The 72,089-nt window shown below is 38.1% G+C and overlaps 4 protein-coding genes across 4 annotated transcripts; 3 read left to right on the top strand and 1 right to left on the bottom strand.

Annotated features, from left to right (window-relative positions):
* Positions 1-3,103: 3,103 nt before the first annotated feature.
* On the top strand, positions 3,104-16,915 carry dsg2.1 (desmoglein 2, tandem duplicate 1). Its single transcript, XM_026944476.3, has 14 exons — positions 3,104-3,375; positions 7,298-7,426; positions 7,611-7,772; positions 7,872-8,013; positions 8,167-8,327; positions 8,568-8,702; positions 8,874-9,059; positions 9,255-9,637; positions 9,870-10,012; positions 10,927-11,148; positions 11,454-11,687; positions 11,955-12,082; positions 12,691-12,975; positions 14,475-16,915. Exons 1-14 carry the CDS (start codon positions 3,319-3,321, stop codon positions 15,498-15,500), a joined length of 3,393 nt encoding a protein of 1,130 aa, XP_026800277.2. The 5' UTR covers positions 3,104-3,318; the 3' UTR covers positions 15,501-16,915.
* An 11,318-nt stretch (positions 16,916-28,233) lies between these two features.
* Positions 28,234-41,777, top strand: si:ch73-74h11.1 (desmoglein-2.1). The gene is made up of 14 exons (XM_034313453.2): positions 28,234-28,423; positions 29,981-30,088; positions 31,552-31,710; positions 31,897-32,035; positions 32,183-32,352; positions 32,495-32,629; positions 34,156-34,341; positions 34,484-35,088; positions 35,272-35,414; positions 36,865-37,086; positions 37,247-37,486; positions 37,635-37,753; positions 38,073-38,375; positions 39,523-41,777. The coding sequence occupies exons 1-14, from the start codon at positions 28,367-28,369 to the stop codon at positions 40,288-40,290; spliced, it is 3,354 nt and encodes a 1,117-aa protein (XP_034169344.2). The 5' UTR covers positions 28,234-28,366; the 3' UTR covers positions 40,291-41,777.
* A 3,079-nt stretch (positions 41,778-44,856) lies between these two features.
* Positions 44,857-47,594, top strand: ttr (transthyretin (prealbumin, amyloidosis type I)). The gene is made up of 4 exons (XM_026944336.3): positions 44,857-45,012; positions 45,667-45,806; positions 46,194-46,329; positions 47,079-47,594. Exons 1-4 carry the CDS (start codon positions 44,947-44,949, stop codon positions 47,184-47,186), a joined length of 450 nt encoding a protein of 149 aa, XP_026800137.3. The 5' UTR covers positions 44,857-44,946; the 3' UTR covers positions 47,187-47,594.
* b4galt6 (UDP-Gal:betaGlcNAc beta 1,4- galactosyltransferase, polypeptide 6) lies at positions 47,286-71,723 on the bottom strand. Its single transcript, XM_026944686.3, has 9 exons — positions 70,965-71,723; positions 61,325-61,441; positions 61,050-61,163; positions 60,537-60,658; positions 57,303-57,419; positions 54,412-54,599; positions 52,985-53,107; positions 52,792-52,893; positions 47,286-51,393 (listed from the first exon to the last, which is right to left on the bottom strand). Exons 1-9 carry the CDS (start codon positions 71,077-71,079, stop codon positions 51,246-51,248), a joined length of 1,146 nt encoding a protein of 381 aa, XP_026800487.3. The 5' UTR covers positions 71,080-71,723; the 3' UTR covers positions 47,286-51,245.
* Positions 71,724-72,089: the final 366 nt, after the last annotated feature.

Below are 72,089 nucleotides of genomic sequence, written 5' to 3'. Positions count from 1 at the left end.
AGTTAACTCTTGGGAACTGATTTATGGAGGATCAGCCCTAGTTAACATGCAGCTCTTGTTCAGTTTGTCCTCCCTTAGCTGCTGAGGTTCAGTCCTCATAAAATACTTTTTGAACAAGATCTTTTGTATTCTAATGTCTACGCTGGGCAGGGTGAAACAAGTACACAAGGACTGAGAGAGGGAGGCAAATAATATGTGTGTGTTTGTGCAATAGAGAAAATAGAAAGAGAGAGAGAAGGGAGGAAAGGAATGCAGAAAGTAAAAATTGTCTGTCTCAGCATGCCTAAAGGCAGGGTAGGTGAAGTAGGAGCCTCGTTCCTGTCTTTCACTCTTTTCTTTCCCTTATCTGTTCGCCTTTTCTCCCGTCCCAGCCAAGCCCCTCCAGCAAGCAAACACCACCTAAATCCACCAGGGCACGCCCAGAGTCACACCCTTTCTCTCTCACACACTCAAATAATCGCTGTCAGAATCTCTCTCTCACACACACACACCCTTTGTCTTTTCACAATACAGAGTCACAAATATTAATTTAGGTTTGATACATTTTTTTTCTGCTGGCATGAGAATGTGTCATTACACTTTTTAATGATCACAGCGTGTTGAGTATCTGTGTGAACACTGAAACTGTTTAAGATTGCCTTGGTCCTCATAAGGGAGTTAAACAGTGATGCATTTTTAAAGTATAACATCAATGAGCATTAATCTGTGTGTGTGTGGGAGACAGAGAGCAAGAGAGACAGAGAAAGAGAGAGAGAGAGAGAGAGAGAGAGAGAGTGTGTATATATATTTAAGAGAGTGTGCATTGCCTGTGGGTGGTTCTGTCCTGAGATTACCTGACAAGCTCTAAAATAAAAACTCCATATGCATGCCGCACAAAACTGAGGCACCATAAAGTTCAAGATGTAGTCACTCATAAAACTGTGGACATGTGTTGTTTATATATACGCACTGCCTTCTCAAAATATTTTACACATCATTAGCTGTTCACTACAGGACACAAAGCTCATGCAAAGGAAACAAAGCTAGCACATAACCAATATAGAGTGTATAGTTATATGTAATTTAATCATTACATGCATTGTAAAAATGATGAAGTACTGTATGTTCTTACTTATAGTGTAAAAGATGGTAAGATGGTAAGAAGCAAGCTCCACTGATAGAGTAGAGTTTATATGAGGATTTTTAAAAAAATCCCCTGATGAGCTGAAATGAAAACGAAACAGTAAACAAAAGGAAACTCTTACTGTTCGTGTGCATGTGGCTGTTTTTATACAGTACAGTAATGTATGACCTGGTATTGTGAAACCATTACTCATTGCTACTGCTTGTTCTAATACATGCGCTTCTTCTTGCCTGACATTCCTGGGTTAATATTTTTGCATATGTGCGTGCGGGTGGGTTCACAATGTCTGGCCAGGTGCAAAACCAACACTCCTCCAAACCAAGCTTCCTTGAAATGCATGAGATCAATTCTTAGTTTGCTGTATGACATACCCTTTTAATTATCATTCCTTATCCTAGGGGTTCTTAAATAGAGTGATTGGGAGATCTTAAGATAGATCATGCATGGTTTCTTTCTTATAGATTTGTGGCTGTGCAGCCTGATTCCCTGTTTGTTTACCAATTGTTTGTCTATTGCAATGCAATCTACTGTTACAACACAAGCTCAGGTGGGAAGGAATTAACATTACAAGCATGAAAACTTACAGATAGGCCACAGTGATCTGCAGTTGCACATCATATCAAATATCCACACCATGAACATATTAGTTCCACCTATATGAGTCTACTGCTTGGATAGTTTTATGACACAAACGGGAGGCTATGCTTTTAGATCACAACTCAGACCAGTGGGAAATACTTAATATTTGAATTTGCTGTGCAAACAAACAATTAATGCAAAGATAATATAGACAACTTATAACTACATACAACTACTACTATCGTTAGGGACAATGATATTATTCTAAGTAAAAAATTATAACATTGTGCGCTGTTATAGAAAATTAATCAACACCCTCTTACCAATCCGATTTTAGAATTCAACAATATCAATTATAGACACATATATCAATTAAATGTCATATGTAACAAATATAGTTGGATCTGTATTATATAACATTCTTAACATAAACTGTGACTGATTACCACCCACATAAAAATGTTCATATAAAGTAAAAACATCCCTTCCTGGATTGAGACCTTGTTGTTGTGAAGGGACTGGTATATTTCAGATTCTCAGGACAATTTCACCGGGAGCTTGTACCCAGTAGCGCCACGTTTGATAAACAGATTTTAGGGGAGAGGTCAGACAAAAACATGCTATTTGCGCTGAGGTGTATGAATGTCTGTGTGAATGGTTGCCTGCTATCCCATCCAGGGTATATTCCCGCCTCACGCCCAGTGATCCCGGGATGGTCTCCGGATCCACCATGACCCTGGCCAGGATAAAAGTGGTTACTGAAAATGAGTGAGTGAGGTTGACAGAGAGCATCCTAAAAACCCACATGAAAAACCCACACAGAAAGCATACTCTGCCTGGATTAGGGTTAACAGAACCCACTGGAGCCAGGAGGACTGGGGTTGGTGTCCACAGACAAGCACCTAGTGCATAACCCAGTCAGGTCCATTCTGAACTAGCAACAGAGCAAACTTGTGGTGCAAGGTGAAGGGTAGGGAAAGGTGTAAAATACTATCTGCGAAGGACAATCACAAGCTGAGGGGTTTTTACCAGTGGACAAGATCATACTGTATCTCATAGATTATGGTCTCACAGTTGGCTTGGGAACATCTGGGGATCCCCTAAGAGGAACTTGTACCTGTGGTGGAGGATAGACCCACCTTCTCAGCCTGTTATTGCCATTGTGAGCACAACCAGGAGAAGCTGAAATGAATGGACCTATGCTTTAATACGCAGTTATATATATCCTTGAATTTTTCAGTAAATAACATATCATAAACTTTTTGAATGTTAGAAAGAGCTGTTATTGTTGAATTGTATAGAATGGGTTTAATGCTAAGTAATGCAAAAGGCTAGCATGATTATGACTTGTGACGTGGATGCACTCTGTCGCTCACGCGCGCGCACACACACAACAGAGCGAGAGAGAGAGACCGACCCACACCTTTCTCTCTGTGTCTTTAGTTCCTCCTCTAAACTCCTCTAAAGTTGAGGGTGTGTGTTGGTTTTGAAAGTGCAGACTCCCTTCTGTCTGCTGTAATCGTGCAGTACCTGTGGTGAATCCAGATCCATCCAGATACAAACAACTGCGTTTCCTAAAGCGAGTGCGCGACTGGCAGCGAGCTCGCGCTCAGGAAATGGCCCGCTTATGGCGTTCAGCGCCACTTCTCTTCCTGGTTTGTTTTGTTATATGGGTAAGTTTATACTCTCTACTCATTTTACTTGTTTTAATAATGTAGTCTCTGCATATGTATAGCCTAGGCACGTCTAGAATAGTTTCCATATTGCCTTACTTGTGTTAAAACAACCATCATATGATTATTTAACCGAGTTAACATTTAATGTGTCGATCGAGAACGAATCGGCTCTTTGAGTCGACTCTTTGATTCGGATGTCTCACAGGTGATCGTCGCGAGCCGACTCCCTTTACTTTTAATGAGGACAAGACGAATAAATCATGTGACAAACTCACCGAAAACGAATATTATTATTATTATTCACTACTACTGTTAATGGCATACGGTACAAATGTAAGTGAAAAGTGAATTTTATCACTGAAAAAAAAATTAGAGAAATTCTAATGGTTTCCATTACGAATACCATTACAAACCATCAGCTAACCATTAAAACCATTATTACTGTTTTCCACAAGACATAACATCCCACCAATAGAAGGCAACACATTACCAGTGGATGCCCACAGGGACCCTTACAGTTTCCATTAAAACCAATACAATTCCCATTATAACCATTATAACCATTACAAATTCTCTGAGGGTTTCTATTGTTTTTTTGTTTTTTTTCAGCAGGGTTGTTATAATATGTAGAGTATTGTAATGAGCAGGCGAATATCACAATAGGACGGGAATCTTTTTTCAGTGTCTACTTTAATGGATGTAGCTTTGACACAGCAACACAATAAAATTATTGCCTTAGGTCTATTAGTAATCAATACAAATATGTAGCACCTTGCTATTTTACATTTATTTAAAATAACAAAGGCAATGCGAAGTATAATAGTATTTTTTATAATCCCAAGGATATTCACATCTGCAATGATCAATAACACTGACTGGTTTTGGGGAGGTAAAAAAAAGTTGACGACTCGGTGAGCTGAGCCAAGTACTGTGTCTCACAGAAATGAGCTAAAATTCCCATAACTACACTGAACCACTAGTCTTAACATTACTTTACTGCCTGTTTGTTAAATTCACCAGAACTGTTTTTTTCTGCCTACTGTTGTCCCAGTTCAGGTGGTTCTTCCAGTGTGCCCACAAGCGATTAGATCACTGTAACATGTCATTCTTTGTGGTTACAGATAGTAGATGTTTGTTCCTTTTGGTCTCATAGGAACAAGCCAACATAAAATATATATTTTAATCTCTCTTTATTTTAAGTGGACTGGATTGGGGAAAAGAGTCCCACATTCTCTTACTTGTCATTTTGCCATCACAAAATGTTCTGATCCTGTTTAGACTTAGACTAAATTCATTTTTGTGGTATCAGCCTACACACTCAGGGAACCCCGTATTGCTGTTTAATTTATACTTTTTAATATATTTGCAATATTCATAAGGCTTCATTAGGATCTCTATAATTGATAATTGATATTATATAATAATTGGTATTTTCTACAAAGGTAATGTGTTTGAGTAGGGAAAGCACAATACTGTTTGGACCACAGGATTGACAGCAATGGGGTTATACTGACAACTCCTTTCTCTCTCTCTCTCTCTCTCTCTCTCTCTCTCTCTGTTGCATACGTCTAAATCATTGCAAGTTTATACTAATCCGCATGACTCATTTCATATTAAAAAAAAAAACCTTACACCTGTTTTTCTCCCTTCTCCACACTGATATTTACAGACCAAATTACATACTGTTTTTAGATGACTGTGTGCTTGGCTGATCATTTTAACCCCATCATTGATTTACAGCCAGATGCCTCTTGCAGTTGTATTAACCTATGGCATAATATTATGCAACAGTTCATTTTCTAGAAATAAATGAACAGAATTGACCAGAATTGTTTTGCTGTAAATTCATTAATTTTTTTTAAAGTTGCTGCCAAATAAATAAACATGATTATATGATCGTGAGTGATGCAGTAATTCTTGATTGCAGACAAAGAAACAGACAGAAACTCATTCATCCTGCATTAATTTAATTGCCGCTTGGAAGCAAGAATTTTATCACAGAAGTTAAAAAGTTATTTCACTGAGTGAAACTAGTCTAATACAAGATAGAGCTATAGACATAGAATGAATGTCTATTTTGGACAAAGGAAGCGATTGTACTTGTTAATTTTAGGTGGAATATTTAGAGATACAGTCAATCCCCCTTATGTAACCATGAATTTCCTAATGTTATCCTAGATGTTCAAGTTTGACCCCTCCCAAAAAAGCATAATTAAAGTCTTTAACATTATATAATGCTGTAGGTCTTGCCTAATTAGCCACTGACATTTAAGCATTACACCAAATATTAAATAGGTCTATCTTTCAATAACTGTAATATTAATACAGTGGGGTCCAAAAGACTGAGACCACTAGTGAAAATGCTTCTATTTGGCATTCTTTTTAAATTTGACACAAAAGTTTTCATTACAGTTTATATTATCAGCAACAGCTTGAGTGAAAAGTAGAATCTTAAACACATTTACATGAATTTCAGAGTTTGTTAGTATTTAGTATGTCACCTTTTTTTGCTTTAATGATAGTGTGCTGGCATGGAGTTTGTGCAAAACCTCATGATTCATTTTCAATAAAATCCAACAGTCAGGCAGCAGAGATGGCAACAGTTCTGGGGAATGCTTATATTAAAAGTTACTGGCAGGTACCAACAAATCCAAATTGTAAAACAAAGGTCAGAGTCAAGAAACAGGCATGAGTTCAGGTAATGTACAAACAGGTTATCAAAGAACGAGGCAAGGATCACAAAATGAGAGAACAAACATGGGTCAAAACCAGAAGTAGTAAACAGAGCTGAATGAATACTTCAGGAGTCTTTGTGCTGTGAATGTGCTTATGTATGTGTTGGTAATGTGTAGAGTTCAGGTGTGTGTAATCAGTAATCAGGAGACATGCTGTGGCTGATGGGTATTGTAGGTCAGCGCTGTTATCGGTGCTACCATACCATCAGAATGTTATCTGAGCACGAGCTTCAATGGAAGTGATACGATTTACAGAAAATCTGACCTTTTTGTACAAAGGAGTTAACATTGTAAATAGCATAAACTTGCTTAAATTTAAACAATGGCCTAGAAATTGTGCACAATCTTGAATACTGAAAAGTCAAGATATTGCACATTTACCTTTTTAGTTTTAGAATTTTCAAAATTCTAAAAGGTTCTTTTTATTTCCAGTTTTTAATTAAAAAAAAAAAAAAAAACAGATTTTCCATGTGGTCTGAGATTTTGGACCCCACTGTATGTTTGCTTGTCTTTTTAAAACTGTGGGGTTTAATTTTTTTTTTTTTTTTACAAGCTATATTCTATTCACATTAAAAACTTAGAATCTTCTGTAACTGATAGGCCTTGTTTGGAAATACAACAACCACAGCTTTTTAATGTCAACATAGCAGCTAAAATGTGGAATGTTAACACATATCCTACTGTGCTTTAGAAACTTGGAGCTGATTTTGTGCCATGCTGGTGTTTCATCAGGTTTAGCAGTTTCTGAATAGGGCTCTAAGCACTAGTCTGGCTTGTTCGTGTGCTGTGTGGTATTTGCTGTGAGAGACATTTGGATGAGACAAACACACTGTTGTGATAGACAAATATCCAGTCAGGCAGACACTTGTTCACACAGGATTGTAGCAGTTCTGGATTTGTCCGCCATTTTATGTCTTCTGTGTTGTGGCAACCAAAAACACGGAATGTCGGTTGATGCACTTGAAACAAAACCTACATTTTCAGCACAATATAAGTAAAAGTCCACAGCTCTTACAGCAGCTGACTTGAAGTCATACTGATGTAGGAAAAGCAATCTTGCTGCGGTATGAACAGAGAAGACTGACACTAACCTAACTATAAATAAAGGCTTAAGGCAACCATACAAATCTGCTATAATGAAAAAATGAGCTACATTGCAAATGCCTCTCTGTCTTTTCCTCTAGTGTGTATTTGAAACTGGAGCCAAAGCAGCCCATCCTGTACCCCTCCAAAGGCACAGGAGAGAGTGGATCGTCCCACCACAAATTTTGGAGGAGAATGTAGACTACACTAAACAGAACTTTATTGCTAGGGTGAGAATGCTCTTATTAATTCATTTTAATTAATTCATTAATTAATTAATTAATTTTAGTTTTCTATTCTTAGACTTTTGAAAAAGAAAACACATTTTGCCAGTTTATTACAAACTAATCTTTACTTAATCATTGACAATCATTTTGTTATGATTATTTATTATTATTATTTTTTTTTTTTTAGATTCGTTCAGATAAGGAAGATCCAAGTAAGGGCCCAATAAGATATTCCTTAAAGGGCATTGGTGCAGACCAGCCACCCTATAACTTGTTCGTTGTGGACCCTTCCACTGGAAATGTTCGAGTAACTGGGCTCCTGGACCGGGAGATCATTGCCCAGTACAATGTAAGTTAAGAATCACTGAGCACTGATATAAACTGTAAACAAGATGATGATGGCATAATGATAATGATGATACCTTTCTGATGATGATGGGCTTCACAGCTCTCTGGAGTTGCGCTGTACCCTGATGGCTCAGTGGCAGAGAATGATATTCAGCTGAGAATAAAGGTGAAAGATCAGAATGACAATGCACCCATCTTCTTGCCCATCAGCACAGGATCTGTGAATGAGCTCAGCAAAATAGGCAAGTCTGTAACACTAACAGACTAACCTTTTTTAACAATTTGAAATCAGCACCTTAGTAGGTGTGAAGATGTTGCATAAAAACACAAGGGGGTGATTAGATGAGAATGATGGGGATAGATACCTGTGTTAACATTGCTAATGAAATGTTTAGGTACGACTGTAATGAAAATAAAAGCGACCGATGCTGATGAACCCGGGAATGTCAACTCTCAAATCTTCTATGAGATTGTTGATCAGAAGCCTCCAGGAAACATGTTTAGAATCAATCAGAATGGAGAACTGATTGTTAACAGTGAAAACTTGGACCGAGAGGTGAGGCACCACACACTGGTAAAGACTACAATTTTGTACAGGAAGCCAGAACAAATCTGGTACAATCAATACAGTAAAATCAATGGCTATCATTTTTGGTTTTGAACATCTTTGTCTTATTCCTTATGAATTTTAGCACAGTAAACACAATATAAAACACTATACTGTTTCTTTTTATTATAACATACAACTTATGACAGTGATGATGAGCATCTCATTATAATACCTATCTCTCTACAGACAATTGACCAGTATGTACTTACTGTAAAAGCCTCAGACCTCAATGGGGCTGCAGGTTGCAAAACAGGGATGGCAACATTCAAAGTCCAGATCCTAGACGTCAATGATAACATACCAGTACTGGAGAAGGATTCTGTAAGGCAGCACCTTTTAATCCCTGTGTTCCTACTTGTTCCACTGTTGTGAAATTAGACAGTGTTTCTCTAGAATATGTAATATACAGGACACAGAAATATATCACTATAGATGTGGATCAGTGAGGCCAGTCAGACAGTTATACCTATTTGTTTCTCCTCCTCTGTACAGTTTGAAGCCAGTATTGAGGAGAACACAGAAAATGTGGAGGTGATGAGATTTAAAGCCACTGATCTGGACCTGCAAAACACTGAAAACTGGCAGGCCGACTACAAAATTGTGTCAGGCAATGGCGGTGGGCATTTCAAGATTATCACAGATCCAAAGACCAATGAGGGAGTCCTGATGCTTGTCAAGGTGGTCAATGTTTTATTTCCCCAATTTTCCTGTATTGATCACTGGGCGTATATTGCTATAAATTAGGACAAATATGCCACTTATAAAGTTACTTTGCCTTAGTGTGACATTGTGATATTAAGAATGATGGAGTTCATTTTTTCGCTTGAGTGCTTGTACTGTGCTGAAGAAGTAATCAATGTACTTTGCTTTCAGTCTGTAGATTATGAGGAAGTAAAAGACATGAACCTGGGCATCACCTTGAACAATGTGGCTCCATACTATGCAGGAATTGTGTCTCAAGGGATGACGGGAGTGGTGGTGCAAGGAGGAGGTGGAGGAGGAGGTGGAGGAGGAGGAGGTGGAGGAGGAGGAGGAGGGGCAGGGGGAGCTACAGGAATGTTTGCTGGTGGGGCAGGAGGAGGTAAAATCTACAATATGCATGTCAATGTAAAGAACCAGCCTGAAGGCCCAGGCTTCATTCCCAAAGTGAAGGCAATTCCAATTTCTGAAAATGGCAAGATGATTGATATAACAAAAGCCCTCACAGTGTACACTGCTACTGATTCAGATACAGGATTGCCTGCACAGGGAGTCAAGTGAGTCCCTGTTATTATTTTTTCCCTACATATTTCATTAACAGAATCATTTTTTTGAGCTATTCTGACATACAAATAGGTAACAGCACAGAACATGGCAGGCTTAATTAATGGCAGTATCTGTCTGGGGATATCTGGGCTCATTATATTTCTGCACTATTTTATTCATGTTTTTCCTTTATTTTTCACCCATCTCAGTATGTGAACTATACTTCTGGTTTTCCTCTCTCAGATATGTTAAAGGCTCTGACCGAGACAACTGGCTATCCATTAACGAGAAAACCGGTGAAATCAAACTGAACAAACTCCCAGATCGAGAGTCTCCATATCTGGTCAATGGGACTTACATGGCAGAAGTCCTCTGTATCAGTCAAGGTTCCTAGCTATCTTCAATCTGTACACCATAAACTGTTGATATTTTACTTATTTTAGAAAGATTGACTGAATATTAGCCAGTAGTACAAGGTAAAGGACATATACAGGATCCAAAAGTCTGAACCACTTGTGAAAATGCTTCTGTTTGGAATTCTTTTTCAATTTAACACAAAGGTTTTCATTACAGTTGATATTATCAGCAACAACTTGAGTGAAAAGTAGAAACTTTGAAATATTTACATGAATTTCAGAGTTTCTTAGTATTTGGTATGTCCCCTTTTTTGCTTTAATGACAGTGTGCACTTGAGCTAGCATGGACTCCACAAGTTGTGCAAAGCCTTATGATCCATTTTAGATCAGTGAAAAATCTGACGTTTTGTACAAAGCAGTTAACATGGTCAAAATCACACATTTGCTTACATTTAAATAGTGACATAGAAATAGTGCAGAATCTTGAATATTGAATAGTCAAGATGTTGCACTTTTCCTTTTTTTTTAAAGACTTTTCAAAATTCGAAAACTTTCTGTTTATTTCCAGTTTTAAATAAAAAAAAAAACAGCAACAGATTTTCAAAAAACCATCTCAGGGTTTTGGACTCCACTGTATGTGTTTTTATACTCTATATTTAGCCTGCCCAGTTTTATACTTAAAATACATATTTTACTTTTCGTGGACATGCTTTACTGGAATACCTCACTAGGGGGAGCAATAGTTCCTACGTACACTGCTGAAGTGCATTACGAAAGCTGATGGCAGGAAATTAATGCGTCATGTAGCAGGAGCAATTTATGTATCTGGCAAAAAAAATCTGGAAAAGGGGCATTATATACTATAAACTATAAAAAATACTATACTATAAAAGGGCATTAAAATGTGCTATTCGAAATGTAATACTTTTCATCTGTCACTTTAGACATGCCCTTTAAGACGGCCACAGGCACTGTCGCCATCCAGGTGGAGGACTTTAATGACCACTGCCCTGTTCTGATCAATAAAACACAGCCTATGTGCACCGTTCAGGAAGTTTTGTATGTCACTGCAGAGGACAAAGATGCTTTTCCAAATTCAAGTCCCTTCACATTCATTGTCATCCCTGAAGGGACAGATGGAAAATGGAGTGTGGAGCATATAAGCGGTAGGTATTTTTAGTGATCTGCCCTGACATTCAGGGCAAAGTGTCATACTTCATGGTAAAAATGACCGTAATAGTCTAAGATGATCATTATTTCTTATAGAGATTGGGGTTTAGGTAAAATGAATAGCAGAAGTAGGTTGTCACATCCTAGCATGTCAGTTTTTGTCTGTTATTGCAACATATATTAATGCAAAATAAATTGATCTATTGAGGCAAATGACTGTGGAGAGTTTCTAATATTATTTGCTCCTTACATAATATATTGCGTATAATCATGTGATGTTGATTTAATCATGTTATTGTAGATAGAACAGCCATGTTGAAACCCCAAGGCACACTGTGGCCAGGCCCTCATCAAGTGACTCTGGAAATTCGCGACCAGCAGCAAGTGGCATGTCCAGACCAGCAGGTGCTAAAGGTGGATGTATGCACATGTGATAAATCAGCGACATGTGGCCCCATTGTGGCTCGAAAGAAGAGCACGGTACTTGGCAGTGCCGGAATTGGTTTGCTTTTACTCGGACTCCTCATGCTATTACGTGAGCATACTTTCATGTCTGTTCCATCTGTGCTGACTGGTCTGTTTTTAAATTAGAGAGTTACGCCAAGCATATAAAGTTTGAAAAATAATTCTTAATATTGTCCCACCAAAGACTTTCTGCCTTTTTCTCAAGGAAATCCTCAAAGAAAAGTATGGACATTTATATTTATATCCAAGACTATAATGACTAACTCTGTAGGACAAAGGACTACGTATTTGGTCACTATGTTTTAGCATAGAGTGATAAATCCAACTGTCTTCACAGTTATTCCACTCCTACTGCTGTTGTGTCAGTGTGGAGCAGCCGGCATGAGCGGAACCTTCACCGAGATGCCTTTTGACACTAAAGAGCATCTGATTTCCTACCATACAGAAGGGCAGGGAGAAGACCGGGTAAGAGAGATAACTCAACCTCTCATTCATTCTTCAGCCTCATTTGGTTGTTCTGGTAACACTGCATTTGTATAGTCCAAAGTAGACACTCAACAAATCATCTATAGTCTGCCATGAACCAGCTTATAAACTTATTCTCAACAAGGAACCAAATGATGTTTGGTTACCTTTCAGCATGCTACACCTCAGAAGCATCTCAGTTCACATGAATTTGAAACTGTGATAGGACGCAATGAGCTGATAGTCCATAAATGATCTACTAAACATCACAAGCTATAAACTGGACTATACAAAAAAAGTGAAAGAAAAAATGACTTATAGATTATCTATTAAACATCAGAATCTCTGTTGACATCTGACAATCTGTTGACATTTTTTAGTATTAGTTGAGGAGCTGTTTTCTAACAGTCACCTGACAGTATGTTGACAGTCTATAGATGGTTTGTTGACAGTTTGAAGAGCATTTACATTGGATATCAAAATAAATTGTTGCCATTAATCCTTGTTTGGTAATGGTATGATTTAATGCCGTGGTTAAAATCCAGCTGTGATACAAAGCATTCAAGTAACCTCTGCTATTCAAATCAATTTTCATCTAACTTTGACAGGATGTGCCGTTACTCCTCAATGACATTGATGGTCCTGGAATGATAAACATGAACAAACCCTCAAAAGGTGGCTTTGGGGCCACCATGGGAAGTGCTGCTTTTGGAACTGCAGGAGGTTACAGGATATCCACGATGAACGGAGGAGGTCAATTATATAATCCGATGGAAATGACCTCTATGGATCAGGGGATGAACGGACATCTTGGGATGATGAGGGATGAGTATGCCACATATGACAGTGGAATGGCCCTTAATGAAGGCTTCTTGAATCATTACTACTCAAATGTAAGTGGAGACATATTAAAAAGTACACAAATAAAACAAAAGAATGGAATTGTACATCACCTACAGTATGGGCACTAACCCTAGAGCTGCAGGGGCACAGCACTACATACATTTGCCTGCTTTAGCATATAGTAGGGTAGAAAAGTCTGAGACTTAATGTATGATTTTATTTTGATTAGTTGGGAAAAACAAATGCATTTTTTCTGGAATGGATAACACACAGAGGTCCAGACTAATTGAGCATATTAGAACATAGTCATTAACAGAGTATAACAATAAACACTGATGTGCATGTGTAGTGAGAAGTATAATACCAAAAATGTGCTCATCAGTATAATGTGTTACCATATATACAACAAGTTTAACTGCTTTTTTTTTTTTTTTTTTTTTTTATACACATTGCGGTCAATAACCATCAGTCTCTTTGGTGTTGATAGTGATTTTCTACATGGTGCGGGATAACTAGGAGATATTACATATACGTATTTATACTTAAGGGAAACAGTAAAAATAAAATTGTGTCTTACATGCCTATATTACGCCTATTGCCTTAGTGTGTGCTTGTCTGGAATTTTACATGTAAAGGCAGAAGAACTGTAGAAAGTTCTCCAAGAAGCCTGGAACAACCTACCAGTCAATTTCCTTAGAAAACTGCATAATGTCCTAGGAGAATTTAGAAATAAAAAGACAAATTAAAATTAGGTTTTTTTTGCTAGTATTAGTTATTTTATTTTTATTTTAAATATTCTTGGTGCCAATAATATTGTCACACACATTTAGTAGTAGTGTCACTCACTGTGTGTCACCTTTCCTTCTATACAATCATTTTGGCCTATTCTGTTGAAAGGTGTTGGTATGTTTTGAGTTGACTATATATCTCAGATTCAGAAAATAATTTCCTGGGGCTGCCTAGTGGCACAACAGAAATTTGTTAGCCCTAACGCAAGTCCGAATTCCAATCTGTGGCCAGGAACCTAGAGAGCAGAACTAAATAGGCTCTCTAGGTAGGAGGGATGGCGTACTCTCTCTCTGTTACGCTGCCCTGTGACACAGCATGAGCATCAGTTTAAAAAGATGCACTTGGTTGGATTCACAGGCTTCTGTGGAAGCGTGTGTTAGCTTTTAAAATAGCAGTAAAATAGAATTTTCAGTTTTATTAATGCTTTTAAATAACATATCCTTAAATAATAAACAGTTTTGACTAGTAAAATTGTATTTTGATAAATAACATAATACAAACAGGTTGGGCAAAGTGTCAGACTTTGGAATTCTATTCTGTTTATGCTTCAACTCATCAGTCACAGCTCTACTGTGTCAGTGTCTACAGTGTACTGAATTAATTACATGAAGTCCCCTTTAGTGTGTTAGGTATTGGTGCTGTGAAACCATTGTGCTGTCACATTTAGTCTGCTAGAGTTTTAAATGTAGTAAATCATGTCCGTTCATGTAAGATGCCATATGAAGTTTAGTGCTTTAACCTGCCTATTTGTCTCTTGCAGAAAAGTCAGGAGTTACATACCACAACTGAAGACAATTTGAAGCCATTTGGGTTTGAGGGTCAGGGCTCACCTGCTGGTTCTGTAGGCTGCTGCAGCATTTTGTGTTCTGAGAGCGATCTGGAGTTCCTTAATGACTTGGGGCCAAAGTTCACTACTCTAGCTGAGATATGTGGCGGCACAAAGTTCACAATGGCTGCTCCAACCCCTCCTCCTCCAAAACCCATCGTGGATCACTCTGAATCAATTTCCATGCACACCAACATTGCCAACACTGTCAACATGGCCACCAAAGTGGCAGCACCCTCTACCATGCACACGGAGGAGAATGTGGTAGTTAAAAACACCCAGGTAGTGTCTGACGTGCAGCCAGTCCATGTGCCCACCCAGACCCTGATGGTGCAGCAGCAGCCAATGTATTACATGGTGGAGCCACAGGTCTCTAACACTGTGCTATTGGCCGAGAGGCCCAGCATGGGACTGAGCCAAGGGATGTATGTGCTGAATGGAGCTCCAGTGACTGAAAGAGTCCTGGTGCAGGGTGCTGTGCCAGCACAAGGCACAATTGGTGGTGGCGAAAGAGTGGTGTTGTTGGAAACGCATGGAGGATCCACCACGGCACTGAACAGAGGCCGGCTCCAGTCAGCTAATTTGTCTGGATCGCAGCTGTTGCTGGTTGATGCAGGTGCACAAGGTGGCCAGGTCCTCCAAGGAACACTGCAGAGAGGGGGCATCTATGGATCTCAAGGCATAGTGTTGGTGGAAGGGCAAGGAGGGTCCACAGTTCACGGATCACTCCAAAGAAGTGTTCCTGTGGCCGGAGGGTCTCAGAGTATACTGCAAATAGTGGAAAGGCAGGGAGGGACTTCAGGAATCACTCATGGGGGAAATCACCTGCAGGGGGCGGTAACATCCACTGCTACGTCCCAGAATGGGACTATTGGATTGAGCACAAGCACTGTACATGGACTTCCCAGCTCACGGAAGGTTGTCGTCCAAGAGAAGAAGGTTGTAAAAACCAACCTGTAATGATGGATACATTTTCTACTGAACACAACAACAGTAGTCTGAGGTAATGTCCTTAATGCTTTAACTCATAAAATACAAGCATTTTGACACTGAGAGGTTCTTATATTCATTAGTGCATACACTGTACACATGTTTTGTTATTCTTTCTAAATTTGCCTGTGTATTGGGTCATTGTTGTGTTCACTTCTTTTCTTAAATTTAAAGTTGTTTTTAGGGTTACTGTGTTTCTTTGGTATTACTAAGCAGCACGATGCAATTAAAAGTCATATTAAGTAACACTACTTAAAGGTTGCACACTAAGTCAACAATGCAAATTCAGTGTTTCAATCTGTTCAAAAAAGTAGTTTTATCACTCTGTATTGTCAGAGCATATTTCACAAAGAAAACTCACAATTTATGAAAAAAAACAAACAAAAAAAAAAAACCCCAAACAAACTGGAATTTCAAGCTGAAAGAACAGCAGACTGGCCCTCCTTTATGTTGGGAGGAGTTAATCTTGCTTGAAGGTTTCTTTTACTGATATACCCTCCCTTTATCTTAAAAAGAGAAACTAATTAAAATGCAAAAAAAAGGAACAAAAGACTGTTGATCAGTGCAGGGTTAATTTAGAAATCACTTTATCATGGAGATATGAAAAATGTGTACTAGGTTTGGAGTGTTTTCAAAAAAGGTTTGTAACTGAAAAACGAAAGAGTTATAATTTTGGTCACAATTTTGCGGATACCACTGTCATTTAAGCTAGTTAAAGATTCAGTATTGTAATGTTAAAATTACATACTATAAATAAATTAAGACACTAACCAATTGCATGTTTTACATTAACATGTGAAGCGTGTGTTCACAAACTACAAACACAAGGGCTTAATTACAATATAATCTGCTTTTATACAGCTAAATGTTCAAAACATCCTTTGTCATTTCCTTCAAGATATCAGAATGTAAAGAGACTTTTAAACCATAAAATGTTGGTAGTTTTGTTTCTTCCTTTTTCTGTTATGAATTAATATACTGTATTAATATACTCTTTCCTCTAATGGGTGTCCATTTGTACTTTGTAATATTTGTACGAGAGATGAAGAGATATTTAGTACTGGATTAATATGGTAACTTCCAATGTGATGTTCTCTTGAGGTCAAATAGTAGTTGCTGTTATATGTTTTAAGGGGTACTTTAACTCGAAATGGAACTACTCTATTGTGTTAATCTTTTTTTTTTTTTTTTTTTTTTTTTTTAATGTATAGATTTTCAAAATTGCATCAGCGAAATGAATGTATGTGCTTCATATTAAACTGCCATTTACTGTCAGAGAGAAAGCTTTGATCTGTGGGTGTTAAACTGGAACCACTTGGATTTCATTTCTCATTTATTGCAGATTTTAATACAATAAAATGACAGAAACAATGCTTTGAGAAATAGTTGTTGTTTTAATGCCTCATTTATTATTATGGTAAGCCTTTTGGACAATCAAAAACAAGCTCTAAATATTGTTTTTGACTATAAATTAGTCATCGTTTGTGTAATTTAATTATTTTGGTAGCTGTGTTGCATAGTGGATGCTGTGAGAGTGAGTGGTTTAAGCCATAATTCAAACTTGACACCTCACACACACATACACACTTTCACACACACTGTCATATCCACTTATACACAATATTACTCACTCTCTCTTACACACTGTCACACTCTCACTCACACACTGTCATAAAGACTCAATATTGTCCTCTCTTTCACACGCGCTATCAAACCTTATACATAATAAAATTTTTTAGTTGTTGATTGCTGTGTTGCACAATGTTATGAGAGTGGGTCAAAAGTAGGCAATAATTCATCTCACACACTACTCATACTCTCCTTCCCACCCTGTTATACACTCTCACACACACACTATCACACAACCTGTTATTCTCTCTCTCTCTCGCTCTCTCTCTCTCTCTCTATTTCACACACACACACACACACACTGTCAAACACTCTCATACACTATATCATACTCTCTCACATGCTTTCAAATACACTATCAAACTTTTTGCAAAATAAAAAAATATATATTTTAGTTGCTGTGTTTCACAATGTTATGAGAGTGGGTCAAAGATTTCGTATGAGAGGCAGTTTACGCAATAATTCAACCTCACATACACGCGTCATATTCTCACACTATCATACTCTCACACTATATACCCTCTCACACACACTACCATACTCTCACACTATATACCCTCTCACACACACTACCATACTCTCACACTATATACCCTCTCACACACACAACCATACTCTCACACTATATACCCTCTCACACACACACTACCATACTCTCACACTATATACCCTCTCACACACACTACCATACTCTCACACTATATACCCTCTCACACACACACTACCATACTCTCACACTATATACCCTCTCACACACACTACCATACTCTCACACTATATACCCTCTCACACACACACTACCATACTCTCACACTATATACCCTCTCACACACACACTATCATACTCTCTCTCTCTCACACTCTCCCTCACACACAAGCAATCAAACCCTCTCACACTATCATACTCTGTCACACTATCATACTCTCTCACACAAACTATCAAACCCTCTCTCACAGACACACTATCAAACACTCTCAGACACGCTATGAAACTCTCTCACATACACATCATTGCTGTTTCACTAAACAAATGTAATCATTATTTTTAGGTAGGGGCTCAAGGATCTTATCTGCAATAGTCCTCAGAACACTAGGTCTTACAAAATACATTATGCCCTTTAAACAATACAAATATAATAACAGGAATACCAAATCAAGACCTTCTTCGCTTCCCTAATTACCCAAAACTGTCTCCTGCCAATGTCGCAGTTTGCTTGGCTCGTCTGTGGCAGTGTGGAGATCACGTGTATCCTAACCCTGAGCCGCCAAATCATTCCCAGCCTCGACTGGCAGCTTCCCAACCCGCTTCCAGAAAACAAGCAGAACAAACATGGCCCCAGTCAAATGATCCAACAACAAAATAGTCAGAATGCTAACTTTTCCCCACCTCCTAGAGATGTTTATGTGAAAAATGAGGATGATACTGAAATAGAGGGAGATTTCAACAGCCTAAATGACACTGCAACTGTGCATCACATTAGCCAGAATCTGGCAGAATCATTTGTTAGAAGCTTCCTCAGAAGGTTGATCTACACATTTTAAACTGGTTTCGAGGAAAAGATAAATAGCCTACAGTTATGTGACGCAGATGCATGTTTCTTGTGATAGTGCGGATGCTTTCACCTTTTGTCAACACCAAGCGATGGAAACAAAACAGAGCAGATAAAAGGGCTAGATACAAAGCTTTTTATTCTGTAATGGGACTAGATAATGAGATCTGCATGACTGACGTTTTCACAGGGATAGAGACAGGGAAAGAGGGAGCTGACTGAAAGATTTGCTGAGAGGCTGTTTATAACAAATGCAGAATGCATGACTGATGCTGATCGGGAACATAAAAGCTTTCAGGAACTCCTTCTGTTTCGATGCCTTCCTCAAAATAGAAGAGGTGAAATCACAGGTAACGTTAGATGATCTCATTACTAAGAAAATGAATCAGTATTTCTCTCTGCAAACCGCAGGCAATGGTTAGAGTAGCAGCAGTTGAAAGGGCTCCACTCAGCTTTATGGCAGGAAAAACATAAGACTGGTGACTGATGGAGGAACATCAAGACTTGCAAGAGTTGAACTGAATTTGAGGCAAAATTTTTGGCAAATTCTGTTTGTGTGTGGTCAGACATGCCACCTCAGTAAAAATAGCAGACCAGCATTGCAAACCATATTGAAACACTCATAGATGCTTTGCATGTGCAACACAACACTTCATCACTAATGGGAAAATAAAGCATTCAATTGTACAATACTATAGCCAACTGTAGACAAATATAGCTAAAGATGATTCAGTCTGGTCTTGCAAAAACTCAGAAGGTTCCCTCATTCAGTGTAATTTGATGACCGGTCTGGCTGATGTGATTTCAGACACACATTCCGTTTTTACAGTTGAGGGCAGTGAAGACTATGATTTAGAATATGATTTACACTACCCACCCATATTTCTGTATCTCTTGTCTATTTCTGTGCGTTTTACCATCTTGAATGTATATTCTTTTTTTGCTCTGTATATACTTGATATTGCATTTACATTTGTATAATTTGTTTAGTAGATATGCTAATATATCCTAATATATTATCTATAGCTAATATATGCTAATATATGTGTCAACTGTACAAATGACAAATAAAGACTTAGAATCACCGCTGCTTCATGATAATATAGTGTTACATAATCATTTGAAGAAACGTCTGTTTCTATTCTCTGCTTCCCTGAATCCGTAAACCCATAAACATGACAGTGACAATGTCCCCGATGACATCATGGTCATGGAAATCAAGGTTCTCTAAAACTGTATAAATTTCCAGGTGAATATCCTTATTTTAAAACCACAGTTAATTCATCATTAGCCCTGGGCGTAATAACAGACTTGCATTCCCCCCTGTAACAACCCAGTTTGTTCAGTGAATAAGTATACATACAAAAGCTTGGTGTTTACCAAGATGATTGAATTTGGTGCCACAGTAACAGCAGTGCCAACTGTTTCTAGCCACTCAGATGTATTTCCCCTTCTGAGACCCACCACCAAATACCATGTGACTTACAAAATGCCCTTTGGAATATTGCTATACACTTGAATTCTCAAAAAGTTTACTTTTACTTCGGAGAATATTCCGTATACATGTATTTAGGTCTCCTCCCTGTCATTGTTTCACAGGTGTTTGTCTAAGATCCAGAAGCCGTTTTACTGCCCCCAGCCTTTATCATATTTGTTCATATTTGTGTGCAATCTGAAACAAAAGAATAAAACCCTGAGCTACTGGATGAACTGTTTACACTACTAACACTGAGCGCTCATCAAGAGTGCCTAAAGGTGGATTTTGTAGTGATATGAAGATGATGACTTTTATTAAAAAGACAGGCAGACAAATCCAAAACTTAGGTAAAAGGTAAAATTAAAAAAAAACCTGGTGGGGTCATGTGAGGCAAATTGGGCATGGTCATTTCAGATCACAGGCAAATGGAACCGTTTGTTTTTTTGCAGGCTCTGAGAACTGGGCCAATCCTCCCAGATATCTGTTATCGTTAATGTATTAATGCAGTTTAAACTAGCGACACACCGCTGTATTATGCCATGATACAAGCTGTTTACTTCTGTAATGCTGAGTCCTCAGAGAGGAATTATACTTGCTATTCAACAATAATCATCTTAAGTAAGGAATAAAATATGATGGGCTTGCTGTTATAGGAAAGTAATCCAAAAATAAAATTCTTCCAGTGTCCTGATTAGGTGGCATTTTATGTAAATACTGTACTTATCTGCATTGTTGAGTGTATATTATTGTCCAGTATGTTTTCAGTGGACCAAATATATAAATTAGGGTAAGTGGGAGTGAGAAGGAAGGGGTCTGACACACAGCCCGGCTCTCCATACAGATGAAGATGCTTTTTCATTGACTTTTTTAAATCTTCCAGTTAAAATATTTCTTTCTCTTTTCTTATGTTTATATTCCTCTAAGCAACAGAACATTCTTTAGGAAGACGTCTATGAATAAATCTAACAAACACACTTTGGAGACTTTTTTTACTTTTTTATATTTCTTACAGTATTAAATTGCTTTCAAAGTCTGTCAACACCTTACTTTGTAGGGGTCATTAAACCCTCCACAGTGTGTACATTGGGAGTCCATTCACAGGAAAAGGAAAATAAGCTAAATTTCCAACAAGGCAAGAGAAGACTTGTTGACCAGAACATGTCAAATGAAGTCACCTGGGTAGACTAATACAAACTACTGTTTTTGTTTGTTGTTTATCCATTTTCCATGGCTTATCAATCAGGGCTTCTCAAAGTGACCCGGAGTCTGGAGCCAGGGGGCCTGTGATTAAAAAAATAATTTGTTGCAGCTGTGGAAATTCCCCCATTATCAAATTAGTTATATATATATATATATATATATATATAGTTGTTGGTGTGTTGGTGGTGGTATTATTATTACTATTATTATTCTTAAGGTTTTATAGGTATTAGCTTGTTTGATTGGTCATTTGAAATTAATCCAAACCTCAATAATTCTATTGAAAAAGGTCAACTTGGACCCACTGTGTTCTGTAAGTGGAAATTTCAGGAAAAATAGCCAATAAATAGCCAAAATATTTTTGTACATTTAAATAATGAGCCATATTTGAATAGTTTGATTATTGTTTATTAAAAAAATCTGTGGTCAGGGCCTCTGTGGAAACTATTTTGCTATTAAAAGAGTCCCTGATTGCAAGTTCGAGAACCCCTGGTTTACATGATCATTCTTTATTATTTAACAGATTTACATAAAGTAGTGGATATAATGTAACTCCCACAGCCGTAAGCATTCATAGGTTATTGAATGTTTGCTGCAAGGACACAAAAATATGTGCATGCTTTGCATTGCTCTACTGTCTGTCTCTATGTAATCATAGTTATGCTTAAGGGCAACACTGTCAGTTCTTAAAAGTACAGACTTGTTTTTAAAGAATTAAAAAGTCATAGCAAAACTCATGTCTATAAACTCGTGGCTGTTTAGATATTTATCTTAAAGTACACTGTTTGGTAACTGCTATGAGTTCAACTAAACTAAAGTCAAACTAATAGGAAAGCTGTAGCCTAGTAAGTGAGAAATACAAGTCTGGACCCACTGGTATGACACCCATCTTGTGAAAAGAGAGGAGACTGTAATGAGAAAAGCCATCACTGAAATAATGGCTTTATGCATTCGGCTAATCCTTTGCTCTGCTAGAAATGTGGTCATGCTCGTATAACCATCTTTACAATTTTGCCTTATGTTGTTTTCATGCTTTGATGCACCCCATTTCACCTACACCACATAAACGTCTGATAGCAGATTTTTCTTTAAAGCTGTCTACACCCATTCACATCTCTTATACTAAACATTAAAACATGGTAAATATTAAATTAGTATAGTTGGCTAATTTCAGGATAGTGCAACTACACTGGTATAGAATGTTAGTCACCTGCTCTATAGCGGTGTATAATACAAGAGAAGGTTGGACAGGCAGACAAGATTAATCAAGGTAGATCTGTAATCGTAAACAGCAAGGTCAATTGCAGCGAAACGAATGACACACAGGTAAAACGCATGATCTTGGGGAGGGACCAGAGCAGAGTCAGAAAAGGTGTGCAAAAATCTCTGTGAGACTTAGTCAAAACATCCAAACACTCATGCTGATGAAAATTCAACACCTTGCTCATCTAGTCAGGGACTGTTTTGCAAGTTTGGCCAGTACACTCTAAAAATTATTGATGGAAGAACACTGGATACACCTTGCTTAATGAATCCTGTTAGAATACTTACAAAGAACTTTAAAAAAGTAAGAATACATTTAGGATAGACCCTGAAAAGACATACTGGAACCAATGGCGCTGTATCATCGTTCTTTAATTTGAATATAGACACTGTTCTGATCATTTACGCTGGTCAGCACTTTTCTTTATGTTATGCTTCTGGATGGTGAACACAGTAATTACTCTTTACATAGAGGTAGTGAATGATCATTTGATAATCGAAGTATGATAACTGGAATAAAAGTTGGTTGTAATTCCATGAACCAAATGCGTCAAACTCTGTCATGGTTGTACAGCATCTGACCCGTCATCACTTACAGCTGCTGTCTAGTGCACAAAGTAGTTGAGAAAGAATGGGTGTGGTGATTTTAAAATACTTCACGAACAGGTGTTGGTGTGAGTTCTTTTTAAGAGTTTGATGAATACAGATACTTCAGTGATATTCAAAATACATAACAGAGTTAGTTGTATTCTGATGCAATGCGACCCTGCTCATTAGCTACATCTAAGCATGCTTTTTTGTTTATACTGATTTGATTTTTATTCTGATTTATCTATGCTGGCTTAAAATCTTTCAAAAGCAACTGCAAAAAAGGGAGCAGCACCCTATAGCACTTATACATACCCTTTAAAAGCGCTGGTTAGACTGATAACTCACCTGTAAACATTCATGAAGACAGTTCTATACTGTAGTTCTGTGAGATCTGCCATACATACTGTATATTACCTCTAACCATTGAGAAATATAACAGTTTCAATGACCGATGTTTTTCGTATTAAGTATCTAGTGTCTTTCACTAATGAAAAAGTTCATTAGTTCATCTCAGAAAATGAAGCTGGATAATTAGACAAGAACATAGCCCAAAAGTGTCAGTGCTACTCTGCTGTGAAGTGTGAGGACAAAAGGCGAGACTTAGCAAATGCTACACCCTGCATTTTAGAAAGATTTAATTTAACAAATTAAATTAATCTTTGCCATTTAATATGCTTACACTTCTGACTAGTGAACTAACTATTATGTCTCATTTTCTTCTGCTGCTTGGGATCAACCTCACCCTACATTTGGGTGTGGTTGTTGAAAGCAAGTCATTGCAGGAGGGGCGGAAAATGTCCACAGGGCTTCTGCTGGGCCGAGGAGCTGCTGGAGGCGGAGCAGGAGTAGCAGGTGGAGCTGGAGATCAAATCACACAGTTCAGGTTAGAAACATGAAGGCCTAGTGCAAGTGTGACATACTCTCCAAAGGTCAATGTGTGTGAAAAGATAAGTGGCCATAGGTACAGTCCATATGCTAAGCCTGGGTGAATTGCTGTATTCAAATGGGGTTATGATCACCATGTTTACAAGCTGATACTATATAATATGCCCACATTTGTGGTATTCATCTCTTCTAACAGTACTGAGTCCATTAGTTGTGACACAAAGTCAGAAAACCTTTAGCTTTGTATTCTTCTAGAGTCTAGACTGTTCAAGCTTCAGGATGCAGTCATTTCTAAGAAGTGAAAGATGCAACATATGATTTTGACAGGAAGGACGTGAAAGGTGCAGATGAGAAATGATCATTTAAAAACAAACAACAGTTAAATGTAGCTTAGTCTCTGAATTATTGACCACAGATTTCATGGTTATGCACCATACTTTAAACTATTTGTAAAATTATATTGTATACTAAAATGTTTCAGATTCAAGCCCTCAATATGACCCCAAATAAACAAAAAGGTCCTTAGTATGACCCCAAATAAATCTTAATATGGTTTATTTATGACCTTAATATGACCCCAAATAAACAGAAAGGTCCATGTATGTTATTTGATCCATTGTTATTGATCCATTTCAGATAGCAAAGGCATCTGGGACAAATTTAGGCACTTAGGGAGAAGTTCTGGCAATAAAAAAGTATATTGTGGGCCAAAGGCAGACACATTTAAATTTTTTGATGACATTTTAAATCTGAGCCAAAAAAAAAGGCCAAATGCAGAATTTTACATTGTTGGACCATTATGTATTTATTATCAGGGATACCACTTCAGATGGAACAGTAATGCCACAGGAAAACGTGTCACCACTGAAGTGATATATTTGAAGGGCTTGGTATGTTTTCATAAAAATGTTTTTGCACCTGCTTGAAATATGGAGCTTGTGGTATTCATGAAGCACAGAGTAGCAATCATGCATACACCCAATTGGCTGCCTCTACCTCATTAGGATCCTTGTTTCCTGGTTTTGGAGTCTCTGTGAAGTACCAGTTCATTGCCCATTTGAGGAATAGTTCCTACGTGTTTGAACCTCTGTAGGAAATCTTTATTTTGGGGTGAAGACGGTAAATGAAATGATAGAAATGTACAAAATGTAGGAAATATGTCACATATCAGAGTTTAAGTCAAAAGCAGGACTGAGATTAGAAGACTTAGTCATATTGGAGACTAAGGGGCGGAGATTAGTTTGAAAAGCTCCCAGTTCTCATGATGGCAGTGCAACTACTGCAAGTGTCAACATGCCCTTCTGTCCTGAGGCATCTTCTCCTTGCTTGGCACATGTTGTGAAGATGTTCAACACAATAAAATCAGCTCTGATAACGGTTGGAACTAAGGCAGCAACTATTTGCTGCTTTTGAAACCTGTTTTTTTATAGTTCATTTTACTATCAAAAATATCAACATGCTACTTTTAACTTTGGAGCATATTCATTTGAATAAATAATTGCCAATAGCACATCTGTGCATGTAGTGTTGTAACTGTGACCTGTTTGCTGTATTGCTTATTTTGGATCTCTGTTACGTATAGATGTGAATGTAATGAATGAGTGTTTATTTCTCTGCTGACATGTGGAGTGTGCTTTTGTTGCTCGTAGTAGTGACTTGATATTGTTGGAAGGGAGGTGGAAGAGATGATATCCCAGATCAACATGCTATCTATCTGACACGAAAGAATACTTAATCTCTTAATCTCACACTGAGGAACCAAAATATTCTCACAATTTCTTTTGAACATTAAACTAGCAGAATGATGCAAAGTCCAAAAGCCCAAGAGACTGGACGACTTTGGAGCAACAGTTTCCTACATGCAGGAATGTGATAAACCTAACATTTTCTTCTTTCTTTGTGTGGTGATTTTAGTGTTTATACCATTTAACTTTTAACGTATTGTACATTCCACTTGAAAAAAAATGTTTACTATGTTATTTCCCTACACATGAGTTCTTCTCAGATGGAACTCACAATAAATTATTTTTGTGAGGAGGCTCCTCTAATGGCTACTCTACTTTAGTATTTGAAAGAATGAATGTACAGACAGGCCTCAAACATGGCTGTAAAAATGAGCTCCAAAGTTTCAGCCACACCCAGTAGGTTTGGTATTACAATCACACATTACAGAAGACTTATAATACTACAGAAGCTAACACCCAATATTTAAAAGATAATGATATGGGACTATTATATTTCGCAATTTATCTGTTTGTTATGCAATGAATCGCCGCTCAGTTTATGGGGCATTCAGATGTCATTTTTTTCAATTAATATCTTTCTTAGCGAATCAGTTGATCAAAGTTATATAACAAAGCTTGATTTACTGCAAAGTAACAAGTATGTGCGTACACTGTGTGTATAGTCATTCCTACAAAATTTCACAGATAAAATCTATGAAATCTATTACAATCTATTAAATGGATATAAAAATTCTACACACCCCTGTAAAATTGCAAGTTTTGCGAAGTAAAATAATGACACTAAGATAAATCATGTCGGATCTTTTCTCGCCTTTAATGTAAAATTGCAAAGTATACAAATAAAGTGAAAAACAATCAGAAACCTTTATAGGGAAAAAATAAGAAAAATAAAAAACCTACAGTAACCTAGTTGCATAAGTGTGCACACCCCTAAACTAATACATTGTTAACACACCTTTTGATTTTATTACACCACGCAGTCTTTTGGGCTAAGAGTCTTTCAGCGTGGCACTTCTTGACTTGGCAATATTTTCCCACTCTTTCTTGAAAAAACATTCTAGGTCCATCAAATTGTAAGGGCATCTCCTGTGCACAGCCTGCTTCAGGTCACCCCTCAGATTTTTAGTTGGATTCATGTCTGGGCTCTGGATACGTCATTCATAAACATTGATCTTCTTTTGGTTAAGCCATTCCTTTGTTGATTTGGATGTATGCTTTGGGTCATACTGAAAAGTGACATTCCTTTTCATTTTTCAGCTTACTAACAGACACCTGAAGGTTTTGGAATAAAATCGACTGGTATTTGTAGCTATTCATGATCCCCTCCACCTTGATAAAAGCCCCAGTTCTGGCTGAAGAAAAACAGCCCTAAAGCATGATGCTGCCACCACCATGCTTCACCGTGGGTATGGTGTTCTTCTAGTAATGTGCTTTTTTGCACCAAACATACCTTTTGGAATTATGGAATTATTATACCTTTTGGAATTGGTCTCATCAGATTGTAACACATTTTGCTACATGGTTTGGGGTGATTTCGTTGAGCTTGGATGAGAGAAAGGGCTTCTGTCTAGCCTCCCTACCCCACAGCCATTATGTGATTACTATAAAGCATGTGATTATTAAGTCTATTTCCAGACATTGTAACATTGTTATTTCAAGCTTGATAATGTCTTGTTCTGTTGGCAGATAATTTTGCTCATTGTAAGCTACTTCCAGCACTCCTTTTCACTGAAGTTAGCCATCTCTGGCTTTCCCTGCAGAAATGGCACAGCTTTCAGTAGATGACGGCTGCACTCATTTCACTGAACTGTATGAGTTCTTCTACTGTTTATTTCAAACGTGTTGCAGAGTGTATTTTGTTGCTATGTTGAGGACACCATTCTGGTTATTAAATGCAGATCTGTAAGTCCTATCATCCTGTACATTCCTCTGTGAAGAAAGAAAGAATTTCGTCCACCATCCTAACATCCAGCTTTCACTTGTGCTCCTTCTCAGACACTATATAAAAACTCATACTGGCCAAAGCAGTGTTATGTACATCTGTTTTACAGGTGATTAAGCCCACGTGCAGTTGAGACTCATGTTAAGAAATAACGAATATATAAAATTACTGCATAACCTATAAGTTATGGCCTGGAAAATAGCACTCTGCTTTTGGATTTTTTTGAATGACATGCCAAATAAAAAAGTGATAAAACTACTGGGCAAGCTAATGATAGAGTGAGAATGAATGTATGGGTATAGGAAGACGGTACAAGGTATAGGAAATGCAAAGAGGGGAGTGGCAGAGGGATCCTATAGAAATGAATATTTTTGTACCTGTAGGTGTGTCTAAAGCAAGAGTGTTAATTCAGAGGCCTGGTCATAAGATGCTTAGCATCTCCCCTACTCTAACTGGCAGGAAAACAACCAGTTCTTATCAGCCAGAAGCAAACGAGGGGAGGGAAGAGAGAGCAGCGGAGAGCTGTTGCTACTAACTGCAGGCCCTCAGTAATCATGGCTTTCCTCAAGCTTGGAAGACTTTGTCTGCTCCTGCTAATGTTCATGAACATGGTGAGTTACATTAGTCCAGTTGTTACTGCACTCCTACTTTTATATTGTACTTTAATTAGTCTTAAATTTATCAGCTTAATTGAACAGTCACAGAATTCAGAATGTTTCCTAATAGTTTTGGTGTGCATTATTAAAGTATATATTTTGTAAACAAATAAAATGCCATATGGAGCATTTGCATTTCAAAATGTATTTAATTCAGCAATGCAGAAGCAGTATTAAAACTGTTAAATGTGAATGTAACATAATAAATAAGAATACAACCATTTAACAGTAATGCATTACTTTGCAAACCTGTGCAAGTTTTAAATATTCTTGCATTTTCTAATATAATTTATATATCTGTATAGTAGACCTACTCTGGGCCTGTACCTGTAGGGGAAATACTCTTAGTTAACATTAAAGAAGCCAAAGTAAACATTTCCTTGCTTAATTCATATGCATACGTAATCAGCCAAATTATTCAATTACTTCTACAACTTTTTTGATGTTCCCTGTTGTTAGGCAAGCGTAGCAACAAGAAATACAACTCGCAAGGTATTCAAATCATCACATGACTGAACTTGGTCAAAGAGATGCAGCTGTTACATAAGACAACATAAAGATCAGCATTCCATTTGGCATTTACATGCAGTGAGACGTCATCTAAATTGAGTGAGACAAATATGTAAATATTTTTGTAGGGAAATGTGAGTACAGCATTACTGACCTACAATTAGGAGAAGATTTTATTTGATTTGCAGAATAAATTTTCTAACATACCCTACCCAGGGTGTATTCTCACCTCTTGACCAATGTGTCGCAGGGATGGGCTCTGGATCCACCATGATGTAGGAAAAAACAACTACTAAAGAGGATGAATGAATGAATGTTTTCTAACATTAGCTCTTTATTATTTAGGACACATGTTTTTGAGGTAGGACGTCTATAGGGTGTTGGGTGTGCTCATGTGTTTGAGGGTAAACAGTAAAGAAAGACTGTGTATGTAGGTAGCTAATAAAAGTTGATCATTTGCATAAAAGAAGATTAAAAGTATTAATCCTATTATATTATATATTTTATTATATCCTATTATATTATCCTTTTATAGTATATAGTGTATGGTTTTTTGAATAACAATTATTTAATTGCATAGTGAACATAGTGAACAAGGTGTGGTGACTTCCATGTAACACACCTGCTGTTATTTGAACCAGGTGTCTTCTTATCCAACCGTAGTGCAGTATTCATTCATTCATTCATTCATTCATTCAGTCACCTTCAGTAAGCACTGTCTTGTGATCAGGGTGATGGTTGATCAGGAACCTGTGCCAGGAACACTGGGTGGAGGGCAAGAATACACCCTGAAGAGGAGGCTGAGTTAGTCATTGCTGTATTATTAATTTTCTTTTTCTTTGGAATAGCCGGTCTAAGCAAAAAAAAAAAAAAAACTATCAACGAACTTGCCAGCCAACATATGAAAAGTTTCTGTTAACTCCAGAGAAGACAGACACACAAGTACACACAAACTCAGTCACATTTATAAATGTACAAATGACTAAAATCTTCGTGTTTAAGGCAACACAGACTGCAAATGGATTCAAGAGAAAGAAGCGGGAGTGGATTCTCCCACCAACGAAACTCAGAGAGAATGTTGACTACACAAAGCATGAATACATTTCAAAGGTAAGTATACAGTACACAGTTCAGTCATATAAGTGAAATGTAGGTCTGTGAAAGTATGTCAAAGGAAAGCCTGGGAGAAGGCAGAGAGAGCAGTTTTCTCACATAACTTTGACATGTTAAGATCAGTTTTAGAGTTCAGAGCGAGACTCAGCTCATGAAAAACACCCTAGAGACATCAGAGAGGAACTTGATTTACAGGTTTTTCAAACTTAAACATGTCACTGGCTAGCATAAATCAGGCAACATTTTCAAGTACATTCTATGTGCATGGACAAAACATTTTACTTCTTACTTTTGCCCAGAAGTATGAGACACTGGATGATCAGTCCTATGGTGACTAATTTAATAACCGTAAATGTTTTACAATAACAAGGAAACACAGCATCATTTACGAGATGTGACGAGATGAGATTCTGGTTTATCTTCACACCCTGGGTGAAGTAGACAGGATTATAGGAGCAGATCACCTGAATATTAAAAGTACATAAAAGTACACAACAAAAAAAAAGCACACAACATAAAAAAAAGCACATAACATAAAAGTCAGAATTGCTCTGCTTTTGCACAGCAATATGGTAATGAAGGTAAAAAACAACATACAGGAAGATGTTAAATATTTGGCTTTAGAGCCTGGTGAATGGTAGCTCAGGGCCTAATTTGAGAAACTATTCTGGCTCTACACAAACCTGAGTTCAAAGATTCTTTTTTTTTTCAGTGCAACATAAATAAATTTACAAACTAATGTGAAATTCCAAGGTGCATGACAAAGACAAGATTTATAAAAGATTTTAAAAAACATTTTTTTTTTAAAAAAAAAAAGGTGATAAAAAGGTGATTAAAAAAAGATGACACTCATAAAAAGTGACATCATAAATCTGAACTGTTTTAGGATTTTCCTATTGTTCAATCTAAAGATAGTTATTAGTGCGACAAAACCGATTATAAAAAGATTACATTTGGCACTTATGTATATAATATTAACCCATTGAAATCATAACATCCCCAATGTAGTCAATATGTCAATCTTTATTTGAAAAGTAGCACATTACTTAACTTTAAATTGAAATTTTACTACTTTTTTCAAAAGTAGCGTTTGATTACTTTACAAAGAAAATCGAAAAGTCTAACCAAAAGGCAGAGACAGGGGACAATCAACAAAAAGATGATGTACTGACTCGCTAAAATTGCTTTTCCAGATTTCCAAATTTGCTCTTACTTCATTTGTGGGTGCAAATAGAATCTTCAAATGAACTTTTCTGGCTTTGTTTGGGAAATCTAAGTGTAAAGAAACGTGCATTTGTCAGGTCAGGCTGGCGTGGTAAGTGCTCCACCTTGTGGAGGATCTTCCTCTTGTTAAACATGAGTGACTGAGTGAGTGAGGCACAAGCCAGATGCACAGGGGTTTAATGCATGCATGGATAGATAGATAAAAAAATAGATTTGTTTTATTTTGTTTTGTTTAGATCCGGTCTGATAAAGATTCTGAAGTCAAACCATTTGAGTACAGCCTGAAAGGGCCCGGTGCTGACAAGGAGCCATTTAACCTGTTTGTTGTCAACCCCAAAAACGGCTTTGTCAGAATCACAGGCATTCTGGACAGAGAGAAAGTAGCACAGTACAACGTGAGTTGGAAAACTTCAGAGACATTCATACTCTACTATATAACATATCATACTCTGTATAACACTGATCGCATTTTTTTCAGTCTTACAGTAATCATACTTACAATTTCCATTTGCAGTTATGTACAATCTTGCGTATTAGTTATAATCTTGACTGAGTGATATCTGTGCGATATTCACTTGTAGCTGACTGGGATTGCTAAGTACAAAGATGGCAGTTTGGCTGAGGAAGAAATCCAGCTGAAAATACAGGTTGAAGATGAGAATGACAATCCCCCAAAGTTCAAGTTATTCAAAGGTTCTGTATCAGAATGCAGCACAGTAGGTACGTACGCACTATGAATCCTCCCTTAACTAAAATCCCCTTGTCTGTAAAACAGACTACAGTGGATTTTTCCTCCTTATATAAAAATTCTGCCACACTGTATTGTGTTCTTTAATATCTGATAGCATGTTTCCGACAACACTGTAGGAACCGCTGTCATGCAGATAACTGCTGAGGATGCAGATGAACAGGGGACACCCAATGCAAAGATTGCATACAGTATACTGAAGCAAACTCCAGACGAATCTGGCACCATGTTCACCATTGACAGAGATACTGGGAAGATCTATGTTAAAGAACATACCTTGGATAGGGAGGTATGTGGTATTAAGATAATCTGTTGACTCATTTCTAACCACATAATGATTTTTTTTATGTGCTGCCATTTAAGCGATCTTAACTTTAAAGTAGCATTGTCTAATGAATGGAGGTCTCTTATCTCTGGTATATCTCCTACAGGTGCGTGATTCATACACTCTAATAGTGCAAGGTGTAGATATGGATGGTGCGCCGAATGGTAACACAGGAACCGGTACGGTGGAGATTAAAGTTTTGGACATCAATGACAATGTTCCTACTCTTGAAAAAGATGAGGTGACAAAGTAGCTTTATAATATTTTAATATACAGTATATGCACCTATTTCATAACTATGCTCATTTTATGTTCATTTTATGCCATTTTATCAGCTACACCTGCCACTCAAGTCAGCTTTATTTCTATAGCATGTTTCACAGAAAGCAATTAATGAAAATATATGCTTGAACAGTAATAATAAAACAAAAAAAGAAAAGACAATACCATAATACAAAAGAAAGTATAATAATAATAATAATAATAATAATAATAATAATAATAATAATAATAATAATAAAGTATTCAAAATAATTAATTAATACATGCACTTATCATTAGAGCATCAGAAAATAATGAAGCTTATAAATGAAGTTAAAAAACATCAAATTTTGGTTCACCGTCTAGAAAAAGACCTTTAATTACATATATAATATAATATAATATATAATCTTTATTAATGCTACAAGTAATTATCATTAACTGAATCACTTAACAAGATGTTAATACTTAAATATTAACATGGCTATTAATGTATGACAGAGTATATATATATATATATATATATATATATATATAGTAAAGTGTTACCAATATTCTGTCTAGATTCAGAGAGTTAATTACATAAAAATGGTATTCTAAGACGCCCTACCACCTACTACCTTTTTCATGTTTCTTCATACAGAGAGCAAACCAAGGCATGAGAGTGTAAGCTGTGTAGTGGATAGCACTCCAAAGTCTGATAGGATTGAAGGATTGAGGTTCCTAGATATAGTAAGAAACTCCGGCAGCAAAGTTACAAATGAGTAGGCTAGTTTCTCACCATCTGATAGAAAGCACAATTTTAGTTATATAGGATGTAAATGAAAGAAGGCTGTTCCATATTGTTTTAAAGGAATATCAATATAAATCAATATAATTTATCAATTTATCAATTTAAATCAATATAATTTATCAGGCCAAGACTTTGTACGGTATCGTTAGGTTTCTGACTACAGCGCTGCTGTTGAATGGATGTGTTTGGCTGCTTGACTGTGTCTCAATCCAGCAATGACTCTGAGGTGTTTAAAAAACCCTGCAACACTGCTGTACCTGACACATTAATACCTGCTCCTCACACACTAACATGCCACTTCAATGTGACTGTCAATTCTGCAATAATCAATCTTTTCATCAGTAGTCCTATATTGGTTCCTTTTTACTAATGGTTGAGGCAGAGGGTTATGCACACTTTCACTAATTGTATACGTACAATGTGACATTTATAGCAGTGTGCCTGATAAATAGGCCAATGAATGTAGCTACAGGGCACTAATATGCATTTTCCATTTTGTACAATTACAATTGAATAAAATTGTAAATAGGTATGATGCATGCTTAAATATTCGTGCATAAGTAATTGTCTACTGCATAAACTGTAAACGTTGGCTAAACAAACAGGAACTAGTGCTGAATGGACACATTTGTTAATGCAAAGCTTGCTTAATTTCCTACCAAAGAATTATATTGAGCTACTTGTGACAATTATGTCTTTGTCCCCTACTTTAGTACTCTGGTGCTGTTGATGAAGGTGCAGTTGATGTGGTTGTGATGAGAATCAAAGCTCTGGATAAAGATTTGAAGAATACTGATAACTGGCTGGCCGTCTTTGACATTGTCAAGGGTAACGAAGAAGAACTCTTCACTATAGAAACAGACCCCAAAACAAATGAGGGCATTTTAAAGCTTGTCAAGGTATACATGTTTAATGTTTGTTGTTGTTGTTGTCGTTATTATTGCTGTTTTTTTTTTTTACTCTCCTGAACAAATCAATTGTTCTAATCATATTTTCTTTTTTTCTTTTCATCATCTCTGCCATCTTACTTGATGCATGAAGCCTGTGGATTATGAAAAGGTCAAAACACTGGATCTTGGCTTGGCCATTTCAAATGTAGCTCCTTTTATAAATGGAACCGCACTGTCCTTGGGTCTCGGTTTCGATTTGAACAGGCCTGGAGGACCTGGAATCTCTGGTGGGGCAGGAGCTGGGGCAGGGGTAGGAGTCGGGGTAGGTGTAGGTGTAGGTGTAGATGTAGATGCAGATCTAGAAGCAGGGTTAGGATTAGGGGTTGGAGTGGGTGTGAATACAGGGGTAGATGTTGGAGTAGATGCAGGTGTAGATGTTGGAGTAGAAGCAGGTGCTGGTGTAGGAGGTAAACCTGGTGTCAAGCCTGTCACCAAGCCTGGAGGTAAACCTGATGGCAGTCCTAACGCCAAACCTGGAATTAAACCTGGTTCTAAACCAGACAAAAAGCCACCAACAGGAGGAAAGAACTATCCAATAAAAATCAGCGTAAACAACTTGCCTGAAGGCCCAGGCTTTTCACCATCTGTGAAGGAGTTGCCTGTGTCAGAGAACCCAGAGGAAATACATGTTCCCATGGTCATTGGTTCCTTTCCTGCCTTGGATCTTGATACTGGAGAAATTGCTGAAAATGTCAGGCAGGTTTGAAGATAAATTTGATAAATCAACTTCAGGATCTATGTGCAGCAGTCCTTAAAACAAGATTGCATTTACTCCCATGATTATAGCAGTCAGAAGAATACTCTGAGAACCTAAAACTTCTGAATGTACTGTTTGGGATGGATTTATGCCTTTATTGACATATTAAATTGCAAACGCAGGTATGCAAAAGGATATGATCCAGACAACTGGCTATCCATTGATGAAAAGACATCAGAAATTAAACTGACGAAGATACCAGATCGAGAGTCAAAGTCCCTGGTTAATGGAACCTACATGGCAAAGATCCTCTGCATGACACAAGGCAAGACAGATTGTGCTAAGATTTTCTTTGAGAAAATAAGAATTTGGTCTTTCACTTAATAGGGAAGATATAAACACTTACTATTCACATCAAACCTCAGAACGGGGAAAGAATGTGACTTTGACCGTGGCGTGTATGTTAGTGCCAGACAAGCTGGTTTGAGTATTTCAGAAACTGCTGATCACCTGGGATTTTCCCACACAAGAGTAAACATAGTCTAGACAGAATTGTGCAAAAAAAACAAACAAACAAAAAAAAAATCTCATGGGTGGCATGTCTGTGGGCAGAAATGAATTGTTAATGAATAATAAACATTTCTTTGAATTTCTATTATATAACTCAGATCCATTATATGCTCTAAATTCAATCTAAAAGAAAACACTTTAGACTTCCCCCCATTAATATCAGAACTTCTGAATGTCTCACCTCCAACTAAAGTCCTAAATATATAAAATAATATCCATATCCAACTCTACCATACCATGTGAAAAAAAATGGGAAGATGACCTAGCAATCACGCCCAGAGAAAATTTCTTACAGAATATTTCCTAAATAGATGTACAAGTCTGCAACTGATACAATACAAAATAATCCATAGAACTTACTACACAGGTTGTAGGATGTATAAAATGGGCTACAGGAAATCCGACATCTGCACACAGTATGCAGAAAATACACCAGACGATCACATACATGAGGTATGCACACCTGTTAAGCATTTCTGGAAAAAAAAAAAGCACTAAGGGAATATCTCATTTTCTAAATCACAACATCCCACTCTCCCCTTCACTCTGCTTACTCTGAGATATATCTGCATAACAGATATCTATATAACAGTCCTTCTTACAGTGCTAACCATCACCAAGAAAACCATACTAACAAACTGCAAATCAAGGAATAACATTAATATGAGACACTGGAAAAACCTAATAACTGACTACAGAACAATGGAAAAGCTCTCAGTCTCAATCAAAAATTAAACTACCAAATTTAACTCCTCCTGGACACCACTCATCACCTACATACACCAGGGAATCATTCGCAATAGCTAACAATACAGTCCCTACACACAAACCACATAACCACTACTATACCAAACTCTAGGGACTGTTGAGCATGAAAATCCCAAGAAATCAGCTTTTTTTTTTCAATATTCAAACCAGTCCATCTGGCACCAACAACCATTCTATGGTCAAAGTCACTGAGAGTACATTTCCCCCATGCTAATGTTTGATGTGAACATTAACTGAAGCTCTTGACCTGTATCTGCATGATTTTATGCGTTGTGCTGTTGCTACCTGATTGGATAATTGCATGAAAGAGCAGGAGTACAGGAATTCCTATTTAAAATGAGTCTCCTGTGAGTGTACTGTATATCTCATTATACTGTATTTGCCCTAAGTGTGCAATAGAATTTTAATTTTAATTTTTATCTATTTTTTTGACTTAGATGTGCCACCCAAGACAGCTACTGGAACAATAGCTCTAAAGGTGCAGGATTCCAATGACAATTGTCCTACACTGACCAGCACCTACCAGAGGATCTGTTCTGATAGTGAAGTGGTAAATGTGACTGCATTCGATGAGGATGACTATCCCAATGGAAAGCCTTATAAATTTGTTCTAATAGAGGAGGAGACTCATGGAAAGTGGGAGATGGTTCCTGTAAATGGTAAAGCAGACAGCTATTATTCTATATTATTTATGTTCCTGTACATATTGTTGATAATAAACAGTAAAACATTGTCCATTCTAACTATTAAAACAAAGATATGTATACTATTTTCTAAAACTTGTGATGCTCATTTACTTATTTCTCTTTTTTTGTTTAGAAACAACAGTGAGCTTCCATGCTAAGGAGTTTCTATGGGTAGGATTTTATGAGCTCAGTTTGGAGATTTTCGACAGGCAGGGTATGGGATGTAAAGACAAACAAAAACTTCAGTTAGAGGTGTGCACTTGTGAAAAAGGTGGCACATGTAATCTCAAACTAGCTCATCAGCATGGTTCTTCTGCCAAAGTTGGGTTTCCTGCCATTGGAGCACTTATTGGAGCACTAATTCTGCTCATGTGTGAGTTGAATCAAAGACATTCATACACAGTTTTCATGTTTCCTCCTGGTTTCCAGACCATCACCTATCATCTACGTTACAATATGCACAGAACTCAGTGTGCTGTTCTATACTGATAGCATGTTTTGCCTTTTTGGGATGTTTTCAGTGATTCCTCTGTTGCTGTTATTCTGCCAGTGTGGGACATTTGAGGAATTCTCAGAGCTGCCTTTCGATACAAAAGAATATCTTATCGAATACCACACTGAAGGCAAGGGGGAAGACAAGGTAAACTACGACTATTATACATTTCACATTTTTATGATGCAGCTACAGCATTCAAATAAAAAAATAAATGTGGATTTTGGTTGCAACTGAACTTAGTATGGAAAGTGGCAAACAAAATGCTTTTCACTTTATGGAAGAGGGACTAGTTAAAGGTGTCTGTCAAATTGCTTGCCAACTTAGTGATTAATCTTCAAGCCTACTGAGTTTTTCATGAGGCAGCTCCTTTCTGGCAACACTGCAACAATACTCTACTTTTACCATACCATACATTTCATTAATAACATTTGTCTTGCTTTTTTGCTCACTATACATATTGCAGGAGGTGCCTCCGTTGTTTGCGCCTGTTGTGGCAGACCAACAAACTGCGGCAGCGGTTGGTAGCGCTTACATGGTGCAAAGTGCACAGGGCTTTGACACCAGGGTGCTCAATAAAGAGCTAAATAGAGGGGTTATGGAGGTTGACAGCATGTCTGGCTATCAACACAACACAGTACAAGCTCAGCACTCCCTAGTGTCTACCCATAGAAACACTCTCCACTCTGCATCATTTCGACAGAAGGTACAGAATATTTACGAAGAGATGGCACTACCAGACGGCTATCTCCATGGATATTTCTCTCAGGTAGGAAATCAAATACATCTTATTCATATGTAGTAGGGATGTTCTGATCTGAGACTGAAATATCACCAGATCTAATGCTACAGTGGCCAATAAGTGCAAAGCATAATAACAAACCAGTCCAAAAACACATCAACCTGAGCTGAAAATGGAAACCAGAGGTCCTTAATAAACTTCGCATGCTTGTTGTTGATTGGACACGGTGTATAGCTATCACAAGGAAAAATAATTGCACTTTTTTTTAGTCTTTTACGTAGTTAGCCTAATGGCAATGATGTTATAGTGAAGAGCAATTCTTTCTTATGAGCCACCCAGCTTCCTCAAGGCTGGTTTCCAGCTTTCACATAGTCATATTAATGCTGTGCAAAATTGACAGCAAATTTGAAATAACATCATATGAATGTCCTTGATAAGAATACGCATGAATAAAAGCATCAGTAGATTTAGACATTTAGACTCATATTTCCTCTTATTGTAAACATCCTCCAGCTCTCCATTTTTAATGGCCTCTCAGAATGACGTGCTGTAGGCAATCAGCAACAAGCATGTCATGCTGAGTTAAGACCAATTTGGAGTTAATGCTGATGTGTTTTCAAATCTTCTGCCATGTTTTTGGTTTTGCTGTCTTGTTTTTGGCTAAGCTGTTGTGGTTTTGGTTTTTCTGTCATGTTTCCAAATTTGCTGTTGTGTTTTTGATCTTATAGTTGTGTTTTCTGATTTGCTGATATGTTTTTGGTTTGCTAATGTGTTTTGCACTTACGGGCCACCATACAGTACCAGTGTAAAACCGTGGATTGCATGGAATTGGATTTCACATAATTTCCAGTCTGATTCAGTGCTGTATTGCACGTTACTTTGACTGTCACAACATAAATTATGCACATTAACACAGGGGACAACTTGTCTTAAAGAATATCCATATCATGCCTCTGGTGTTTTATATTCCTTAGCAACAGCAGTTTGAAGAAAATTTGCCTGGTTACTAAGTGGATATTGGAACTGAATTAGTTATCAGCAGTATTTAGAGATCTAATATTCGTATCATATCAAAAATGAGATTGGGACATTCCTAATATATAGGCTTATTTTTACATGAACTATACATGTAATCACACAAATACTGAGCATCATGTCTTACTTTTCATTACAGAAAGCAAGGTTTCTGGCTGACTGGCCTGCTCTCAGTGACAGTCTGTTGGTGTATAACGATGAAGGTCAATACTCTCCTGTTGGCTCCTTAGACAGCTGCAGTATCCTCGAGGCTGATAATGACCTGGGTTTCCTCAATGACTTGGAGCCAAAATTTGTGAATTTAGCAACAGTTTGCAGTCCTCCACCACCCAAATTAGAACAAGCTGAACAAATTGTCAAGTCAGTGGATACCAGCGTCAAAAGCGAGAGTTCTGTAGCCACTAGTGCAGTTCAGGTTGTGAAATCTGATCAGCCTCCACCACAGCAAAGCCTGATCACCAGTGTTACCGAGACGATCAACAAATCAGGCAGCATAAATACAAGCTCGACACTGCTCATGCAACAGCAGCCTTTGTACTGCCTGGTGGAACATCAGGCACCAAGTGCTTTGCCTGTACAGGGAATGTACCTAATAAATGGGCTTGCAGGAACTCAGGGGCTAGTTCTCCAGGGTGGTAATATACTACAGAACGCTGTAGAACAAGAAATGTATCTGATTGATGGGATGTCTATGTTACAAGGAAATATAATGTTAGGCAACTGTCCAAATCTTGTCAATGCAGGTAGCTTAGCTGTCTCCTCTGTGCTAGTTCAGGGAGAGAAAGGCAGTCAACAAATCCAGGTTCCTCTACCTCAAGACGCACAACCAGGGGAATCAGAGAGAAAAACTGATGTAGAGCCGGGAAATGTAAAGAATACTAAGCCTGCAGTCAAATCAAAGAAATAAACATATGTACACTGACTTGCCAGTTTATTATAGTAGATACACCCTCTATCTTCACACCATCTGCACATATTACCTTGATTTATATATCAGGCAGGCAGGCCAGTTTTTTAGATCATCGTTTAGAATTCAATAAAGCATTGAAATGGTCACCTTAGCTGTCATCCTGGAATTTTCAAGCACAGCCATTTCAAAAAACAATCAGTTGCACAACAGTTTATGGTTCAGATAGGTGGCCAGAATTGTGAAAACCAGATAAGCATTAACCAGGCAAAACACACCTGATATGATCAATAGTACAGTAGGTGAAATGTCTTCTCAGAATGCACCATTGATTAGACTTAAGGCTGAAGACCATGTCGGGTGCTGATGTCAGCCAAGTACAAAAGTTCTGGATGAAAACTGGATGACTGAGTGGAGTAGAAAAAAAGTTGTCTGGTTATACATTCCTTTTGTTATTATGGTGATGGCAGGATCAGTATTTGAGTCCATGGAGCCATCCTCTGTGGTAGTGTAGAATGTATGAATGGTACTGCATATCTGAACATGAAGCTGGTGAGCATCTCTTTATGACTACAGTTTATCCGCACTACAGTAGACACGTCCTTGACACTTACAGCACATGTAGAGTCATTTCCTATTAAAGTGGATGGTGAGTGGGCATTGAACAGTATGTAAGAGGTAAATCAGGTATAAGATATAAGTGTATAGTAAACAGTATCACAAGAGTTATATTAAGTGTACAGTGAAGTAAATGAGCATTAGCAGCCGTGATGTTCAAGTATTAGAGAGTTCTAAGTTTTAAGTCAACCTGCAATGTGTATTTCTGCAAAGCATTTTGAGGAATAAACCAAATAATGCTGTTCTAAAGACCACAGGAGGCACAACACACTGTTAGATAGATACACCTCATAAACTGGCAACTTGGTGTACATGATCATAACAGAGAGCAGATTTATAAGGACCAGAGTGCTTCTGAGAATGATTCTGATGCAAGACAAACATAATTCTATAGAAACCACAAACCAAATTTCTTGCTCTCGCTGAAGGCAATGCTGATTTAAAAGAGCAGTTATATGGCTAAGGCAGCATAGTGATGCAACGTGTAGCGTTGGTGCCTCACAGCTCCACAGTCCCTGGTTCCATCTTGAGCCCAGGTTACTGTCTATGTGGACTTTCTATACATGTCCTCTCCATGTCTGCATGGGTTTCTTCTAGTTTCCTCCCAAAAACATGCCATTAGGTGTATTGGCTAAGATAGATTGCCCCTAGCTATGAATGTGTGTTTGTGCATAGTGCCATATGATGGACTGGTGTCTCATCAAGGGTGTATTCCCACCTTATGCCAAGTGTTCTTGGGATAGGCTCTGGATCCACTGCGACCCTGATACTACTTTGTGGTAGAGGTAAGCAATATGACAATTAAAGTAAAAAATTAAGGTCTACAGTGCTTGTCTGATTGCCAGTATATATATATATATATATATATATATATATATATATATATATATATATATATATATATATATATATATATATACATATACATATACATACAGTATATACACAGTGGGGTCCAAAAGTCTGATCTACTAGTGAAAATTCTTCTATTTTACATTCTTTTCTAATTTAATACAATAAATTTCATTACATATTATATTGTCAGCAAAAACTTGAGTGAAAATCTCTTTGAAATATTTACATGAATTTCAGAGTTTCCTTGTATTTGGTAAGTCCTCTTTTTTGCTTTAATTACAGTGTGCACTCGAGCTGGCATGGACTCCACAAGTTTGTGCAAAACCTTATGATCCAGTTTAGATCAAATCCCTCAGACTGTCATCTGAACACATGCTTCAGTAAAAGAGCTTATGCATGAGGAAAACTTGGCCTTTTGTACAAAACAGTTAACATGGTCAATATCACACATTTGCTTACATTTAAATAGGGACATAGAAATAGTGCAGAATCTTGAATATTAAATATTTAAGACGTTGAACATTTACTTTCTTTGTTTCAAATATTTCAAAATTCTAAAAAAAAAAAAAAAATCACAAATTTTCAATGTGTTCTCAAACATTTGGACCCCACTGTATAGACTGTATGAGTGTATATAATATTGCTGCTTTTTCTCTTCTTTGTTCAACCAGAGCCAGTGTATACTATCCTAAGGTGTACTTGTCATTAATTATCTGCTGTGTCATTATTCAAATTATTGCAGATGTGAATATAATTACATTCTTAATGTCTTAAAAAGATGTTATACAGATTGTGTATAAGTATTTTGTTGGGTGTTTTGGGGTTGAATTGTTGTCATTGTCAGAAAACAATATCATATACTGATGATAAAATGCAATGCATACCTGTAAAATGATGTTTATTTTCTTTGCAATAAAGTCAGTTTGGTTCCAATAAATCATCTGGACTGCCTTAGTTCAGTAGTAAAAGCAGTGCGAATAGTCACTAACAAAAAAAAAACAATTGAACATGACCTTCACACAGAACATCACACAGCCAGCTGGCTGAATTTTATTGTTAAATCAGGCTAGCTAAAACGTGATAAGCAGAAAACCATTAAGAATTGCATTGTAACCTACAGATGAGACAATTCTATCTAATGAGCCTGTCCTAACTATTCTCTAGCAGAGATAATGATTAGACTGCCACTTGTGCTCACAGTCAATGTATTTTACCCTTCAAGCAGGCCTGAGGTGATGTTTTTCTCCACAAAATGATACCATTCATTGGAAATCAAAATAAGATTAGTTGAGTCACTTACTAATAGTGTTGGTGGTTAATCAGATACACAAAGCTCATTAAGTCCTAAAAAAGATGGATATGAAAACTCACAGATGAGTCAGTAAAAGAGAGGATGACCAGTTATTGGGTATAAGCAGCTCCTGAATCATCGACTTCATCAGGACTTTTCTCCAGACGCGCAACAGAAAATGTTCGCCTTATCGTTAGGTGATCACAAGTTCAGATCCTGACGATGCTACAGTCATCTATGGCTGTAGAGAGCAAAATTGGTCATGCTCACAGAGTTCACTCTTGCCTGTCAATCACAGCAACACCAGCCAATCATGGGAGCCTGTAAGCTCATGTATGTGGAAGAGGACTGACAGCATTTGTGTTACACTGGCCTCTGACACAGCATGAGGAAATGTGTGTTAAGCTTCACCCTCCTCAGTTCACAGTTGTCATGTGGTAGAGGAGGGCTGGCAGGTGACAAACTGGTTAGGAAATAGGAAAAAAAAATTGAAACGTGAAATAGAAATGCTATTCTTGGGCATTTCTATTTCATGTCTTCTCAATGCCAACTTTCTTTCTCTATTTTTGCTGTTGGTGTCCTACGAGTCATATACAGTACCGTGCAAAAGTCTTAGGCACGTGCAAAGAAATGCTGTAGAGCAAAGATGCCTTCAAAAATAATGAAATTAAATGTTTCTACATTTAAAAAAATACTATAAAGAGCAGTAAACAGTAATAAATGAAACAAAGGCAATATTTGGTGTGACAGCCTGTTGCTTTAAAAAAATAGTAGTCTCAGGTACAGTGTGTGCAGTTTGATAAGGAAATTAGCTGTAGGTTTTACTGAGCATCTTGCAGAAGCAGCCACAGTTCTTCTGGAGACTTTGACTTTCACACTTGCTTCTTATTTTTGCAGCGAAACCCAGCAGCCTTCATTATGTTTTTTATCTGAAAAGTGTCTCTTATGTAATATGCTGCTTTCTTTACTGACATACAAACATTTTTTGTAACATTTAATTTTGTGCTGGAAAACTAATGTTTGGAATTCTAAAATGTTTTTGTACTGAATCAATAATGTAGAAATCATAAAATGAAAATCTGTAACAAAGTTTGTACTAAAAAAATATAGGGTGCCTAAGACTAGATCTCCTATCTGTGTATGCTTTCAGTGTGCGGAAAAAACTCTCCCACTCTACTAGACTCAGTATCTGAGCTGTACCATATGAAAAGGGGCCACTGATTTTACTCTCAGAAATTACTACAAATAGTGCTTTCAGATTATTATTATTATTTTTTGTATATAAGACAGACCACAAGGAACTGCCACAGCAAAGCACTCTGACACTCTGACATTCTGACACTGAATCATTCACTACGTCATTAGTGGACTGTCTTATCCCGGTGTGTGTATATCTATAGCAGTGCGTGTTTGTGTGTGTAATATATTGTACATCTGTAGCAGTGCGTTTGAGAACAAAGTTCACATAAGATGAGACAATTACAAGATTCACAAGACGATCAGTTTGCAAAATGATTGTGTTCCCTGTTCACCTCAGTAACCACTTCGACATAGCATTAAGCCCTGGTTCTTTGACAAGACAGATATTAACAAAGAAAGTTATAATTACGAAATGTGTCACACAGCATTGAAAATAAAATCTGAAAACTACGGAAAAAAAAAAAAAAAAAAGGTTACCAGGCATTTTGTTTCAGGCCTTCCCTTGTGCAACAAATATTGTAAAATATAGTAAAATTGCCACGAAGGTTGTTTTGTTTGAAGTTACACATTACCCACTTATTTACTGGGTCAAGGCAACGCCCCAGCTCTCCCCTGGAGTCACCAGAGCACACAAACAAGACCTAATTCAAGTATTTAAGGCACATATTCAGTGTCTGCACTCGTGTTCCACCATGGCCAAAGCTAGCATTTTTGTCCTTCTTGCCTCAACACTTTTCTGCTGTCAGGCTGCTCCGGTGGTAAGTTACTGTGGTCCACAGAGTTCATCTTTCTGAAAAATTCTGTAACTAGATGACAATATTTCCAAGTGCAGTCTTACGCAAACTAAATTGTTTAAATTTTTTCAAGCAAATTGAGACTGTCTCAAGTCAGGTACTTTTTAATCACCTTATTTTATGCAAAATCTCATAATCTGACATACTCATAGCTGATATATATTGTTAAATCTTTTTGAATGAGTCAGAAATGTCATTTCTTGATGACAATACTTTAACAGTATAGTGAAAGAATAATCAACATCGATGATGTAAATAGAAGCATTCAAAATGCTATTAAAATTTGTTTTGTAGGTTTAAGAATAACTAAATGAAATCAAAAATTTTGAGCAATGTTTGTTTTTGCTTTTTATTATCATTGTTATCATTATCATTTATATTCATGTCCAGTGATGGCTATGAAATATAGTCTTCTCCCTGTAGCAAGCTTTTGTTTCTAATAATGTAGATATTCAACAAGACATCAAATAATTTACAGTCGAGAAACATGACAAAAGGGTATGAAATGTTAATGTTACCCTTGTGTTTATCTGTGAAAAACTGACACTGAGCTCACTGAATTCACACGAGATCAGAAAATGCTTTGGGAATACAATTAGGTTCTTTACTGCTCTTTAGGATCGTCATGCTGTTTCAGACGTACATTGTCCTCTAAACGTAAAGATCCTGGACGCATTGAGAGGCGCACCTGCTGGAAACGTGGCACTTACGGTCTTCCGCCAAGGTGCTGATAAAACATGGGAAAAAGTTGCCAGTGGGTAAGATGACATCCAAAAATAAGAACATATTTTAGGACATCAGGTGAGGTTGTGATACCACACTGCAATAAGGACATCTAAATAATTCTACAGCTAGCATTATGCTATACCGTTGTGGATAATTTACTGAAAAGATTATTTCACATCATTTATTTTACACATAGAATATAGAGCAGAGAAAATACTCTTTCTGAATTGTTTGGTTACTGAAGGTTGAAAGTAACCTTCACTAAAAGTCTGTTGAAATAAACGATGAAAAAAATGGTACTGTAACTGTAATAGGTGAAATGGTTGATTCTTGTGGGGAATCTGATTTATTGTAACAGATTTTAGTCTTCCATCACTTGAGCTCGTTCTCTCAATAACTTCAATATCGCCTCTGTACAGGAATACAAATATAGCTGGAGAGGTTCATGAACTTCTCTCCGACCAGGATTTCAAACCTGGTGTGTATCGTGTCGAGTTTGATACCAAAACCTACTGGAAAGCAGAAGGTCGCACATCATTCCATGAAGTCGCTGAAGTGAGTAGTCTTTCACTCTAATAAGAATTTAACAGTAGTGCTCATTTACAAGGTTTTTACAATTGTTCTCTCGGATTAGCTAGGAGACTCCGGAGACTAATTACTCAGTCTCCTGGAACGGGGGAAAAAAATTCCCAGAGATTTTTTTTTTTTTTTTTTGGGTTAAGTTGAAAGTACTGAAATTGATCTCACATGCACTTTCACTAGTTACTTATATTTCAAATAAATAAATAAATAAATATCCAGGAATTTTGGTCAACCCTGAGACTGGGCTCTATTAACACTCCTCATTTGAGAGGCTTTTTTTTTTTTTTTTTTTTTAAACTTTGCCCATCAGTCTTTAAAATAGCACCTGATTCAGAAAATGATTGCTTAACAGGAAATAAAGCCAGAAACCTATTTTTCAGAATTTTAGTTGTGCCCAATTGAAAAAAAACAACAAAATAGGTTTCCCTTAAGTAGTATGAGTATGTAGTAAGGCCCATAGTGATAAGAGTGCCTGAATTTACGAGTGTGTAAACTGGACTCTGACATTCAGTAAATAACAAGTTGGACTTCAACCAAGTGCTTCATTTTTGCCAAACATAGCACACAGACAGATCTGTCCATAAACCCTCAGTAAGAGTATTCAAGGAAGGTCTGTTTCTCATAAAGGCTCTCAATGTTTTAGAATATAGTTCAAAGTATATAAGCGCTATATGAAGTTTTACATGAATATGATTATATAAAGTGTGACTGTATGATTGCAGGTGGTGTTTGAGGCTCATGCAGAAGGACATCATCATTACACTCTGGCCCTGTTACTAAGCCCCTTCTCCTACACCACAACAGCTGTAGTGGGGAAAGAACATGAATAAATACACACAGCATGCCAAATACCCACACCACCCACATTTCCCATACCCGTAAACAGGTCACCACGATGAACACATTCAAGAAAGAGATTACTCTCTGAGTTTTCAACTATAAACTCTTTTAATGGTCATTACAGAGTGTATCGCAGTGAGCAAACCGGTAACAGTAAAGAGACCGGAAAAACGGGGGAAAAAAGGAACATCAGGATTGTACACATCAGTCAAAGCAGTCAATATCGCTCATCCCCTTTCCAAAAAGAGTGCTGCAGAAAACAACATGGACCCTGAAAAACAGTACGAGACACAGAGGAAAGGGTCCCCTGGCTTTCTGCTCCAATTCATTCGTTTTTAATGTTTTAGAAGACTACACATTTAAATCCAGATTTAAATTAAATACTTCTGAAAAATAAATGTGCACTCGATATTATTTTCATTTTAGAAAGACCAAAACAGCCACCTCACTGCAACTGTCAATCATGAATGCAAATGTGTAAAGAAAAGAACTCAAGGCACAAATATGAATACTGCAAAAAAACGTAACACTCTATGACAATCTGTAAATGAGAATACATGTTTCAAAATCTATATTTTTCAATCATTTCAAAGACACAGGGACAAGGAATGGGGTGCAATTTATTTTTAAATAAAAACTTTTTGAGATGAAACTGTTTAAAACCTAGGCCACCTCATGATGGTAACTAACTAAAAACGGGTCACAGGTTCAAAAATTTTGGACACAACACACTCCGAGCATAAGCCAAATTAGGAATACAGGGCTAAGACAGAAGGCTTAAAAACCTCCCGAGGTGGGAAACCTCATCTTTTTTAATACAATAACAATGCCATAAGTCATTTGTGATGAATTTCATAAAAGTTGCTAGTAGCTTAATAACAAGATTTCACACTTTGCACATTGCAAGCACCTTGGTAAAGATACTTTTTTTTTTTAAATACAGTTTGTAACTTTCATTTTTGGTTCTATAGACGAAAGTTCACTACATTTATGCATGAAAGGACTGAAGATGAACAGATAATAATCATTCAGACCAAGTCTAAGTGATGCACACATTGTGTTACAATGTGAGAATGCAAGATCTCCTGTATTTAAATGAAATACTGTTGCCCACTGTCTGACCAGCATCCACCACAGAACACTGTCTGCTAGTCAGCCAGTCACTTATAATATGTTGTCATAACAACGCATTTTCCTTGATGTTCATTTCTTCCACAACACATTGAATGAAAAACTCAGTTCTCCAACTAAACAGCTAAAGGGGTGTGAGTTTATTAATTAAAATGAATGTGTTCAATTTGATGCATGTCAAATTTAGGTGCAGTGTTTAATGTTTAGTTAGTTATGTAATGTTTTTCTTGGACCAAACTAATCCTTTTTTAACAAGCTACTATCACTCTCAGACAGAAACTCCTAAGGTACCAAATCAACCTCAATTTTAAGACCTCAACACTGGTGAAAATAGAAAGCTTTACAAGCAATGCGAGTGAAGGATTGGATTAAAAAAGACAAAGAAAGGGAAGGAAAAGTTTTCACACAAGGGCACAGTGGGACTTTGGCACCTCTAATCTTCTTCACTGTAGTATTAACCTTCACTTCTGAAACCCTATTTCATAAATATGCTTTCAGATTCCTTCCCCCATTGGTCAAAAGTGTATTCATATAACCTCGAACCATAGCAACTAGGCATGATCAAACATAGACTTCAGTCTGCAAGTTTAAGAAGAGAAGAAATCTGTAAACAAGAAACTTGGGTCTACAGAGTACAAGCATGCTTCAGCACACAAATATCTTCAGAGAGCATTGGCTCAGCCTGGTCTTAGAGAACAACACACAAAGGCCTTTGCTTGAACACAAAACAAGGACACACAAGACACATCCTGAAAACGCAACAGCTCAGAGCGGAGGAACCACAGAACAAGTCTCAGTGCACTACATGACCCTGTGCAAGCTGGGAAATAGAAGGAATTATCCTGAGCATCAGTGAGCTTCAGGATTAGAGAACACAGAATTAGGGCTATGAACATGTCAGTGTTACAGGGGAAAGAAAAGCTAGTGCCACAAACAGCACTGCTGATATGCTCTGACTTCAGTGGAAGGGGATACTTGCTTCTCCAAGTATACACACACACACTCCCAGACACACACACACTCCCAGACACACACACACTCCCAGACACACACACACACACTCCCAGACACACACACACACACTCCCAGACACACACACACATACCCAGACACACACACACATACCCAGACACACACACACATACCCAGACACACACACTCACTCCCAGACACACACACTCACACTCTCCCAGACACACACACACACACACTCTCCCAGACACACACACACACTCTCCCAGACACACACACACACACTCTCCCAGACACACACACACACACTCTCCCAGACACACACACACACACTCTCCCAGACACACACACACACTCCCAGACACACACACACACACACACACACTCCCAGACACACACACACACACACACACACACACACACACACACACACACACTCCCAGACACACACACACACACTCCCAGACACACACAACCAGACACACAGGGAGTATAAGAATATCAATACCAGATTTCTATTTAGGACAGATATAAATTAACAAAATGGATCACTAACCCAAAAAAAAAAAAAAAAAAAAAAAAAAATTACCACATAAAAATAAACCAAATTATGATACATCATCTTCAACATGAGGCTGTATATACAAAGGCAATCAACATGTACAAAGAAAAGCACAACCAATCAACAGCTCAAAACTTTAACAGCATAAAGTCTTCATTGCCCAAACTCTATTCTGATGCCATTCAAGAGTAACACTGACATCACTCTCTCATCCAGGCCCAACTTATTTTATGACTAGAGTGCAACATCACAAGGTACTTCATATGCACAGCTGGAGGATCTCTCTCACGCGCTCTCTCGCTCGCTCTCTCTCTCACTCACACACACACACACACACGCACAATTATAGTATTTTAGCATTTAGCAGCTGTGTACCCGACTGCTCAGCAATTCTTCGAGTGAATGACCAGCAATAAAATTTTTTCCTCCCCTCTTTTATATAAGAAAAGAAGATATCTTTTCTTCATTTTCATTGTTACAGTGCACAAAAAAAAAAAAAAAAAACATTAAATGATATACAAAAAAAGAAAGCCTGGCAAAAACATAAGGCATGCAGCTGATATTGGTGTTTTGTTTAATAGACCACTCATCCCAATTTCATTTGTCTTTAGTCCTTAAGTTGAAGCGTCCATTTGTATAAGGAAAGACAGAGTAGAGGGTTAATGAAAAGACAGTTAGCTGCCAAAGTAAGAGTATGTGCACTGGAATGATGTATGACATTACAGGATCAAGTGAGCAGTCGTGATCCTTCGTGCACTCACAGCCCACAAAAGAAAACGTGACGCTCACATTACACACACCACTGGAGTGCTCAAAAGTACATCTCAAGAAACTAAAAAAAAAAAAAAATAATAATAAATAAGGAAGGCCAAAAAAAAGACCATTTACAGTACATACATAAATCATCATATGCATTAAAATACTACAATATGATACAAAACGTGCCATAAAATAGCTATTGGCATTTACGTTGCTGTTGAGTTGTAAAACTGAGCAGTCTACATTGTTGGCATGGATGAGAACCGACACTCAGAGTGATAACAGCCTATGAAAATCAGTTAAGGCTTCGCAGTAAACATTTGAATAGTTGACACTGACACACCCCAATTTCTCCTTCCTCCTTTTTTTTCGTAGCATGATGTGATTTGAGTAGCTAAAGCCGCATAAACAGAGACATGCATTGGGACGCACACGCTCACAAAAACATAGGTATGACTTCACACACGCACAATCATTTGAGTATTCGGGCCTTTAACCTTTTGTCTCTTGGGTTTAAGGTTACTTGGTGGCCGTATGCGATGTTCAGACCACACTCTTCTCCACGATGCTGGGTCGGTCGTCTTCAGGTACTGATGGCCAGGTGGAGAGGATGGAGAGACAGGTGTCAGTACTCCGCTATGGGGGCAAGCTCAGGGCTCAGGTTAACAGTGATGTTCTTATACAGACTACTTAAAGAGATTTCCGGAGAATACTGGAGATTATTTAGGCCATCCAAATATTGCCTTTCTTTAGAATACCTCAGCAACTTGTACCTGAGAGAGAAAGAGTGAAAGTATGAGAGACAGAGAGAGAGAGAGAGAGAGAGAGAGATAAAAAAAATATTACTCCTAACCTATAAAGCATTAAACGGTCTCGCTCCGCAGTATTTAAGCGATATGTTAGTACCTTACGTTCCGCCGCGCCTACTTCGCTCTAAGGATGCAGGCTGTCTATCAGTACCACGCGTTGCCAAAACCACGGCAGGGGGCAGAGCTTTCTCTTACCAAGCCCCAAAATTATGGAATAGCCTCCCAGTTAATGTACGTGAAGCAGACATGGTCTCAGTGTTTAAGTTGAGGTTGAAGACTTATTTATTTAACCTAGCATTTAGCGACTAGTGTTTTAGACAAAGGAGTAGATCTGGGGGACTTGTGGATGTTGAGTGTTATGGTGATCTGGTGTGTTTGGATGCTGTCTTTCTCACTCTCGTTAGTTACTCAAGTTTGTGACGGCAGAGTGACTGTATGCCTTACATATCAGGGATCTCTCACGTCTGTGTTTCCCCCTGGTTCTCCTTTTAGTTATGCTGTTAGAGCTAGTCCTGCCAGAGTCCCCTGCACTCCTCATTAAGTTTTATCTCCACACGGTGACTGTGAGTGTACCTAACCACTTTCCTTCTCTTTCTGCCGAGCTACACTCCTGAGCTGCTGGTAATCCAGACCCCCCCCCCCTTCACTCTGGACCTGTCCCCCGGCAATGCTTCATACTGCCACGAAGACGCTTCAGCTGTTTTCCATGGACTACACCAACACACATTGTACACACACACACGCGCGCACTACAGTGTAAACCCATATGAGGATGGGTTCTCTGTTGAGTCTGGTTCCTCTCAAGGTTTCTTCCTATCACCATCTCAGGGAGTTTTTCCTTGCCACCGTCGCCCTGCTTGCTCATCAGAGACGTCACACACACACACTTCACTTTACTTTTGTTTGTGTAAAGCTGCTTTGAGACAATGACCTTTGTAAAAAAGCGCTATACAAATAAAAATGAATTGAATTGAATTGAATATGCAAATCAACAACACATTCTCAACAAATCACAGGATAACAAGTGGAATGTAAAGAGTATTGCACTACTGCAAATGAGGTGCGTCAGCAATGGGTCACTGCACTGGAGGTTACGAGCACTTAAACGTGGGAAGATTGTAGTGACACATTGTTAGTTTAACCTCTACTCAATGCAAGCAAATGTAAAACAAATACATATTTGTTGAACTCATCACCCACTTCTTTTCCTGCTTCCCATTGGCCACAACCATACATAGTTCCAAATCTCACCAGTTTATACACTGGAAACACAATTTAAGTTTTATTTTGTTCATGCAACATATTAAACATCTTAAGAGCGGCCACTAATGAGAAAGACAGACAGGCAAAGAGCAAACTGACCTTCCCAGGAACTGCACTTCTCCTCGGTGGTGATGGGGAATTGACTTGTATTTACCAATATCTCCTTCAGGTCTGGTCACATTCAAGCCAGCGAAGTGCACCCTGGGACATCACAGAGGGATGGACGTTGAAAAGGTGCAAACTGTTTGAGAACAGTAACACTGTTTAATTACACATGCACACATCTACCCACCTGTTCCAGAGGTCATCATCCTCCCCTCCCCAGCCCCAGAATGCATTGGGAAAACCATTGATCTTGCGGAACTGCTCTGCTGTAAGCCCACTCACTCCTCCAAAGAACTCACTGTAGGGCAAACTGAACACACACATACATGACAATCATTTGTATATTCACAAATACTCAAATATTCAAAAATCTGGGCATAACAATTTGGAGAATACATTTTATTTTCCTGAACAATATTGTGACTGCAATTGAGGCAATTCTTTTCTTGATGCCCCAACCTTGTATCTACATACTCTCTCACTACACTAATACTGGGTAGGCCCTCCCTTTACTCTCAAAACAGCCTCAATTCTTCCTGGCATGGATTACACAAGATGTTCAAAACATTCCTTTGAGATTCTAGTCCATGTTGACATGATTGCATAACATAATTCCTGCAGATTCTTCAGGTGCACTTTCATGCTGTGAATCTCCCGTTCTACCACATCCCAAAGGTGTTCTACTGGATTCAGATCCGGTGACTGGGAAGGCTACTAAAGAACACTGAACTCATTGTCATGTTCCTGAAACCAGTTTGAGATGAATTTTGCTTTGTGACATGGTGCATTATCATGCTGGAAGTAGCCTTTAGGAGAAGGGTAAATTGTGGCCATGAGGGGATGCACATGGTCAGCAACAATACTCAAATAGTCTGTGGCATTCAAGCGATGATCGATTGGTATTAACGGGCGAAAGTGTTTCAAGAAAACATTCCCCACACCATTACACCACCTCCACCAGCCTGGACTGTTGACACAAGGCAGTTTGGGTCCATGGATTCATGCTGTTGGTGCCAAATTCTGACCCTACCATCTGTGTGCCTCAGCAGAAATCAAGATTCATCAGACCAGGCTACATTTTTCCAGTCTTCAACTGTGAGTCTGTGACATTTCTGTGCAAAAATAAATTTAAAAAACTAATTGTCGATTATACAACAGTTAGTTCTGGTCCACTAATTTGATTGGAGTAGCGACGCTCCAAAAATGCTGCTATTTAATATAGCACTGGGACATTTCACTGCTTGTCCGTGTTCGTTACATAAAACTCCAATTCTAGTTTGTTACACTGAAACCGCTGCTAAATTTACTACAAGCTGTCAGTCAGTCTGTGCACTGGCATGGCAACACGCAATCCAGCTGTGGCTTCTTTGTGAATGATTTTTGTTGTCGGGCCAAAAATAAACAAAATATTTGGCTGGTTTATAGAACTGTTGTATAATAACAATATCACATGCAATCGTGCGGAATATCAGCATAGTTGTGACTACCTGCAGCCGAATCACACCTGTGCTGATATTCACAGAAGAAAGAGACGAAACGTATAAACCATAAAAGTTCATTCAATTCATGAAACACAAATGAAATCTGTTGTATGTACACATCTCTGAAACTCACAGGTACATGTACTTGTCGAGCTTTGTGGCGAAGTGACGAGGCATCTGCCCGCAGCCGTAATAATTCCGGTCATTTTCAGGGATATGATCGACATCGTGAAAAACCACACAGTCCCAGGCCAGGTCTTTCATTGCCTCCTTGAAACCCACGTTAAAAAGCATGGCTCGGTTAAAAGGCTGCGTACCTGCCTGGAAGAAAAAGACCAACAAACCACTGAAGGAGAAACAGGGGATGGTGCACACTTGAACACCAATTTACTGTAAAATTAAAATAAAATCTAGATATCAGATGGATTTGAGCATGAATGCAACAAACTTAAGAGATAAACAAGAAAAGCATCCATGTTGTATTATAGAACAAAACAAATAAAACTACTGTAAAGGGGCATTTCTATCTCCATGCTGTAGGGTATCTTGCAGAAAGTGTCAACAGAATGTATAAATAATTCAAAAATAATAATCACGGAAATATCCAGAGACATATCAGTCATATTCCAACATTGTGGATCATTATATTTTAACTGAAATTGACACCTTCTGAGAGCAACTCCTGCAGTCCAGTGATAATTTTTTTTCATATCGCTCTTGGTAAAAGGCAGGTTAGCTATTTTCCTTGTTCGTTTTCTGATCCATTAAAGTGTCTAATGCTCTTTAACGCTAGTTTCTTGTCAGAAGCTGGCTAGCCAGCAGCACTCCTTATGTCCTGACATACAGGAGGGGGTTAAATGTGAAAGAAAGCTACATTTGAAATCCATGGTAGACTGATATAACCAGAACAAAACCTAGAACAATCCCTGGGTCATTACCTCACGAATCTGGGTGACTTAAATCCATAATATTATACTAAATTAGGTTTAAGTAAATGACTTTTTAATTTACTACAGTACATGTCAGTATAAAAACCGAGATTTTTTTTCAATTAGAAAACAAGGAAAATAAATACCCAAGGCTTACCAAGACATTATAGTACTTACCTCTTTCAGCTGAAATGTGATGTCTACAAAATTTAGAATATGTAGTGTTTCTGTAGAGTATGTAGTTTACTTTTCCCGAAAGAATGTGTTTATATAGAGATAGCCTATATTATATTCCCTCAGTGAACATGATGCACTGTTCGATCACAACACATCCAGCAGGCAGACCTGCTGTCCAATCAGAACTCATCATAAAGAAAGTCCACCCATAACTCGCCTGCTGAAGCACAAACTCTTTCAATAACTGTTTTCATAAATCTTTAAATGTGTCCGTCAAGAAATTCTCCAATAAATCATTACATAAATATTAAATAGATCGTGTATTTATTAGCTGATTTATTGATTACTCATGTATTTATTAAAGGATTTTAATACATGTCTCTGTTAACAAACTTCAAAATGGTGGCATTGTTTCAAATGATGTCTTTGACGATCATCTATATGTATAAAAAAAAAATTATAATAAAATTCCGATGGACTCGGTCTGTTTGACGGTTTTTGTGCAAGATTTCCAGCTAGCCATTTCCGGTTATTTCATCCAACTAGTTCGTATTCATCACAGCATCTATCGACACTGTCATTTAATGTCTCATAGTTAGTGTTAATAGTTATAGTTTCATGGAAAACTGGTACTGTTAGGGGCTACTGCAGTTAGGGGCTGCCTTAATAACTGGCACAAATGAAAGGTTTTCTTAGAGCAGCTGTGGTTTGACCATAAATTGCACACCAGAGCTGAATATGGATGCGAGACACCATAAGATCTCCAGCTGCCTCCCCAAAGAAGAAGCCCTTTGGTTTTGGCTGTAAGCTTTGAATCTACAGAAAACACAAAAGTGACTGTCCGTTTGCTCACTTGGGCAGAAGGCCTACAGAAGAGTACCGTATCCAGAGAAGTGTTTGGGCGCTGATGCTCCAGTGAAAACTTTGCATGTCAGCAAAGTTAAATGTTACTGAGATTAGCTAGTTGTTTGATAGCCAAGTTCCCTAAACAGTACCTGATGCAGACAAGGGAAAAGTTACTTCTGAAGACATTTGTTCTCTGATATGACCATGAGACGCAAAAAATTGTGTATCTGAATCTATTTATATTTTTTTACTTGCATTAATGTCTAAAAATACTTCGTATTTTTTTAAATGTATTTAGGTATCCAAACATAAAGTACTGTGAGTTATTGCAGTTAATGGACAGTTTCTATTAAGGAAACCTGAATGACTGCAGACATGACCTGTTCATATCTTCTCTACACAGAATAATAATAATAATAATAATAATAATAAAACAAATAACTCACAATACTTTTGTTATTTTACTACATTTACAAACAAGTATTTACAAAGCAAACTGGAAATCTTGCACAAAAAGAGGAAATATGTGCTATTACTTACTTCCGCTAAATAAGGTAGAGCGCCTAAAACAACTGAGAGGAAATGCCCAAATACACCAGCTGAGGGCAGCACAACCAAAGGAGCATTATTTATTAACACACATCTACCACAGAAACTTATATACTTTTAGTGTGTTTACACACAACAAGCTTTTAGTTAATGGGCTGTAGGCCCTAGAAGTTATTAGGTTCCTTCCCCAGAGTATTTTTCCGCAGACCAGGAAGTATTGCGCTGGAGGTTTTTGTGCTCAATGTTGATTACTCAGCTGCAAGCTTGACTAACCCTCCCTGACCCACATTTAGCTTTGGCAATTTGCATTTTTGTGATGCTTTTGTTTTTACTAAAACTTTGTGGGAGTGTTTTTGTACATAGTTCTATTGTTACGCCCTTGCAGCAACATGACAGACGCTGAGCTTGTGTGTGTGCAGAGCTGTTTTTTTTTTTTTTTAAAGGCATATTAATTACGACATTATACAAATAAACAAATGAATTATAAAGAACAATTTCAATCTCAGCCTCCGTGTCTACATACCTGCTCAATTACATAAAATGCAAACTGTAAGCGCTGCCGTTGGAGCATGGGAGCAAGGTGCTGAAACAGAATGGGAAGATGTTCGTGACGATTCCTAAAGGGGATCAGAATAGCCACCTGAGATACAGACAGAGAGAGACAGACAGTTAGTACTGTACTATTATTAGCAAGTTTACCATCATCTGATCATGTAATCTGTATAACCAACTCAGTGTAGAGAATAAATGTAAATATAAAGAAGCAGGAACACCAGTAAGGTATCAAGGTAATCCATGCTGTATATGTTTTTTTTAATTATTATGATACAACTACATTCATAAGAACTGTATGTATATGTATTTATCACACCTGCATATGCTATATGCAACGAACGTTGATATAACGTCGATATATTCCACACAATTTAAAATGCTCTGCTCGTGCAAGGCCGTGCACATTTGCATAAAGAAATCACCATAAATGGTAAACACCTTTCCCTTAAAAAGCCCAGTAGTGTGCTTATTGCAGACAACACGGAACTTGTTTAAAGGTGTGAAAAAATTAACTTCACTATCAAGAGAAATCACTATCAGGAAATGAAGCTCTGGCACTTTTACCACTAGTTTGTCTAAGAAACAAATAATAAATAATATAAGTCAGCCATCTCCAATATCAGCAGTTCTGCACTTTGAAACAATCATGTGTTCCACATGGCTACTTGGTGACGACGTTCAATAAGCTCCATAATTGTCTGCCACTAATTACCTGTACATTAACCGAGTGTTAGTCTTTTTCTGTTCGCATATATGAGTTCATTTGAAAAACATACATACAATATGAAAATCCCTAATGTGCCAGTAGAAGGGACTTAAGTGTGCACAGGGATACTGACAGCTCCAAAAGTGGAGTGAGTTGATGGGAGAGATCAACTATAAGTACACTGGACAAAAAAATGACTGATGAGCCGCTCGTCACTCTCAGCAAAGAAGTTCCTGCAATCCTTAAACACGTTCCCTGTACAAAGCTGCATGTGCCATACCTTGTGCCATGGTCTGCATCGTCCCAATCAATCTTTACTTGAAGAAAAATCATAAAACTTGTTGCAAGCACCATAGTCAACAATTATTATGCTGAGATGATGGTCAATAAGCGGGATAGGAACTAATCAATTTACCTGCAATTACAGTTTTCTATCACGAGGGATTTCTGCATGTGGAAGTACACGAGTAGTTCTAAATAAACACACACCCTCACATACTATGCTTAGAAATGGGCATGCGCGTGGCTTTGAGAAATGTAATTCTATTTTAAACAAGTTTTCACACAGAAAACTGTTATAAAACTGCACATCAGACATGAGATATTTTCCAAGAAACAAGTTGTTCTTAATTATAAAAACAAGAATTTCTTTAAAGTGATGGCTTAATGTGAAGCAATGTTCATCACAGCACTTCTCTTAGTTCTTTAGTTCTCTACCGTCAGTTGCTAACTTCCACTTTGCTAAGGCCAGACAATTCAGGTTTTGCCAGTATTTAAATCAGTAATGTTACATTATATATTATGATGGTTACAGCGTATGTAAGTAGCCAGGTTGTGCAAGAAGTTTGTTTTTCTAAACCCAGCCTGGACATTTAAACTGTTTATAAGCCAGCATCTTCAAATCACACGGCAGCACATTGCATAGAACCACTCATTAACTTCGAGACATGTCTATTAACTTGTGCATTTGTCATCATACCATGAGTTAGTAATTTAAACGCAACAAACACTGTTTGTGGACATCTTACCACCTTGACTTTGTCTTTTAACCACACATTATTAAACACCTGTTGAGTTAGGAAACCACATCATGAAACACATCAGCTGTCAGAACTTAGACTCTTGAGTAATTGCAGTGTCACTGATAATCATCAGTGAATAATCCGGTTTGGAAAAGACACAATCATCAAAACACACAGAAGGTTTTTTTTTTTTTTTTTTTTAAACAATACTTTAAATTAATTTTCAGTTTTAGTAAATTGTTAGAGAATGAATGTGGTGAGTTCAAGGATGAATGTGGTGAGTTCAAGGATGAATGTGGTGAGTTAAAGGATTATGCACCTTAACTGAGACACACCAAGAAATAAGTAAAATGGAAAGAGTACCACTCCAAATAATTGAATATTTATTGTTTTTTTATTTGTCATTTTAAAACTTTGAAATTGGAAATCATGTCAGTTTAATTTTTGACCATATAAAATGACATAAAACACTACTAATGCTTATGTTCATCTTTAGCACCCTCAAAATCAGTATCAGTTGTGCACTAATTCGCAGTAAAATATCATTTCCTTTTTTATTCCCAATGCAGATATATGAACACATTTCTGATCTAGGACCACACATCACTGTGATAAGGTCCTATTTTTAATAGGATCCTAAACCGAGGTGTCCAAAGTCCGGCCCCAAGGCCAAACGAGGCCTGCACACAGATGTTAATTGGCCCATGGCTTCTCTGTATGATAGATGGCCCGCTGGCCAACACGTTGCAATTCTTGCTCTCACCTGATGGTGGCAGCAGACTGTGTTAACACAGTTAGCTAAACTGTAAAATCCTTTTTTCCCCTCTGACTACACATGTGAATTAATTTACTGAATGATATTTAGTTAGGCTACAGACAAAAAGCACCAAGTTAACAGTGAGAACTGGCGATTAAAAATTACAGTTTAATATATGATTTTTAGTTTGTTCAATTACTTTTGATTCCTTAAATAAGGGGACCATGTGCATACGGTGATGTAATTTCTACACCAGTCACTTGATTTGGATGTAAATACTCTTAAATTAAAGCTGAAAGTATTTTGAATAATTCATAAATAATATTTGGTGACCGGCCCTTGAATATTTACACGTGGTCTAATCTGGCCCCCTTTAAAAAAAAAAACGTTTGGACACTCCTGTCCTAAACATTGCACTTGAGCCAATGATCAGATTTCTGTTTATTTCACTGAACAAGTTATGTTAATTTCTGATTAGCATAACAATACTAAATGCAAGTAAGTAGAATAGTAAAGTTGCTTCTTTTTCTTTTGTTTTATTTCTTCTTCACTGTTATCATGCTTGATGCATGAGTGTCACAGACACGACGCGTTATTAGCAATTACTGAAGAAAACTTGATAAAACAGTAAATGTGTTGTTTTTTTCCCCACTTGAATGTAAGGTTTTTCCCCCTCAGTCATAAAACTGTGCTGCCACATAGACAACGTGATGGTACCTTCCAGCGTGGTTTGCAGTCCTTGGGCTTCCAGTGTCCCCCAAACTGAATGCCCAGCTGTCTAAGCTGCAGTTCCACCTCCTCTATAGGAACCTCGGTCATATTTACTTCCATAGGACCCTCTGCAGAGGCACAACACATCACACATCAGTTTCACCCCTATTACAACTAATCACAACCAACCATCAGCAGTTTCTGTGCAGCTATATAAGAAAATCCAAGATGAATTATGAAGCTTACTGAATATTGACATTCTACAAAGTATAATTAAAGAACTTAAAGGATTTAGGTTGTGAGAATTACAAACTTGATTAGCAAAACTCAATCATCACAAACACATATGACTTTTAGACTGTATAGACTGTATAACTCCAGTATGGAGTATCTTCCCAAAGGATTTGCCACTGCAAACATTTTCAAGAACTGAAAGCTATACTCCCTGTCCAAATGAGTGAGGAACTGAAAGGCCTTTACAAATAAGCAGCCTGATCTCTCTCACACGTAAAAACTCACTCATAGAAGGTAATCGTTCAGGGCAGGGCAAGTTCTGGGCATAGGTGAAATTCTCAGGGAGGTATGTAGTTGGTTGAGCAAAATATTCGCTGGAGTTGTTCCCATCAGGATAATCTGCAAACACAGTCACGCACAAGGAGATAACTTTACTAAACATACTACCTTGTAAATGAGTTAACTTAATGCCAGAATTGAATTAAGAATAGAATTAAGCTTAATGCCAGAATGGTTCATGTATGAGTGTGGATGATCTGGGTGCGTGCATTTTCTCTCACCTGTGCCATTCAGAGTGCTGTTCTTATTGGTGTATGATCTGATTATCTGGCCAATCGTCCGCACGTTATCACGTAACATTATACCCTGAGCCTGCACCATGAAGAAGTATGTGTTGGCTGAGGGGTTGGGGGGGGGGGGGGGGGGGAAGAAGGACAAAATCAATATAATCAAATTTTCCTTAAGACTGATGACATTAGACACAGTACTGTTAAATAACTTCAAGTAAGTTAAACAACTTTCTGCTGGCAAGGAAATAAACCTGTGTAGACCTAATTGCCTCCACATAGTGGGTTCCTTAGGAAGGGATTGTTTCTGGAAACCAGCAATAACCTGATCAAGCCATCAGTGCTACTTCATTTTCTCTTAACAAAATCAAAAGGGCACTGTCCAGAGTTCACATTATTAACAATTTTTTCTCTCATTAGTGTAGAGAGGGCAAGGGTACAGTTTATCGGTCTAATACAAAAGGCATAGAAAATGTTCTAAGAAGACTATTCTGCTCATTCTTAGCTTAGTGACCAGGTGAACAAGTGTATTCCCCTAGTGCAAGTATGAATATTCATACTGAGAATTGGCTGTGGGCACTGAGCTAGTCTACATGTGTAAAATTCAAGTGATTGTGTAATGGAAAAACAAGGCTAGCTTTAGGATCACTGTGTTCTCCACTGAGCTAAGCTGAATGCGCTGACCAATGCAGAGCACTAGCACATACAGTATAAACCACTAATAATCAGTCTATGAGCAAGTTATTGCCTAACTGACGAATAGGTTACAACAGTACAAGTTATAGCAACAAAATGGCTTCCAAGTTGGTCACATATTCCCATTATGTGTTAAAATGAATTCTAATAAGAATAAAACACTGGTATTTGGGATACACCCTATTTGTGACCTGCTTAATTCTTCAGTTTTCTTCTCACAAAAAAAAAAAAAATAAAAAAAGAAAGAAAGAAAGAAAGAAAAAACATTAAAAACCTATGTTTCTGCAGTGCCTCACTTTCCAGACTTTCATTCAGAGGTGAGCTACCATTTACAGATTAATCTGTAACTGACACCATTTAGAGAAGCAAAGCCAGACAGCTGAGAGAGAGCCATGGCTGTTGTAGCCCATCCACCTCAAAGTTCCTTTCTGCTCACCACTATTGTATGGAGTGGTTATCTGAGTTACTGTAGACTGCAGTCAGCTCAAACCAGTCTGGCCATTCTCCGTTGACTTCTCTCGTCAACAACGCATTTCCGCCTGCAGAACTGCACCATTATGAGTAAACTCTAGAGACTGTTGTGTGTGAAAACCCCAGGAGATCATCAGTTATAGAAGCAGCTGTCGTTGGTGCCAGCCCGCCTGGCACCAACAATCACGCCACGGTTAAAATCACTGAGATCACATTTTTCCCCCATTCTGATGGTTGATGTGAATATTACTTGAAGCTGCTGGCCTGTATCTGCATAATTTTATGCACTGCACTGCACTGCTGCCATATGACTGGCTGACTCGGTAATTGCATGAATGAGTAGGTGTACCGGAGTTCCTAGTAAGTGCGTCATAAGTGTCATTTCCACAGCTTTCAAGACAGATAGACTTCCAAGTTTTTTGGCCACTTGAGCTGCAGATAAGTACACTACATGGCCAAAAGTACTGTATGTGGACACCTGACCACCACACCCATACTGCTGCCATGATAAGCTCCACTCTTCTGGAAGTAGATTTTGGGGCGTGGCTGTGGAGATTTGTGATCATTCAGCCACAAGAGCATTAGTGAGGTCAGGCACTGATGTTGGGTGAGGAGGCCTGGTGCACTGTCAGTGTTCCAGCTCATCCCAAAGGTTTTCAGTGGGGCTGAGCTCTGGACTCGGGCAACTCAAGGGGCATTGTCCTGAAAGAACAGATTTGGGCCTCTTTCCAGTGAAGAGAAATCTTAATGCTACAGGATACAAAGACATTCTAGACAATTGTGTGCTTCCAACTTTGTGGTTACAGTTTGGGTAAGGAAAATGTGTGTGTCTGTGTGTGTGTGTGTGTGTGTGTGTGTGTGTGTGTGTGTGTGAGAGAGTGATGGTCATGTGACTGCATACATTTGGCCATATAGTGTATGACTGATTTTCACAGTTTTGTTAAAGAACCAAAAGCTCTTTAATAAGGTTTAAAGATGACTTGAGAGCTCTACTAGTACAGCTATAATGCTGCATTCTGTAGGTGATAACCGTACTTGAACCAAAGCCCCTCATACAAAGATGAGGGGGAGGAGGGAAGAGGGAGAAAAAAGAAAAAAAAAAAAAAAAAAAAAACGTGCTTTATCCTTCCCACCTTTCTACTTCCCTTGACTAAACATTAACCCAACATGGAAACTAACCAGGTCACTGAGCTTCCATGTACTTAGCAAGCACATCTATCTCACTATCAAACAGTTCAAACCTCACAGACCACTTCCACAGAAAATTCCCTGGAATCCCACTACTGGCAGGGAGTCAAGACATCCATTTATGCAGGCTACACTACAATCACGTATATTTCATCTTAGTTATGCCAAAAGGCCATGGGAAACACTAGTGTAAGGTTTTGACTGATCAAAACAAAGCTACTTGATTAAAAACATTCTTCTTCTACAGTAAGGCATTCTAATTTTTTAATTTTGCATGAACATGAAGTGAAACCTAACAGCAGCGGACTGCAAGCTAATGCCATACCTCTCAAAGCACTGCGATACTTATCTGCATTATCTAGTATGTTCTAATATGTTCTAATATGTATCTATATGCACTGACAGCTGTAAGTGCAGACAAGTGGGGTAGTGCGGTATTTTATGACTTGCAATATGACTTGCTGTTTCCTGCCACCACCAACACCAGCAACAACAATAGTATCGGGTAGCTGGTTAAAAAAAAAAAAAAAATGATGTCATTGTATTTCATTAATATTAAGGCTCTGTGAAGTTGGCACCCCATATAAATAAATTGTCACCAAAACTATACCATTAGTTTGTGCTGATTTGTGCCGCAAAAAAGAACGTTTGTGCTGGTTTGGTGTTCAAGATATTAAACATTCTTTTTTTAGCTGTGTGACCTCACTCTCCACCCCATGTCGTCCAAATCGTATCAGATTGGCTCGTTCGTTTGTGCTCGAATTGTGCCGGTTTGTGCCGTAGAAAGAAACAACATAACTTGTTCCCATCTTTAGACATTAGCTATGTTTAGACTTCACGCAGCGCTGCGCAGACCGATCCTTAATATTTCCTTCTACTGGAAAGGAACACTGTCTGTTTAATGAATTCTGAGCACGTTTTTCTTATAGGTTAATTTAAAGCCATGTCATCTGCCATGTCATTAGCATTACAAAAGTATTGTAAAGTCCTCTTCTGAGACCAAGCCGTTTTCTAATGCAAAAAGCAAATTTTCAAGTGCTCTTAGATTTCATAATTAGAAAATATTGTCAAACACACCACTTCACCAAGTTAAGTGATTTTCTGCAGCCAGCCCTATATCCACTGACGTCTAAGTTTCCTACTCAAATTACAGGACACTCATTTTACCATTTTACTCATTTATATAAACCCAAAATTAAAATGGACACAACATAACCTGGATTCTAAGCTATTCACATTATTATTGTCTTTAACACGGATTTTAAAAGTTAAGATACAACACAAAGTGAACTAACAAATGTACCTGGTGCTAAGCACTTCAATATTATTCCCATGCAGCGCACAAACCCATGGAACCTTGCTTTGGTGTCGAGTGCTGTAATATACACATGCACCTATTGACGCAGTGGTCACTTTATTAGGAACACCTGTACCCCTGCTCATTCATGCAATTATCCAATCAGCTAATCATGTGGCAGCAGTGCAATGCATAAACTGCTGCAGATACAGGTCAAGAGCTTCAGTTAATGTTCACATCAAACATGCGAATGGGGGGAAAAATGTGATCTCAGTGACTTTAACCATGGCATGGGTGTTGGTGCGAGCCATGCTGGTATGAGTATTTCAGAAACTGTTGATCGCCTGGGATTTTCACAGACAGCAGTCTCTAGAGTTTATACAGAATGGTGCGAAAAACAAAAAACATGCAGCGAGCAGCAGTTCTGAGGAAACACCTTGCTGAGGATTGTGGTCAGAGGAGAATGGCCAGACTGGTTCAAACTGACAGGAGGGCAGTAACTCAAATAAGCACTCTTTACAACCACGGTGAGCAGAAAAGCATCTCAGAATGCACAACACTGGCAATCTTGAAGCAGATACAGCAGCCTACACTGGGTTCCACTCCTGGCAGCCAAGAACAGGAATCTGAGGCTACAGTGGCACGCAGGCTCACTGAAACTGGACAGTTAAAGATTGGAAAATTATCACCTGGTCTTTTTCTGTTCAGTTTGTGTTCAGTTTCAGTGAGCCTGTGCCCACTGAAGCCATCTGAAGCTCTTGACTCTATCTGCATGATTTTATGCATTGAACTACTGCCACATGACTGGTTGATTGGACAGACTTTTTCAGAAAAATAGCATTCAATCCACTCCAGCAGGGTTTTTTTTTTTTTTCCCCCCCTGTTGCCATACCACCACAAACATGATGATCATGATTGGATAGGGTGGTGGGGTCACCCACAGAAAGGCTCTTTATTGTTATTTATTTGCCAATAGAATCTATACGGATTTTAGGGTTGTTTTCATTTTCACAGCTCAAACAGTCGAGACTCAGTAGGGTTGGTTCCATTACTTCCTGGAAGTTGATCTTGAAATGCAAATTGACATACTCGCTGAAAGGAAGTTCAAAGCTCACTGAAATGTTATAACTGACAGCACTTTTCAACCCAGTGCGCAGAAAGCAGTTTCGTGCATACTAAGCTTATTTTGTCAAGTTAATCCATTTTATTTGATCGTATACATCAGTAATGTGCGTTTATAAAAAACCGTCCAGTACAGACAACATGCACAATATAGTGAGAAAATGCCTAAATGAAGCTACAGGCTGCACTAATTTAAAAAGTCTCATTTCTTTCATTTGTTTGTTTGGTGCTGAACTTGTGTTGATGTTAAATGCGTTTGAAGAAGTTTGACTTGATATACAAAGCTGAAGCATACTTTCAGGATCTACGTTCCACACTCAGGAAAACAAAATAAACCTACAGAAAACTATGCAAGAAAAAGAATAAAAAACAGCCTTGTCAAACAGAATTTTATAAGCCCTGCTGTTTCTGATTTATATCCATAAAGCTCACACCACTAACCAGCTTCAAAATCGACATTTACGAGGCCTGATGTTTCTTTACTCGTGTTGGGTAGACGAGTGTGTTTGTGTCAAAAAGATCGGCACAATGATGCATTTTTAAATACATATCATGCCATTTGTACTGTATCACTCGCATTTGCTTTACTGCCATCTTAACTCATTTGTCTCTTCCACTAGAACACTCAATGATATATTGCTATTTGCACTTCTGGTTACGTCCCAACTACATTTCATTGGCTTTGGACTTGTACTTTGCACAATGACAATAAAATAATAAATAAAAAGACAATAGACAATAAAAAAGACAATAAAAAGCTGAATCTAATCTAATCTAAAATAAATCCTGCTTCCTGGACGAGCTGATGTCACGGTCCTTGACTGGCATCTTGCGCAAACCTCCAACCTTTTTTTTTTTTTTTTTGGTGCAAGAAATGCTGGTATTGCAACATTACTTTCATTTAAGGCCAGAAATTCTCAAAATAAGATACAAGATCCTGTTTTTGCTACAAGTTGCATGATATCTGCCGGAGTTGGGTCAAGGACGTGACATGCATTTTTTGATGATGGGCTAAATGATTTATACCATTATAAAAGCTATGAAACATCCATCAGTGTCTGAAATTAGCTTTTGGAAAAACTTTTGCCATTGAATGACACATTTCCAAAAACTAATTTTCGTAAATCAACTGTTTAACCTAAACATCAGACTCTTGGAAGTGTCGCACACTTACTTACACTGAAAACTTGCAGGTCTGAAACTTTCGGCGCTGCAGCTCGCCACTTTAGGTCAAGTACACAGGAAACCCCAAATGTGGTTAACAAAGTGAGATAAATGACCATGTCATGACAGCGCAAATCATCATCAACTACTTAGCAAACGGGAATCAAATTAAGAGGGGCTGAAAAAAATTACAGTGCCTGCTGAAAACGTTGAGAAGTCCAGGTCTAAAACGCAAACTGGTAACTCTAGAGTTTCAGACACACTCGTGAAATTTGAACACAAGTGTATTATCAAGGGAAAGAAAATCCTCTCACATACTCCAAATTTTACTCAGGCAACAGGCATTAAATCTGATCTACAACTTATATCTCTGTTGTCAGGTATTACGATTTGACGGAAACAGGCCTGTGTGTACCACGTTCCATGGAAACAATAAAACTAAAGTTGTGTACCCGAGCAACCGTAGTTTAAGTTCAACCCCAAAACAGGGACACTGCTGCTAATCACATGCACTAATGCCTGAGCATAACAACACTGCTACAGAAACACTGACAACAAACATTATTTCTTGCCTAGCACAGATGAACTGAATCAGTGGTAATGAATTCATTACCATATGAACACGATATGGCCAAAAGTATGTGGACACCTGACCATCACACCCATATGTGGTTTTCCACCAAACTGTTGCCACAAAGTCAGACGTACAAAAGTGTATAGGATGCCTTTGTATGCTGTAGCTTTACAGTTTTCCTTCACTGGAACTAAGAGGCCCAAAACTGTTCCAGCATGACGATGCCCCTGTGCACAAAGCGAGCTCCATGAAGACATGGTGTTTTAAGGTTGAAGTGGAAGAACTCGAGTGTCCTGCACAGAGCCCTAACCTCAACCCCACTGAGGTCTGACTGCAACCCAGATATCCTCCTCACCCAACATCAGCGCCTGATCTCTCTAAAGCTCATGTAGCTGAATGATCACAAATCCCCACAGCCACGCTCCAAAATCTAGTGGAAAGCCTTCCCAGAAGAGTGGAGCTTATTATTAAAGCAAAGAAGAGACTAAACCTGGAATGGGATGTTCAACAAGCACATGGGTGTGATGGTCAGGGGTCCACACACTTTTGGCCTTATTGTAATTGGTATTGTGATTTACTGGGTAGCTAAATATTGATATATTCTGAAAACCTCTATGCTCCCTTAGTGGTGTGGGTGTGGCATTCTCAGCCACCCTGAGATACTGTGAACGGTTTCCTTTGTTTTGTGTTAGCATTAACACCATCATCATTGTGTGAAATATAAAGTATTTTGGTTGGGTTGTTTAACTTGTTCGTATTTATTAGTGAGTTGTAGAAACTAGCATGTGTTGTGTGTCACACATTACGCTGTGTTCTGCCAGCTCAGCTACCGTTATCATGTATAAGCAAGTTCCCATCTTTCAGTAAAGTGCATTCTTTCCAGTACGAGTGGCTCTGGTCACTACATTCTCTTGATTTTTCTCTAACAAAGAAAACGCACATTACTGTTAAAGTTGTAGTGTTAAATTAACCGGATTAGTGTCGAATCTCAACACTTTTAAAGTGTTTAACAGCCTGAGGAGTGGTTCCAAGTGTCATTTTGTGTTGGCTGATTTTCATTTGTACGTTTATAGATACAAACTTGTCAAGATCACTTTCTCAGAGGAGGCCAATCAAACTGAATCATTCAAAACATGGGTTTATGATTCAGGTGGAGTCATCAGTAAATCTGCTGCTGGTCAGCCCTGCAGAGGCCGAGTGGCCTTAGTGACATGAGGAAGTAAAAAAAACAATGGCTTAGTTCATCAGACATCAATAACATGGCTGTCTGCCATCTCTACCAGGAAGCACTGGAACAACTGGAACTAAAAGAGCCGTCATTAAGGTTTACATAAGTGCAGAAAGGCCTTTGGATCGTTTGCATGTGCTGAACTGCTTCTTTGTTTTAAATGGCACTAATCTGGTGAGTGGTTTGATCGGTTGCATAGATCATACCAACGTGTGTGCACGGCTGTGTCCTTGGGAATCATGAACTCCAACTATTATTATCCAAATGTAGTTATAAGCCATGTTCAGGTGAATTAAACTGAAATTGTGTCCTGGGGTAATGTCCTATGTTACAGGTGTGATTTTATTTCCATCCAGATCGGACACACTGGTGTTCTTCTCCGTCCTCCTCTGAGAAAATTACAGGCCAGAATTACCTTCTGTTTTTCACCAAACTCAGCGTTCGGCTGATAATTTTAGTCCAGTCCAGATACAGATTTTCTGTGCAGACGTGTGATTATTGTTGCTGGAACCTTGGTTCGCCTCAAACTGAAACAGGATCCAGCATCACTTCTCTACTCCACTGCCCTTTTTGACCTCTTGGATGCCATGTTGCAAATGTAGCGTGATCATATGACCACATTACGCAAGCATTCAGGTTCAGAGAAACTACAACCTGACAGAAACTCACTCTTCTTGTGGTCATGCTATTGCTCTCTGGATACAAGGTTGTTGTTTTTTTTTAATCACTGGGGAGATGTGTGAAAAATTGAAACTATTATTGATAAACTAAGCGGCTCTGAATAGGGCTACAGTTTGCAAAGGTGCATGGAATGAGTTACAGCTGCATTTCTGCAAGTGTTCAAAACTTGGACCAGTGAGCCACGAAAGAACTGCACCAACGTAACCTTTAATCCCACCAGGTTCGCTGGTTTCCTCCCACCTTTCAAAGAAAAGCAAGTAGGTGAATTGGGTATGCTAAAATGCCCCTAGGTGTGAGAGTGTGTGTGTGTGTGTGTGTGTGTGTGTGTGTGTGTGGTGCCCTGCCCGGCCTGGCATCCCATCCAGGGGGTATTCCCGGGATAGGCCCCGGATCCACCACAACCCTGACCAGGATGAAGCAGTTACTGAAGATGAATGAACGAATGAATGAATGAATGAATGAATGAATGAAATCAAACATGTGAGGTCTTTTGGAGAAGTGTAGTTCATATCTGTGCACTTCAATTCAACTCATGGTTTAAAAAAAAAAAAAAAAAAAACTCTCTGAGGCTCAAAACACTGAACTGAGCTCAACTGTGTGCTTTTCTGATTCCCATCCATGTTCACCCTCTTTCTCTCTCTCTCCTCACAATACTGTGTACCTGGACCAAGAAAAGAGCACTAGACTTTGAGCAAGACATCTGAACTGAAATTACACTTGTTTCATATCAGTGTTTCAGCTCCAACGTTCCCAGCGTCGACCGGTTGCTAAGCATCCACCTACCTAGCTAAACAGCTTAGCATAACTAGCCAAGTAGCTAATTAGCATTAGTAATGGTTTAACAGTGTAGAAAGGCAGCATTTAACTCGCGCTAGCTAGCTTCCAAAGCTGATTAATCATGCAAAACATTCACAGAATAAATTATTTAACGCAGCAGTCTCAGCTATATAGAAAACTGAAAATGTATAATAATTATAAAACATTTTAGCTATACATATATGTATTGCCTATAAAAATATGGACGTTACAGAACACAGTACCTAGCTAGCTAGCGGAATTAATAATATTCGATTAGCTAGCTATTGAGCTATGTAGCTAGCTAGCTAACCAAACTGTAACTAAGGCTAGCCTGCTAATTGGTATAGAACTTAGCCTAAATTACACCCTGAGTAGCTAGTTATGTTGTTGTTTAGTTTTAAAAGAAAACACTCACCTATTCCAGGGGCCACATAAATGAAGTAGAGACAGGTCGTAGACATGGAGAAGAAAAAAATGAAGGCCAAGAAGGAGCGGTTGGAAAGCCGCAACAGCCGCCTCGAATTCAGCATTTTTCCCCTTGCTCTGAGAAGCGGCTACTAGCTATCCGTCACGTCCATAAAATATGTAAAGCTCCTTTCCTTCACTAAACCGAAATGGTTTTTTTTTTTTTTCTTCCCCAGAGAAATTAAGGCTGTAGTAAAGTCCGCATCGCTGTGGCCTGTGTGTAGTTTCGGGCCGGTAGAAAAGGGATGCAGCGATAATGCTAAGCTAAAGCGCCAACTGAAACCAAGAAAATTCCAGACTGACCCCAAAAAAAGGAAGAAAAAAATTTCACAGTTAGCAAAAGCAGATGTTAAATCAGTCCACAGATAATCCGCAAACACTGTACATGGCTCATGGTGGGGTTAGGGAGCAGAAAACGAGCGAATAATGTGAAATCAAATCCGCACCTGCCTATGCACCATGTTTTCATATGAAGTGGGTGAGGAGGAGGAAATGAGCCGAGAACTTCTACTCCTCCTCTTTCTCCTCCTCCTCCTCTGCTTTCTCAAACACAACACCGAAAATACGGTCTACAAATATGTTCCCGACACTAAAACTGACTAAAATAACAGGTTTAAAAAGAGTTCAAGTAAAGAATGAAACGAGAAGGCGGTATATCCGGAAGGTGTGACCGCTAGCTCCACTGCACCCTGGGGGGGAATCCGCACACTCTACTACCACACTCACATGTAGCGTGTTTTTCTGTCTAAAAAACTGTCTAATGCGATAAACTATTCACCACAACTGTTAAAGGTGTAATAGTCAGTATGTTTCATTTCTTACTAGTACAAATAATGTGGAAAATTATGTGGAAATGATTAGAAAATGTAGTTTAAGCCGTTGTCTCAGAACAAGTGTACTACACAGTTATAAAAAAGACAGTTTGGAAAGCTGCCTTCCGGACCGGAATGTTTGTTTATGTTTGGATTGGCCTCTTGTCAGTCATTTTATAGACACGCCCACAACATGCATCTGATTTGATTTGTATAGCACTTTTAACTATGGACATTGTTACAAAGCAGGTTTACAGAAATAC

Source organism: Pangasianodon hypophthalmus, chromosome 19 (assembly GCF_027358585.1).
Source record: "Pangasianodon hypophthalmus isolate fPanHyp1 chromosome 19, fPanHyp1.pri, whole genome shotgun sequence".
NCBI lineage: Eukaryota > Metazoa > Chordata > Actinopteri > Siluriformes > Pangasiidae > Pangasianodon > Pangasianodon hypophthalmus.
Note: the sequence above shows the minus strand (reverse complement) of the source record. Positions and strands in the feature narration are given on the sequence as shown.

Excerpts from the sequence above, each read along its gene's own strand:
- dsg2.1 (XM_026944476.3), top strand. The coding sequence starts at position 3,319 with ATGGCCCGCTTATGGCGTTCAGCGCCACTTCTCTTCCTGGTTTGTTTT. Across the intron at positions 10,013-10,926 it reads AGTCCTCTGTATCAGTCAAG|ACATGCCCTTTAAGACGGCC; the intron begins GTTCCTAGCTAT and ends CTGTCACTTTAG. Across the intron at positions 11,149-11,453 it reads GAGTGTGGAGCATATAAGCG|ATAGAACAGCCATGTTGAAA; the intron begins GTAGGTATTTTT and ends ATGTTATTGTAG.
- si:ch73-74h11.1 (XM_034313453.2), top strand. The coding sequence starts at position 28,367 with ATGGCTTTCCTCAAGCTTGGAAGACTTTGTCTGCTCCTGCTAATGTTC. Across the intron at positions 30,089-31,551 it reads AGCATGAATACATTTCAAAG|ATCCGGTCTGATAAAGATTC; the intron begins GTAAGTATACAG and ends TGTTTTGTTTAG. Across the intron at positions 37,754-38,072 it reads AAGGCAAGGGGGAAGACAAG|GAGGTGCCTCCGTTGTTTGC; the intron begins GTAAACTACGAC and ends TACATATTGCAG.
- ttr (XM_026944336.3), top strand. The coding sequence starts at position 44,947 with ATGGCCAAAGCTAGCATTTTTGTCCTTCTTGCCTCAACACTTTTCTGC. Across the intron at positions 45,807-46,193 it reads TGGGAAAAAGTTGCCAGTGG|GAATACAAATATAGCTGGAG; the intron begins GTAAGATGACAT and ends GCCTCTGTACAG. Across the intron at positions 46,330-47,078 it reads CATTCCATGAAGTCGCTGAA|GTGGTGTTTGAGGCTCATGC; the intron begins GTGAGTAGTCTT and ends GTATGATTGCAG.
- b4galt6 (XM_026944686.3), bottom strand. The coding sequence starts at position 71,079 with ATGCTGAATTCGAGGCGGCTGTTGCGGCTTTCCAACCGCTCCTTCTTG. Across the intron at positions 52,894-52,984 it reads GATGATGACCTCTGGAACAG|GGTGCACTTCGCTGGCTTGA; the intron begins GTGGGTAGATGT and ends GTGATGTCCCAG. Across the intron at positions 51,394-52,791 it reads GAAGTGCAGTTCCTGGGAAG|GTACAAGTTGCTGAGGTATT; the intron begins GTCAGTTTGCTC and ends TTTCTCTCTCAG.